General features: G+C 47.9%; 2 protein-coding genes and 1 long non-coding RNA gene across 3 annotated transcripts; 2 read left to right on the forward strand and 1 right to left on the reverse strand.

Annotated features, from left to right (window-relative positions):
- Positions 1–18,136: 18,136 nt before the first annotated feature.
- LOC146281776 (uncharacterized) lies at positions 18,137–20,420 on the reverse strand. The gene has a single exon (XM_084701978.1). The coding sequence runs from the start codon at positions 20,418–20,420 to the stop codon at positions 18,183–18,185; it is 2,238 nt and encodes a 745-aa protein (XP_084558104.1). The 3' UTR covers positions 18,137–18,182.
- Positions 20,421–28,033: 7,613 nt separating this feature from the next.
- Positions 28,034–31,220, forward strand: LOC146281777 (anti-Muellerian hormone-like). The gene is made up of 8 exons (XM_084702055.1): positions 28,034–28,061; positions 28,842–29,207; positions 29,301–29,474; positions 29,558–29,683; positions 29,757–29,850; positions 30,038–30,462; positions 30,566–30,843; positions 30,968–31,220. The coding sequence occupies exons 1-8, from the start codon at positions 28,034–28,036 to the stop codon at positions 31,112–31,114; spliced, it is 1,638 nt and encodes a 545-aa protein (XP_084558181.1). The 3' UTR covers positions 31,115–31,220.
- A 731-nt stretch (positions 31,221–31,951) lies between these two features.
- Positions 31,952–33,645, forward strand: LOC146281778 (uncharacterized). Its single transcript, XR_014762502.1, has 3 exons — positions 31,952–32,836; positions 33,073–33,182; positions 33,266–33,645. It is a non-coding gene; the product is annotated as an uncharacterized LOC146281778 (long non-coding RNA).
- Positions 33,646–72,089: the final 38,444 nt, after the last annotated feature.

Below are 72,089 nucleotides of genomic sequence, written 5' to 3' on the forward strand. Positions count from 1 at the left end.
TCAAATAAACAGATAGTGCAAGAGAACGATACAACATTGCAATGTGCAGGATGTCATTGTGCAAGACCACCCCACACACACACACACACACACACACACACACACACACACACTGAGAGAGAGAGAGACATCATAATGGCTGCAGGAAAGGATTGAAACAATATATGCCAAATACTACACACAGTGTTTTTATGCAATGTATTCCAACAGTGTTTTTGCCCAGTTCGCTAAGGTGCCCACTAGATGGCAGTGTAAGAGCAGATTACTATTTGGCTCTACATGTATGGACGATGACGTTAAGTAATCCTGGTCACGGAGAATCTAGAATAAATATTGATCGAAAACCATTCTTAAATGTCCTCCAGACAACATTTTGTTTGTTTCCAGACTCACATACACAAACATTAGGGGGCCAACGTAGACTTGTTTCGATGTTAGAATCTACTTGGAAACAGCACAACAACGTGGAAATGGGAGTTAACTCCAATTTGACCCTAGACCAGTTAGATAGCAGGCCAAAACTTATTTGCCTGGTAACAGCACAACAACGTGAAAAGGGGAGTCAACTCCAATTAACCCTTGTTAGCTTTTACACCAATAGAATCAGGCCAAAACTTAACAACCATAGGTGGTATTTGTCTTCTGTTCATACCGACTGACCGACGACAGCAACGACAAGGTGAAACTGTTGTCAATTACAAAAGTAAGTTTTTTTTCTTCACAATGTATGCTTCATGTTTTGGCTGCTTGTAATGTTTGGGACTACCTCGTTGTTATGATCAGTGACCTGTGCTCCTTTGTAAAGCTTTGGATAAAGGCGTCTGCTAAATGCATAAATGTAAATGTCATGTGGGGGTTTTTCAAGGCCTTTCTAGCAGTGTGTGACTCCGTGGTCCGTTTCTGGCCAGGCCGCTTGAAGGGTGTTACTCTTAGAGACTACGAATGGCCATCAGTAACTGTAACTGTACGCTAGTCAATGACAACAACAATCATCACCTGTCTGTTTTTTTTTTTTGTGTGCAAGGATGAGCAACGAAGAAATGGCCCTGTCGGAGTTGGAAGTGCTCGACACAAAGGTCGACGCCCTAAAAGGTGCAGTTGGGCAGACGGTGAAGGAGCTGAAGGCAGAGTGTGGCAGGCTTGCCCATGAACTCGAGCAGGTGCAGAGGAGGGTGATGGCTGAGGCGGCTGCCCGGTGCGCAGAGGTGGAGGCCAAGATGCTACGGCACATGGGCGCACTAGAAAGAAGACTGTCCGCAGCGGAGCGGGCCAATGGGAGCAAGCCGCAGCGCGCGGAGTCAGAGGAACCTGCCGCCTCCAGCCCCGACAGAGAGGCACCACCAATCTCCGGTGACCGGGCGCCAGACTTTTGGCCGGGGAAACCGACCTGCTCTACCCCGAAGACACCCGGTTCGCCGATGGCCTCCAGGCCCAAACGTCGTGCGCCCTGCCACCAACCTCCGACATCTGCCCCGGAGGAAACTGAAGCAGAGGTGCATCTGGTCCGGACCTACGCAGACTTTGAGGCGGGCTTGGGGAAGTGTGTGCTCGACCACAAGCCGGCTACAATTAGTGGCAGAGAGTTGCTCTCCGAGGTCCAACTGGCATTCTTTGCGTTGTCGATGAAGGAGCTAGACATCAAGGGTGAGAAAGCTTTGCTGTCTTTGTACTATACCAGGCATAATGGCACACGTAGAAAACAGCCCCACTCAACCAATGCACACACACTCACACACACACGTCTGATGTGTATTATGTGACCTCTTGCTTTTCAGACACCGTCGGTTTGGAAAACAAGGCCAGTGCCATTATATACAGAGGCGAAAGGCACAAAGTTTGGCCTGTACATCCCTGGGCCCCGGAGAATTGCCGCACCACCTTCTTGAGCTACGTCATGGAGAAAATAAAAAACACTCTTCGAAGACGCAAGTCCCTCGATCAAGCGGCAGACCTAGCGGATCGGACACAAGAACAGTGACACTGCCTTGTTCGGCCTATTTTATTGTGTGTATGTGTGATTCCAATGTTTTATCTTCTTTCCTGTTCCGATGTTGTAATGTCACGAGTGCCATATAAATGTTATTGCCACGAGACTGTGTTTTCTTTACATTGATTGGAATGCTCGGACATCAGTTTTCCCAGTGGTCAAGTTTAGCTGTTGCAAAAAGGGTTAATTTCTTGAGTGTTGAGCCACCATTCAGAGTTTAGATGCCATTCGTGACAAGCAAATGCCAATCACTCATTCGATATTCCACCTATTTTCCAGCGTATTAGGAAAGCCCTCAAAGAACGCAACTGGCCATTAGACGAGGCACAAGACAAAAAGAGATGAATAGATTTCAAACAAGACCATGCTAATGTAATTCCACACGTTCCAAACATATTTCAGGAAAAACGCTCTCCCAATAGGGTACTCTGATCGCCACATGTGTGAATAATTCATGGTAACGATTAGCCACACAAACAAACAAAAGCACCTAACACAAACAAAACAAAAACTCTGGGTACACATCTGATGCATGGGGTCGAAGTATAGCTGGGCTTAAATTAACCCCCAGGACGATCGATGTTAGTAAATTTGAGGACAACAGGAGGGTCCACATTGTGATAGAAAAAGGGAGAAGAAAAAAAACTCAACCAAAGGTAAAATACTCTGATCGCCACGAGTGAATTATTTATAGTAACGATTAGTAAGGGGCCCCATCGTCTTCCACCCAACCGCGTGAATGATAGGGGGTCTTTAATGTTGGCCAGTCTGAATGGACGATCATGGGGCCGCAGTTAGTAGGCTGTACAAAGTCTGGGAAATAACAACATTAAAACAAACGAAAAGTCTTCACAATGGGCACATACTCACAGCTTCACACTATACTTGCAAAATACGAGGCTACGCACAGGGTTTCCGCAAATCACCAAGTAGTAACAATGGTGTTCACAAGATGTGCTTCGTGTTCAAGAAATTTGAATTTGTACGGGTCGGACTGGCCTTGTTTTGTTTGTCCAAATGATTTTGCCGGCTCTAATTACAATTGTGTTTTGTTAGTGGTTTGTCACTATAGCCTACATTTTTGAAGGGCTTATTTGAAATGATTAAGAATTGATGATGTAAATTCCATTTTCTGTAACTGCCAAGGAATGTTCCATAACTCATCTAGCCTACTATCGAAAACATGAGTCGGTCAAATCGAAAAACTTAAAACAAAAAAAAAATATATATATATATATATATATATATATAAAAAAAACGTCTAAATTGAGCAATACTCGTTGTTGTTATTATGGTGCACGAGAATAGATTATTTACTTGTGTATTATTGAACAATTATTTCAATAGAACAGGAACGATTACGCATACCTACGTCCCTGCAAACTTTCAATGCAAAGTATAATGTCCACACTTCTGATCAACATACCTGCCAGGTATGTTCACCAGGCCATGTAGGCCACGCCCACTTCGAAGAATCAGACCCATATGAGGGCCTCGTCAACATTCAAGGCTGCTCACTTTGAACAGCTCCCCATCCATCGGACCCCGCACGGCTTCCCTGACTGCATTGAATTAGGCCTTTATTCAAGCAAAACATTGAAAATGTCTTCTTCTGGGTAAGTTTGAATGCGTCCGATATTTTCGGAACAGTTGCGAGAGACAGACCCATTTGAACGCTGTTATAAACTGTGTTATAAAGTGTGACTAAAATGACGAATAACCCTTGAACATAGCCTACAACAAATACAGAACAGCTATGGGCCTAGTGAAAGTTCTACATTTTGTTTCATTAACCTAAGTAATTCAACGGTATGTTTGCAACCTATAACACGTGTTTGTATTTTCATGTCTTTCTTTCAGGAACAGAAATGTGCTGGTGTGCAAGTTCTGCTTCACCGTCCAGCCATCCCTTTCGGTGCACCTTAGGAGAAGGTGTATGAAGAATTCCACTGCAGATGAAATCAAGGACGTGGTCGACGAAGCCAAGAGGACTTTCTCCAGACTCGCGTCCAAAGCTAGCGTTTGGGACTACTCTACCCTGAAAGAAATTGTCGGCGAGGACTCACGGGTTGCCAGTCTAATTGGCGAGATGAAGAACCGAGGCATTTGGGTTACCAACGTCCCCTCGGCCACGGGCTCCCAGGAAGACGCCGGTTCAAGCGCGCCCTCTCAACCGTATGTACTTATTCACGTTTTTTGTTTGTTTTTTTTGTTGTCGTCGTCGTGAACTCTATCGTGTGTGTATATATTTATATGGTGCGAGTTGAATGTTTCAGTTTTTTAAACGAACAATTTGTCCTGTGTGTGTCCTTCTTTAGGCCCCAGATCCCCCAGGTTCAACACCCACACGAGTGCCTTTTACTCTTGAGGGCAGCAAAGATGGACTTTCTGGCCGTCGTCTCGAAAGTCAAGCATGCGAAGGCCATTTCCAAAATAGATGGAGCTCTATTTCTGAACTACATCATGGCTGTCTTGCTCCTGAAACATCTTTTGCGGCCGAGCATTCTGGAAAAAATGACGGTAAGTGCCCTTGTCTATTTCATGGCTATTTATTCGTAATCTGTATATACCATGTAAACTCTAAATGCTGCGACTAAATCAAATCGAATTTGTTCTAAGGTCAAGGAGTGGCTGGAAAGAAGTTCAGTCTCCTTTGATGGTAGCCAAGTGTCGGTGACTGGTATCCGGGAACACGAGACAGCAGCTACACCAGATGTGTTTTTTTGCCTGGACGAAGAAGAGGATTCTGTGAGTAAAACCGAATACGTAGAAATACATGTATAGCTCTAATGATAACAATTGAGATTTCATCTTTGGGAGCATAATGTGTACGAAACGTTTTTTAATAATGCCCTTTTAATGTGTTCACAGTGGTTCTCCATGTACTTTGAGCAAGTCAGGCCTGACTTTTTAAGGCCCTCTCAAGTCGGAGTAGAGGACTTCCCCCATTTTTTCATCGCCCCAGCTGGAAGACCTGTCGTGAACCATCCAGAGTACTTGAACAGATTCCACAAACAGTGAGTGAAACGTTTATGGCCCTACAATGAACTATGACATGTTTTCCTTTTCATAAACAGTTTAGAATGTTGTCGTGGTACACAACTAATCATTTGTTTGTGACGTCTTCAAGGTATCATTGTCCAAAGGTCACCGGTAAGATGGCCAGACGGGCGTTTCAGACGGCCACCGCCCAGAACATGGGCACTCAAAGGCAGTCGCACCTGGCAAGCTACCTGTCACACGGCGACCCAGTGGCTCAACAGAGTTGGCAGACGGCAAAGTTTGATTTCTTTGCCGAAGGAGCGAAACTGTTGAAACAGTTGGCGTCTGATCCCAAGTAAGCTTATTCCTACAACATCCCTTTTAAACCTTCATAGTTTAGAATTGCTTAAAAAAATGTACACATTCTCATATATTTGTATGTCAATATTTGTTTCTTTATTTCATAGCTCTGACCCGCTAGAAACGCCTGCAAAACGGCCTCGACTTGCGTCCACTAGTTCGGCTAAAGCTGAGGAGCAAGCCATATTTGCCTTGCTGACTGCGTCCTTCCCGGTGACCCTGCACGGTAGCCTGCCACCGACACAACAGCGCGCACACCTCACCGGGCAACATGACCGCATCTGCTACGACAAGTGGCGCGCAGACCAGATGAACATGCGCGCAAAACATGTGTTGTGTAAGTAATCCATTCCATATTTAAAAGTTTGCAGTTTCACAGACTAGTTTAACAGTGATGCTGGCATCTTGTTGGCTCTTTTTGTTCTGACTAACCAAATAGCACAATGTACTCGAGATAAACTCATTCTTTTGTTTGTTTATTGACTTTTCACAGCTACATTCTCCCGGCGCCAGCCCACAGAGAGTAGGCTCCAGGCCTGGATGAGCGCGCAAGGCTGGAACACCAACTGTCCAGACGCCAAAGACATCCTGGCGCAATGGAAGCCCCTCGAAAGCGTTTCCGACGCGGCGAACAACGAGGCCATCCAAATCCTGGCCAGGTCACAGAAGTGGACCGGACTGGTGCCCTTGCCGGTTCAAGGAAAAGGACAGGGGGTGTTTACGACCAGACGCTTCCTGAAGAACGAAATTGTTTGTGACTATCATGGCAGAGTGATTTCAAAAGACGAGGGCGAGTCCATTCAACGCAGCACTCCTTCTGGTGAAATGGGATACCTTTTCTTCTTCAAGGACAAAGGCGTTGGAAAGTGTATCGATGCACGCGCCAACAGCTGCCTATGTCACCCTGACATGACCATTTTTGGTAGGCTGATCAACCACTCTGCCAAACAAGCGAATCTCAAACCGAGACATTTTAAGGTCGAGTCGGGGGGCACCTCTACAAACACCATCCTGTTCTTTGCGGCAAGAGACATAAAGGTCAACGAGGAACTGATGTACGACTACGGAATAAAGAAAACATCTTTTTCTGGGGAAGGACTGGATTTGGAATGGCTTTGAACTGAGTTTGGAAGTCAGAAGAGGGCCATGGCTTGTTCAAATCATATGTTTAAAGTTGTTTATAGTTGTTTATTTTCTGAATATATTTTTCTAATCTTCTCTGGGAATGTTTCAGTGAAAAATAAAAGTTATCGTTCTACACACTTTGTGTTTTTTCTACTTCACACATCCTCTAGGGTGAATTCAGGTATACAGGCTATATTGGGAGATTTTCTTTTGTAATTCAATCTGCTGAGTTTAAGATTTTCTTCAAGTTCCAAACATAACCCAATAAATGAGACATTTCTGAATTCCTCAAGGTATCCACATTATTTAAGTGTAAAAAATAAGTCTTCATAATATTTTAGAAATGCATGGCTCACTATTTTAGTGGAGCTGACAAAAAAACGAATTTTCAGCAACTTGTTTGGTAATTTGGGACAGTATGTCTGGTAACACATTTGGGACACAGACTCATGGGTGTAGATTAATGTAGCCTATACTGAAGCTTGATGGGCCAATTCAAATTTGAATGGGTTATAGGCCCTGCTAGACGAGTGAGAAGAACACATCGTTATTGATTGCGCATTCATAAGTGGTTCGCGAGACAATAACCAAATGACAACGCTTCTCTCCCGCGCGTAATAGCCAGCGCTCGTGTTACGGATTCGTGTTATTGCAACAAATATGCTGCAGTCCAAGGCAAAAGTGAAATGCCTTTTCCTTATGCTGTCCCAAATGACCCGATGTCCCAATATAGCCCACCTGAATTCACCCATATACTGGAGCCTTGACTGCACGAAGCTGCTTGATGGGCCAATTTAAATTTGAATGGGTTACAATTCCCTCCCACGGCCGATGGGTGCGAGTTTGTCATTCCATCTGGGCTATCTCGATTGACAAGAACATATTGATTGCACATTGATAAGTGGTTCGCGAGACAATAACCAAATGACAACGCTTCTCTCCCGCGCGTAATAGCCAGCGCTCGTGTTACGGATTCGTGTTATTGCAACAAATATGCTGCAGTCCAAGGCAAAAGTGAAATGCCTTTTCCTTATGCTGTCCCAAATGACCCGATGTCCCAATATAGCCCACCTGAATTCACCCATATACTGGAGCCTTGACTGCACGAAGCTGCTTGATGGGCCAATTTAAATTTGAATGGGTTACAAGTTTGTCATTCCATCTGGGCTATCTCGATTGAGAAGAACACATCGTTATTGATTCCATTCACAAGTACTAGCCAGCGCTCTTTTTCAGAGTACATTTTGGAGCAGCCTTTTGACAGCTGCTCCGTTCGTCATTCATTAGTGTCTGGATATCGGGTCTCCTCTACCATATTTACAGCCATGACCAAATGACCTCCTCCAATAAAAGTGGCCAGGGGGGAGTCAATTCATAGGGGTTCATTTCATGGATTGTGGCTTTACATATATATACATTCACACCCACGATACGAGACATACAACTGCCCCCCCCCGGCCACAATGTCAAACTGTTTGGGCTCGATATATATGGCTGGTTATGGTACGTTATCCGGGTCACGGTGACATTGGAATGAATACAAAACCGGAATCATCCAAACACATGCGTTGTGTTTCCTGTAACATATAAACACATGGGTTGTGTTTCCTGTAACATATAAACACATGGGTTGTGTTTGGATGTTTAGATTGTGCCAAAGCCACCCAGTGGCACAACTCCCCGATGTAAAAGCACGCGCTCTGTTACGTCAGAGTCAAAGTCAGAGCTCATTGGATTGCATTCAAGCACAACGGACATATGTGACATGAGTGGTCTTTTAAAAACTGGCGAGGCTGGAGGAAGACCTAAGTCACGTAATGTGTTGGCAAAGTGTCGTTGAGATGCTCTTGCGCATGGTTGTGTCGGAAGAGACCGCGCGCCTCAGTGCGCCACTGCTCGCCATAGCGCGCCACAGCGTCCGAATCCTCAATGAGCAAAACAGCAGACCAGATCTTCACAACTATAAGCACATTCTCAGCTTCACACTATTGGCGAAATACTACACACAGTGGTTTTGCAAATCACTAAGTCATAATGTTGTTTACAATATGTGCTTCATGTTTTGGGCTACTCGCAATGTTTTGGGGCTCTCTTGTTGTTATTATCAGTGACCTATGCACTTTGTAACGCTCTCTCTTGGAAGTCGCTTTGGATAAAGGCGTCTTCTAAATGAATGAATGTATACAATGGATCAAGTGTTTTTTGCCCAGTTCGGTAAAGTGCCCACTAGATGGCAGTGTAAGAGCACAAATAGTAAGGGCAGAGCCTCTAGTCAATGTGATGGGTATGAGCATAAATTGTGTTGTCATAACTGTTGTAAAAGGATTTTGCATTCCCCTGTAAACTAATGGCTTGTGTTCTGTTCCAATCCTTTAACCTAGCGTCCTCAGGTCTAACCCCGACAATGTCTTGTAGACGGGATGGCCAGTCGGGACAGAAGCCGGGGTGGAGCAGGAGTGCGCGGCGCTTTGGCAACACGTCAGAGGAAGACTTCGCCATCTTGAACTTTGTGTCCAAGCGCAAGAGTGAGACCCGAGGTATCCTGCTGTGGCTGGAATTGGAGAAGCGGGGTCTGATAAATCGCAGCTGCCGGTCCACAAAGGTTTGCTATCAGAAGCACCTTTGTGTTTCATTGCTGCAGAACCAGAGGAGGGGAGGACACAGGGTTAGACAGGTAGAGGACTTGGGGTTAGGCCAGGGGTGGGGTTTGTTGCGTTCAGGATCGCGGACGAGGGGGAGCACGCGGGGGTTTAGGGTTAGAGAGGGAAGAGGACTTGGGGTTAGGCCAGAGGAGGGGAGAACACAGGGTTAGACAGGTAGAGGACTTGGGGTTAGGCCAGGGGTGGGGTTTGTTGCGTTCAGGATCGGGGACGAGGGGGAGCACGCGGGGGTTTAGGGTTAGACAGGTAGAGGACTTGGGGTTAGGCCAGAGGAGGGGAGGACACAGGGTTAGACAGGTAGAGGACTTGGGGTTAGGCCAGGGGTGGGGTTTGTTGCGTTCAGGATCGGGGACGAGGGGGAGCACGCGGGGGGTTAGGGTTAGACAGGTAGAGGACTTGGGGTTAGGCCAGAGGAGGGGAGAACACAGGGTTAGACAGGTAGAGGACTTGGGGTTAGGCCAGGGGTGGGGTTTGTTGCGTTCAGGATCGGGGACGAGGGGGAGCACGCGGGGGGTTAGGGTTAGACAGGTAGAGGACTTGGGGTTAGGCCAGGGGTGGGGTTTGTTGCGTTCAGGATCGGGGACGAGGGGGAGCACGCGGGGGGTTAGGGTTAGACAGGTAGAGGACTTGGGGTTAGTGCTGGGTTTGGGCCCTATAGGTGATTGCTGATGGTTGAGCGTATACTGTGCTGTGCCACATAAGTCAAAATAAAATAAAAAAATTAAAAACTCTTTCACTTTCCCTTGTCCCTTCCTTCCTTGAAAATAGTTGTCACCCAGAGAGTTTGCGTGGGCGGGGTGGTACACACCATCACCTTCCCGCAGTGTTGGTGTTAGAATTGGGTCGGTGGTTTGGGGAGCTTGGGGTTATGGCTCAGGGTTTGGCTGTTGGCGTTGGCCTGGGGTGAGAACGTAGAGGTACACAATGGGTCGGGCTGAAGTAACGTGTCCGTTCTGATACAGCAGGTGCTGTGTGGCGACGATGGTTGAGTGTAAAAATAGTCACATGACTTGGCAGAGTGACGTCGTGACGTTTTTGAGCCCCCCAAACGCCAAACCCCTCCCTCCAATTGAGCTCTATAAATGGAGCAGAGGGCGCATGGGCGGGTGGGCGGGCTAAATTTTCAGAGTAAATTTTGCAGCCCGCTTCTGACAGCGGCTCCGTTCATCCCTATTCATTTGGGGTCCACCGTTATTAATGTGGGGTTATTGCTGTTATTAATGTGGGGTTATTCCTGTGCTGCGGCAATGCGCTTCTCATCCCCGTTGTGACGGGTGTGTCTTTTTGTTGGCGTTTAGCTGTTGATAAAAGGCTGTCATTACTGAGCAAAGTCGATGTATTGTGCATAGCTCCGTAGCGGGGCGAGGGCGGCATGGGAAGACGTTGTGCGCGCAACACAGCTCATGCACCCACATACAATGTGTACAGTGGAGAATGCCCGCAGTCATTTGTGTGTGAGTCGTGTTTAGCTGTTCGTGAGAGTGTGGATTTGTTGAGCAAAGTGTATATACACATATTGCCGAGTGGCTATTGCACGCTGTCGTGTTGCGCCCACAGCGCGCCACAGTCCAGAGTCCGTGCTGCGCGTCTCCCCCAGTCAAAAGCCAGCGCTCCAGTTACGGATTTGTGTTATTGCAACAAATATGCTGCAGTCCCGCAGGGGGCGCCGCACGGCCGGCCGGCTGGTCAAAATGCATTGCTTCAAATGAAGAAGACGAACGCGTCGTTCACTCTCTGTGGTCGTCATTGATTTCGTTCGCAAGTGGCGAGCCAGACCAAAACCCCCGTTTCATTTTATCCTAATGTGTGAACATGTGAGAAAAAATGATAAAGAAAACGATCAGTGATAAAGAGAAGCAATCGTCGATCCATAAATTCATCAATCAATCAATCAATCAATCAATCAATCCAAGCTTCTGCTCCAAATGACGTCAGTGCGGTCAGCTGTGGGGTTTCATTGGGGTTTCATTGGGGTTTGGGGGGATAGCCTAGCCCTCCTAGCCAGCCTGTGGGTAGTGGGCATACGTAGGTAGGTAGGTAGGGTAGGTAGGTAAGGGAGAGCCCACGAGCATGGCACTCATTTGCATGGCACTCGTTTACATACCGCTAGCCCATTGGTCGAGGCACTTTGACACCGCCCAGAAAATGTCAAGACAGTGCACGGACGTTACAGGGTTTTGAAACTTTGCGCCACCCTGTGGACAAAAAAAGCCACTGCGACAGTCAAAGTCGAGCACTAGGTCAACGGTTGTGGCCTCGGGCGTCTGGTGAAGCCCTCGTGCTTGCTACGAGTCTGAGAGGCGCGCGCGGGCGATCTCCCTGCATTCAGCAGGCCTCCAGCTTTCCGTGGGCATGCGTTGTGTGGGCGTTTGTCCCCCGATTGGCCCCCCTCGGACAGGCCAAGGCGCTAGGCGTGGCGTGATGTTTTTGCACTGGTCACTGTTCATCTCACCGTGATAATACCCGAGGGGCACACCTGTACGGCCACTCTTTGTCAGACTCCCAAAGCCCCTCTGAAGTGGAATATACATGGCGGTCTTTCATGGGAGCTTGAGGACGGGGCTTGGGGCTTGGGGCTTGGGGCTTGGGGCTTGGGGCTTGGGGCTTGGGGCTTGGGGCTTGGGGCTTGGGGCTTGGGGTAAGGGATAGCCCACGAGCATGGCACTCCTTTGAATGGCACTCGTTTACACATCGCGAGCCCATTGGCCCACAATAGAATAAAGGCTCGATTGTATAAACACTATCCCTCATCATTAGTGCATGTAGGCCTATGTAGGGTTTAGAGCAATGCAGATATTTTACTGAACAGCAGACAGACAGACAGACAGACAGACAGACAGACAGACAGACAGACAGACAGACAGACAGACAGACAGACAGACAGACAGACAGACAGACAGACACACACACACACACACACACACACACAGACACACACAGACACAGACACACACAGACACACACAGACACACACACACACAGAGAGATGCTCAAAACAGTAACCCTTTGATATGTTAGGTGAGAAACAAGTGGATTCCCCTTTCCCGCGCTGCGCACCAGCATAAACGTATACAAAGTTACCGATAAATGGGTACTGTCTAGACAGTGTTTGTGTGTGTGTGCGCGTGTGCATGTGCGGGAAACTGAGAGACGGGAGATATGTGTGCAGGTTCTCGAGGGAAGGCAGATTGCAGCCAATCACCTTCTCTGCAGTGCGGATGACACGCTGCAGCCTGCTCTTGTCCTTGGCAGTGGCAGCAGCAGCAGCAGCAGCAGCGTACCAGGTCAACAAAAATAAGAAGGCAAGTGAAAAAGGCAGGTAACAGCTGTTTTCTTGCGAATCTTGCACTGCGCCACCTTAACTGGGTTGTGCTCCTTTGCACTGACGACTGTCATATACAGTGCCAACTGTTTGCATTCAGCACCGTACTTCTAACTGTAATATGCAATCAATTTCCACTGCACTTTGACACTTTTTTTTTTTTTTAAGGATAGCTTCTGTCCATACTTTATTGCACAACACCTGCACTTACTTCTGGCCAGACCTAAACTACATTTGGTTGCCTTGTACCTGTACTTGTGTAATGACAATAAAGTTGAATCTAATCTCATCTTTGGTTCTCCAGGGTGGAATGCAGGAGAAAATCAACGGGAACCACATTGAAAAAAAGGACCAGGAGCCCTCGTCATCGTTGTTACCTGTTGGGATGTCCTGAAACTATGAACGCCAACGCAGGTAAGTAATACACAAGGTAAGTGATGTACAAGAAGTAACATACACATAGGAAAAGGTTCACACACACACACATATATATATATATATATATATATATTTATTCAAACACTAACAGTGTCTGCAGGTAGGTAGGTAGGTAGGTGGGTGCCAAATATTTGGAGATCAAGGTAAGTGGTGTTGCAACGTTTTTTAGTGTGTAGGTGAGTGCCATTTTTGGACATCGTTACCATTGTTTGAGCTGCTAAATCAATGCTAAACACACACACACACACACACAGACACACACAGACACACACAGACACACACAGACACACACACAGACACACACAGACACACACAGACACACAGAGACACACACACACACACACACACACAGAGAGAGATGCTCAAAACAGTAACCCTTTGATATGTTAGGTGAGAAACAAGTGGATTCCCCTTTCCCGCGCTGCGCACCAGCATAAACGTATACAAAGTTACCGATAAATGGGTACTGTCTAGACAGTGTTTGTGTGTGTGTGCGCGTGTGCATGTGCGGGAAACTGAGAGACGGGAGATATGTGTGCAGGTTCTCGAGGGAAGGCAGATTGCAGCCAATCACCTTCTCTGCAGTGCGGATGACACGCTGCAGCCTGCTCTTGTCCTTGGCAGTGGCAGCAGCGTACCAGGTCAACAAAAATAGGAAGGCAAGTGAAAAAGGCAGGAATGCAAATGGATGCGTTGTGAAATTGTGTGTTTGCTTTTCTTTTGCAGGTGCTCTGTGGCGATGGACGAGTGTGTAAATCACGTGTCTGCAGGGAAAGGTAGGTGCCACATATTTGGAGATCAAGGTAAGTGTTGTTGCAACGTTTTTTAGTGTGTAGGTGAGTGAGGGGGTGCTCCTGGAAGTGTGTGACCAGTGTTGTTTGTAGCTGTGCCAGGCGGTTTGTTGTTCTGGTGTTGTTTCAGCCTGGTGTCTATCGATGCCCCGGTTTCTCCAACGTAGTGTTTGTGGCAGAGGGTGCAGGTGATGACGTAAACCACATTGGAGGTTTGTGAAGTGAGACTGCCCGGAACCGGAGCTGATGTGTGACTGTGGGGGTTTGTGATGAATTTTCCGTTCTTGTAGGGACTCCACTACCTGCCATCGAGCACATCCAGAGGAAACGCTGTCTGCATCGAGCTCGCAGCATCCTCCAGGACTCCCCTCGCCCAGCCGACACACGTCTGCCTTCACTTTGTCACTTGCACTACTGGAATGTCAATTTGCAACCACTGTCTGTTTATTGCAGTCACAGCTGTTTACAGTAACAGCTGTTTACTTGCGAATCTTGCACTGCGCCACCTTAACTGGATTGTGCTCCTTAGCACTGACGACTGTCATATGCAGTGCCAACTGTTTGCATTCAGCACCGTACTTTTAACTGTAATATGCAATCAATTTCCACTGCACTTTGACACTTTTTTTTTTTTTTAAGGATAGCTTCTGTCCATACTTTATTGCACAACACCTGCACTTACTTCTGGCCAGACCTAAACTACATTTGGTTGCCTTGTACCTGTACTTGTGTAATGACAATAAAGTTGAATCTAATCACATCTTTGGTTCTCTAGGTTGGAATGCAGAAGAAAATCAACGGGAACCACATTTTAAAAAAGGACCAGGAGCCCTCGTCATCGTTGTTACCTGTTGGGATGTCCTGAAACTATGAACGCCAACGCAGGTAAGTAATACACAAGGTAAGTGATGTACAAGAAGTAACATACACATAGGAGAAGGTTCACACACACACACACATATATATATATATATATATTTATTCAAACACTAACAGTGTCTGCAGGTAGGTAGGTAGGTGGGTGCCAAATATTTGGAGATCAAGGTAAGTGTTGTTGCAACGTTTTTTAGTGTGTAGGTGAGTGCCATTTTTGGACATCTTTACCATTGTTTGAGCTGCTAAATCAATGCTAAACACACACACACACACACACACACACACAGACACACACAGACACACACAGACACACACACACAGAGAGAGATGCTCAAAACAGTAACCCTTTGATATGTTAGGTGAGAAACAAGTGTATTCCCCTTTCCCGCGCTGCGCACCAGCATAAACGTATACAAAGTTACAGATAAATGGGTACTGTGTAGACGGTGATTGTGTGTTTTTTTTGCAGGTGCATCATGAGCGTGCATGTAGGCCTACATAGGGTTTGGGGCAATGCAGATATTGTTGCAAGGCGTTGTCATAACTGTTGTAAAAGGATTTTGCATTCCCCTGTAAACTAATGGCTTGTGTTCTGTTCCAATCCTTTAACCTAGCGTCCTCAGGTCTAACCCCGACAATGTCTTGTAGACGGGATGGCCAGTCGGGACAGAAGCCGGGGTGGAGCAGGAGTGCGCGGCGCTTTGGCAACACGTCAGAGGAAGACTTCGCCATCTTGAACTTTGTGTCCAAGCGCAAGAGTGAGACCCGAGGTATCCTGCTGTGGCTGGAATTGGAGAAGCGGGGTCTGATAAATCGCAGCTGCCGGTCCACAAAGGTTTGCTATCAGAAGCACCTTTGTGTTTCATTGCTGCAGAACCAGAGGAGGGGAGGACACAGGGTTAGACAGGTAGAGGACTTGGGGTTAGGCCAGGGGTGGGGTTTGTTGCGTTCAGGATCGCGGACGAGGGGGAGCACGCGGGGGTTTAGGGTTAGAGAGGGAAGAGGACTTGGGGTTAGGCCAGAGGAGGGGAGAACACAGGGTTAGACAGGTAGAGGACTTGGGGTTAGGCCAGGGGTGGGGTTTGTTGCGTTCAGGATCGGGGACGAGGGGGAGCACGCGGGGGTTTAGGGTTAGACAGGTAGAGGACTTGGGGTTAGGCCAGGGGTGGGGTTTGTTGCGTTCAGGATCGGGGACGAGGGGGAGCACGCGGGGGGTTAGGGTTAGACAGGTAGAGGACTTGGGGTTAGGCCAGAGGAGGGGAGAACACAGGGTTAGACAGGTAGAGGACTTGGGGTTAGGCCAGGGGTGGGGTTTGTTGCGTTCAGGATCGGGGACGAGGGGGAGCACGCGGGGGGTTAGGGTTAGACAGGTAGAGGACTTGGGGTTAGGCCAGGGGTGGGGTTTGTTGCGTTCAGGATCGGGGACGAGGGGGAGCACGCGGGGGGTTAGGGTTAGACAGGTAGAGGACTTGGGGTTAGTGCTGGGTTTGGGCCCTATAGGTGATTGCTGATGGTTGAGCGTATACTGTGCTGTGCCACATAAGTCAAAATAAAATAAAAAAATTAAAAACTCTTTCACTTTCCCTTGTCCCTTCCTTCCTTGAAAATAGTTGTCACCCAGAGAGTTTGCGTGGGCGGGGTGGTACACACCATCACCTTCCCGCAGTGTTGGTGTTAGAATTGGGTCGGTGGTTTGGGGAGCTTGGGGTTATGGGTTAGGGTTAGGGTTAGGGTTAGGGTTAGGGTTAGGGTTAGGTAAGGGAGAGCCCACGAGCATGGCACTCATTTGCATGGCACTCGTTTACATACCGCTAGCCCATTGGTCGAGGCACTTTGACACCGCCCAGAAAATGTCAAGACAGTGCACGGACGTTACAGGGTTTTGAAACTTTGCGCCACCCTGTGGACAAAAAAAGCCACTGCGACAGTCAAAGTCGAGCACTAGGTCAACGGTTGTGGCCTCGGGCGTCTGGTGAAGCCCTCGTGCTTGCTACGAGTCTGAGAGGCGCGCGCGGGCGATCTCCCTGCATTCAGCAGGCCTCCAGCTTTCCGTGGGCATGCGTTGTGTGGGCGTTTGTCCCCCGATTGGCCCCCCTCGGACAGGCCAAGGCGCTAGGCGTGGCGTGATGATTTTGCACTGGTCACTGTTCATCTCACCGTGATAATACCCGAGGGGCACACCTGTACGGCCACTCTTTGTCAGACTCCCAAAGCCCCTCTGAAGTGGAATATACATGGCGGTCTTTCATGGGAGCTTGAGGACGGGGCTTGGGGCTTGGGGCTTGGGGCTTGGGGCTTGGGGCTTGGGGCTTGGGGCTTGGGGTAAGGGATAGCCCACGAGCATGGCACTCCTTTGAATGGCACTCGTTTACACATTGCGAGCCCATTGGCCCTCAATAGAATAAAGGCTCGATTGTATAAACACTATCCCTCATCATTAGTGCATGTAATTTGCTCGAGGACGAAATGGCGTGTTCATTTCAGAGTAACTTCCATGTCAAAGCGGGGGTATCTGTTCGTCGTGGGCTTTTATTTTTTAAGATAATATAAACCACTTTTTGGAGGTGAACTCTTTGATTGGTCAGTTCCTCCCATAGACTTATAGTGGATACCGGAAAAGTGCTCAGTGAGGCAAGCGAGAGCGCTAAATGGACCGCGCCATCTTTCAAGTTCCGGTTCGTCCGGTCCCAAACAATAGGCGCGTTCGACTTCATGCAGCACCGGCGGCGCCGACAGCCAGCTGCAGCCAACTGCCTTGAAGCTGAGAATGCCATTGGCTGCTTCAAGTCAGCCGGGCTGCAGGCGATGCCGGCACTGCATAAAGTCGAGCGCACCTATAAACTCCCTTCCGTGAACACCCCGTCACTAGAAACAAAACCGGCTAGCATTGCGGATTATATCAACGTGTATGAATAGACCCTGTGCAGAGGTGGTGCTTTTCCCTTATAATAATTTCATTGTATGTAACTTTTAATAAAAATTAACAATAATACAAACATTTAATATGGAGATTATTCTCGATTCCGTCCCCAGCTCCTGTCCTGAGATATGTCTCCTGTCATGCTAGCCCTAACCCCAGCTCCTTGTCCATGTCCTCCTCTCCTGCACATAGGATCCTCACATAGCATGCACAATGACAGTTTTTTTTTTACTGTCGCTATGTTCAAGTATTTTAGTCAGTCTTTTTGTCAGGTACACAGATCAACACAAGGTTAGACTGGGCACTGAAATTCTTAAGACAAGACAACGCAAGCACCTGGCATAACATAACATATAAGTACACAGAACATAATTTACATCTATGCTGAGCTTTTATTTGTCATGTACACAGAACAACACAAGGACACACGCTAGGACACATTTCTCAACATTTATGTCACTTTTTCCAAAATCTTCACACAGTGATCACAACACAAGTATATTCGATTAGATTAGACTTTAGTTTAACAGTTTTGAAACAGCCTGAATGGACTGTAACTGTAGGGTCAAATGTCCACATTTTCAGCCCAAGCTTTTTAAGACAATAACATGTCCATATTCACCTCAACAAAAAAAAAAACACAATTCACAGGATGTACACACAACATGACCCATTTTAAAGAGTTTTAAGGAAGCAATTTGAAATATTGTCTATTGCCTCATCAGAATGTCCGAAAAGTGATTGCTTTCTTTTTAAAGGCATCATGAGTGCGTGTGGGTGTTCTGGCATTGATGCAAAGGTCGACGTAGAGCTTGTATGCTGCTATTGATGCACTTCCTCCATGTGCCTGAATTGCTTGGTGTGCAAGGTCAAGTTCTTGGGAAGACCAACGCATTTTATACCCAGCTGGTAAGGCCAGACTGGGCGTGTGGGTTACTGTCTGTTGTTGCTGATTGTCATCGCGCAGCAGGTCTTCAAAGTCTTCTTCCTGTTGATGTTGTTGTGGTTGTTCGTGCCAGGCATCAGGCTTTACCTGGCTTAGCCCCACTTGCAGAGGTGTTATTTTAAAGGGTATTTCGTGGTCTAGGCGATATATCCTCAGTTTACTTACACCCGGTAAAATGGTTTTGCTTTGTATCTGCAAAAGTCTGAGCCTGGCTTGTGTGACGGGGAGCGCCATTTCGAGCCTGGACAAGCTGTTGTAGTCCACGTAAACACCCTGCTGCAGCAAGGCTACACAACTGAGGAAAGTGCAGACAGTAACCAGTTGTGGCCTACTCAGATTCCGTCTCTCTCCATCCAGACGCTCCAGCACGGCTAGCATCCATGGCATTCCGTTCTCTTTGGCGGCGGCCAAATTCTTTTCAAAGGTCAGCCCTCTGGAAATCAGTTCGACCACAACGTCTGCTTCGAAAAGAGCTGCTCTGGCTTGCGGCGTCGGGTTCTGCAGGGGGGCGAGCACGTTCCAGTAGTCCCGTTTGTTCCAACTCACCTTTACATTGCGCGTCTCGTCGTGCAGTTTGATGGCAGGGAAAAAAGTGATAGCCAGGGAAGTCAAAGCGGAATCTAAGATGTCTCTTACTGGCTTACCAGCTGCCTCCAGGAGAGCGGCCGCCCTTCCATACGTGTATGGAAATGCAAACATTTTGACTTTTAACAGCTGTTCCACTAGCTGACCAGTGCTGAGTGTGCCAGTGCAACGGCCGAAACTGGGTGGTTCGTTTTTGGTGAATGCTTCAAGGGACAAGTTGTTGTTTTCCAGCAGATCTGAAAGGACGACTCTTAACAGGCGTTTGCCTATGACGGGGAAAGCTGCCTCCACGTAATCCGCGAACGCAAATACTCTTTGAATTCGGGCCTTCTGCTTTTCATCTTTGGTCCAATACAAAAGTGGAGGGGGAGTGTCTTCCAAAGTGGCAGAGTTGACGGGAGCTAAGCCCAAGATTCCCCTTTCCCAGGTTAAGCTTCTTTCCTTGTCAGTGGCCGGCCCCAGGTTAGCAGCAAGAACCAAGTCATACTTGCTGGAGGGCCTTCCCCAAAAGAAGACTTCCAAAGCAATCTCGGCCTGGAAAGCAGTCCAGGACTCTGTGAATCGGCCAGTGCCTCGGCCTGCGTCAAGGGCTGCCTGTAGCGTGTCACAGAGGTGAGTTGGCAGTTCCCGCAGTAAACTGGTGAAGGTGTTGCCTCCTGGCACTCCACACTCCTCAAAAGGCAGTAGCATAGGCTCCTGTTCAATAAGGGCGCGCAGCTTTGGAACATCAAAAAAGTCTCTCCCACTGAGTGCACGGCACATCTGGTTTGCTGCACATAGCGTGACAACTTCGACCCTGGCGGCAACACGCGTTTGTAACTTTCTGGTGTGCTCTCTCATGTGAAGTAAATAGTCCCTGCTGCGGTTTGACATGGCCCTCGCGGTCATGTGGTGCATAAGCCCGCAGCAAACAATCTCCCCCGAAACAGGATGAGAGTAGTATGTACGTGTTCTGTTGTGCGGAGTATCTGCGTAGAGCTGTATGAATGTCAGTTGTTCTGGAGAAACTACAATTTGTTGGAGGCGCTTGCTGATGTCCATTTTTTTACCATCCAGATTGCTCTGAAAGTTCACAGTTTCCCTCATGGACAGGGCAGCGAACACACTGCCCTTTAATCCTACAAGCTTTTGTAGTGCGTACTTTGACCAAAAATGATGATGATCTCCACACTTGGACAGGATGTCACAAGCAGTGTGGATGCTAACACTTTTCACCCTGGCGACTTCACACAGCTGGCAAAGATTCAGGTCAGACCTTTGTTTCTGTCCAAACTTGGTCAAAATCACAATGGTCCTCAATGAATTGTTCTTCCCTGTGTTGGCTAGAGCATTGTCTATCAATGTCAAGTAAAATCCCTGGTCCGGTTCAAGGACATTGACCCTGGACAGGTCGTACATTGTGTTTTTCCGCACTGTGGGTCGCGACATGTCGTCTAATGAAAGGTTTTCTAACAACATGGTAAGTTGTGTATGCACTTCAACAAAGTACTTCAGTGTTTCGGTGTCCATGTTCTGCTGAAACTTCATCCAGTCACGTCCATCTCTTTCAGCGGGTATCAAAGCGACGGTCAAGCTCCATCCCTGTGAGGTGTTCAGAACATGAAACATGAACATGAAGTCACCCGGCCTGCAATTTCAGCTGTTGCTAAATAACATACAGTTCCTAATGGGCGTAATAGCTTTTAAAACTACCACACACAAACATACAAGTAAAAAAAAAAATGGGCGAGAGAGAATGCACCATTGAGCACAAGAAAGACAAATAATTAAATGATTACTGTGAATTACCTGGGATTCAGCCAGTTTAATCCCTTTGCAGTGCATGAGACATGCAAAACCCTTATCAGAGTAGACATGGTTGTTGCTGACGTGCTTTTTTAGCAGATGAAATGCTGGCTTCAAGTTGTACTTTGTCGGTTTATCAAAAGAGACATAGTTTAATGGCATTTTGATAGCCGCCATGTCCTGGAGCTCTAGCACCACACCATCAATGTCAAATCTGTACTCCAGAAAGGTATCTTGTTCGTATGCCGTCAGCCGGGTTGGATGAACAGAGATGTGTACGTCCTCGTCAGAGAGAAATTCTTTAACTCCGTTAAACTGACTGCGCCGGTGCGCAAGGTTGCTGGTGTTTTCTTTAGCTGTCGTGGTGTATGTCAAATGGTCAGCATCCGTTGTCGTCCTGCGCGTAAGTGAAACACAACAAGAGGATCTCCTGATGTCATAAAAGCTACTTCACAAAGGTATGTCAAGCAGATGGTCTGCATCTCATTAAAACAAACAAACTCCCAACATCTTCTAGTCTTAACACATTCTCACCATTCCCTGGGTGATAAAAAAGCCTACAGTCATGTAGTCAAAACATTACATTGTTAATTTCTCCAACAAGCAGCAATAGCTTTCAATGTCAGATCTGATCTATTCTTGTCGATACATAGTTTCCAATTTTGTAAATTAAATTGTGATCACTGGAAACAATTACTAATTCAAAGCCAAGTTAACATGACTGAAAAAATACCTCATGTTTTCCGTATCCACTCTAGCCAGAACAGAATTTTCACCCTGCAAGTAAACACGTTCCTTCATTGAATTAAATGCGTTGACGACTCATCAAATACTACAATCAATAGAAGAAAAAAAAACTAGTTAGTTACCTGCATGTCTGCATCATGGGTAGGCATTGCTGTGTGGATGGAAGTAACAGTATAGGCATGTTTAATAATACACACGTGATATTACACATTATTAGTAGGCTATGGCTTATATGTAGGCCTACTTTCGAAAACAGTAGTCGTATAGTTGGTCAAATAGAAAACCTTGTCAATCTGTAGGCTATGTGAATTAGGCTATTTACAGTTTTTTTCAATCGCTATGACAGTTTTTTCAATACCTTTAACAAGTTTTCTAAACTCTTGACACAGTTAGCAGAACATCCGCCTGTGCTGGCTATACAATTAACACATTTCTTGTTGCTTTGACACACAATGCATAGAGTAAACACACATTTTAAATGCTTGAACTTCTTTTACACACAAGCTCCACCAAGACCAACACAATCGATTTTTACGGACCAATTTACCAATGCTTTAACACTGTATGTCAGAACAGATAACACTATGTTCAAAACCTAAATTATTGGCTAAAGTCAAAGTAAACAGCTGTTCATATTGTGAATTGAAACACAAATATATCCCCTGTATTTTAATCCATTGCTACTGAGAAAAAGCTGGTTGAAGTTATGCAAATGCTATAAATTACAGTTGATTCCCAACTAGGAAACACTATGGTGTTGAGGTTCTTTCAATCGTATGACTATATGGTATATATACTGCAAAGTGGAGCTCTTTGTGCTGATCTTGTGTGGAAAAAAAACAATATAGAGAAACAAGAAGAAAGTAAGAATACAGTACAGTAATACCTGCACAAAGGAGATGAAGTACCAGGACAAGGGAGAGGAGTGGGACAAGGGCAAGGGAGAGGGAGAGGAGTTACAATGTGTGGTGGCCTCAGAGAAATGCAGTTTCTGTATTCCATCTGATGTTAGTGTTTTTTATGACATTGTGCTATGATTGACTGAATGTTACTGTGAAAAGAGAACGGGTGTTAGTGTTTGGTAGACATGGTGTCATTTTTAGTATATTTTTGTGTTATGACAATTAGTGTTTTGAGTTTAGTTTACAATGTGTGATTTTGAGCATGAAATTAACCGTTTTGCCAATTGTGTGTGGTAGGTGTGTTGGTGCGTTAAGAGTTTCGAAAAATTGTTAAAGGTATTGAAAAAACTGTGATAGCGATTGTAAAAAACTGTAAACATTATAGGAATGATTACCTACGTCCCTGCAGGCCCCAATCCAGTTATTATTAATTCAGGAACATACCAATCAAAACGAATAACAAGTATAATATTTTATATTTCTCAATCTTATTAACCTACCTGCTTCAGGCCCATCGATTATATTGCTCTGGAAGTCGGAGCCAAACCGCTCACGAAGTCTAAGAAGTCGCCGTGATATTGTGTCAAGTTCCATCTCTGCCTGTTTTTTTAATTCTTCAATACGTGCCCTAAGTTGTTCCGTCATTTTTTTCTTTTCAGTAAAAAAATATAGGCCTACTAGGCTAGAGTGCAACGGCAAGGAATTCAAATGGTCGGAAATTTAGCCTACTGACCAGTTAACGTTTTTGCATCTGTGGTCAAGATAAACGTAATTTTTACATTAACGCATATTCCTAAATCTTACGCTATAGGCCACACCTATTTTGGTGAGATCGGAATCTGTCACCTAGGGCTCCGGAACACATGTGACTTTAGTGTTTACTTCGCCTTTTTTTTTATTCAGATCAAATACAAACAATCCAGGGGGCTATTGTACAAAAGTAGAATAAAGAAATCCAGGATAACTGAAAAAGCGCAACTTCATCAACCATTTCTAAACAACTGCAATAGTAGGGTTTAAGCATTTAAGTAATGCATGTTAATAAAAAATACATAAGAACACATTCAGACGACAGCGGAATACCTGTTAAAAACGTTTATTTCGGATCAGAGCGGCAGCTGATTTAACACGAGACTCCAGAATTAATCTTAGCCTGGCTGTTAGCCTGCTCGGGAGCAGGAGCTGCAAAGAATAAATCTCCATGGTTACTTGGCTGGGTTTAATTCATCCTGCTTTCGTGCAACCAACTCAAAGCTAAATTCATCCAGGATAACTTGAATATCCCGACTTAATCCCTTATCCTGGTTTCGTGCAATAGCCCTCAGGCACTTAAGCAGTAATTTCCCAACCAATGAATATATCTCCTGCCTCAGTTTCAACAAGAATAAAACCCATAAACAGATATAGACAATACTTGATAACAACAAAAACAATACAAATAATATCAACATAACAAACACAAGGACATATTTACAGCCATGACCAAATGACCTCCTCCAATAAAAGTGGCCAGAGGGGAGTCAATTCATAGGGGTTCATTTCATGGCGTGTGGCTTTACATTTACATTTACATTTATTCATTTAGCAGACGCTTTTATCCAAAGCGACTTCCAAGAGAGAGCTTTACAAAAGAGCATAGGTCACTGAACATAACAACGAGATAGTCCCAAACATTGCAAGCAGCCAAAACATGAAGCATACATTGTGAAAAAGCTAAACAAGTGCCAAAAGGGAAGACCCATAAGAGCATGTAGTTATACAAGTTACAAATAAAACAACATGAACCATAAAAGTGCAGGACTGTACCTGTAAAAGAACAATCAACAGTAAAATATTACACAGCAAGTACAAGACTTAACTTCGTTATATCTAACCTACAATAGCAACAAGTCACTCAATAAGAGTCGTAGTGATCCTGGAGGAAACTAACAAATCCAGCCAAGCATTCTTAAGTGCCGTTGTACTCCCGGAACAAGTGCGTCTTGAGCCTTTTCTTGAAGGTGGGGAGACAGTCAGTGTCCCTGATGGAGGTGGGGAGCTGGTTCCACCATTGGGGCGCCAGGCAGGAGAAGAGCTTGTGTTGGGACCGGGCAGTCTTGAGCGGTGGGACCACCAGGCGGTTGTCTGAAGAAGACCGTAGGTGACGGGTGGGGGTGTAAGGTTGCAGGAGAGACTTGATGTAGATGGGTGCAGTCCCGTTCACTGCTCGGAAGGTCAGTACCAGGGTCTTGAATCTGATACGGGCGTTGATGGGTAGCCAGTGGAGGGAGATGAGGAGCGGGGTAACATGGGAGCGTCTGGGTAGATTGTAGACCAGGCGGGCCGCTGCATTCTGAATCCTCTGAAGAGGGCGGGTTGCACATGCTGGGAGACCAGCGAGCAGCGAGTTGCAGTAGTCCAACTTGGAGAGGACCAGTGCTTGGACTAGCAGCTGGGTGGAGTGCTCAGACAGGTATCTCCTGATCTTTCGGATGTTGTAGAGGGTGAATCTACAAGACCGGGAGACTGCGGCGATGTGGGCCGTGAAGGAGAGCTCGTCATCCATTGTAACCCCAAGGTTCCTGGCAGAGGATGAGGAGGTCACCGTCGCAGATCCCAGGGTGATTGACAGGTCGTGGGAGATGGAGGGTTTAGCCGGGATGATGAGAAGTTCTGTTTTGGCGAGGTTCAGCTGGAGGTGGTGCTCGGTCATCCAGGCGGAGATGTCTGCGAGGCAGGCCTCAATCCTAGCAGAGATCCCCGGATCGGTCGGGGGGAACGACAGGTACAGCTGGGTGTCGTCAGCGTAGCAGTGGTAGGAGAAGCCATGGGAGGTGATGATTGGTCCAAGTGAGGTGGTGTACAGAGAGAAGAGGAGGGGTCCAAGGACGGAGCCCTGTGGGACACCGGTGGAGAGCTGGCGGGGGTCTGACAGTTTGCCTCCCCAGGAGACCTGGTAGGATCTTCCCGAGAGGTAGGATGAGATCCACTGGAGTGCAGTGCCAGTGATGCCCATCTCTCCAAGTCTGTAGAGCAGGATCTGGTGGTTAACCGTGTCAAACGCTGCAGAAAGGTCCAGCAGAATGATGACGGATGACCTCGAAGCCGCTCTGGCAGACTGGAGGGCAGTGGTGACTGAAAGGAGGGCAGTCTCTGTGGAGTGGCCGGTCTTGAAGCCCGATTGGTTGGGGTCAAGCAGGTTGTTCTGAGAGAGAAAGTTAGACAGTTGGTTAGATACAGCACGTTCAATTGTTTTAGAAAAGAAGGGTAGCAGTGATACCGGTCTGTAGTTCTGGAGGACGGCAGGGTTAAGGGAGGGTTTTTTGAGTAGAGGAACAACTCTGGCCTGTTTGAAGGCAGATGGGAAGGTGCCAGAGGTAAGAGAGGAGTTTAGGACATGGAGCAGAAAAGTTATGATAGAGGGGGAGATAGTTTGAAAGAGAGGGGAGGGGACAGGATCAAGGGGGCAGGAGGTGGGGCGATGAGAGAGAATGAGGTCAGAGAGCTCTGACTCGGACAGGGGAGAGAAAGAGTTTAGACATTTAGTTGGGTCAGTCGTGAAAGGTGAGGGGGTAGGAAAGGTGGGTTTAGGGAACCGACTGCTAATGTCGGAGACTTTTTCCTCAAAGAAGGAGGAGAAGTCGTCTGCTGTCAGAGTGGAGGGGGCGGGTGGGGGAGGTGGGTTAAGAAGGGTGGAGAAGGTAGAGAAAAGTTTGTGGGGGTTAGAAGCAGAGTTAATTTTGTTAAGAAAGTAGAGGGTTTTAGCACCAGTTATGTGAGAAGAGAAGGATTTAAGGAGGGAGTGATACTTATCAAGGTCCAGACCGTCTTTGGACTTGCGCCATCTCCTCTCGGCTGCTCGAAGGGTGGACCGCTTTTCACGAATAACATCCGTAAGCCACGGGCAGGAGGGAGAAGATCGTGCAGGCCTGGTTGACAGGGGACAGAGAGAGTCAAGTGATGCAGTTAACGTGGTTAACAGGGTGTCGGTGGCAGTGTTAGTGGGGTAGGACGAGAACTCGTCAATGGGAGGGATGGAGGATGTTACAACAGAGGAGAAATGGGAGGGGGATAGGGAGCGGAGGTTGCGCCGGAAAGTTACGAGGGGAGGGGAGGTAGGAGGAGTTGGAGGGAGAGAGACAGAGAATTTGATAAAGTAGTGATCAGATATGTGCAGTGGGGTTACAGAGGTTACATATATATACATTCACACCCACAATACGAGACATACAACGAGGCTGGAGGAAGAAGACCTAAGTCACGTAATGTGTTGGCAAAGTATTGTTGAGTTGCTCTTGCGCATGGTTGTGTTGGAAGAGACCGCGCGCCTCAGTGCGCCACTGCTCGCCATAGCGCGCCACAGTGTCCGAATCCTCAATGAGCAAAACAGCAGACCAGATCTTCACAACTATAAGCACATTCTCAGCTTCACACTATTGGCGAAATACTACACACAGTGGTTTTGCAAATCACTAAGTAATAATGTTGTTTACAATATGTGCTTCATGTTTTGGGCTACTCGCAATGTTTTGGGGCTCTCTTTTTGTTATTATCAGTGACCTATGCACTTTGTAAGGCTCTCTCTTGGAAGTCGCTTTGGATAAAAGCGTCTTCTAAATGAATGAATGTATACAATGTATCCAGTGTTTTTGCCCAGTTCGGTAAAGTGCCCACTAGATAGCAGTGTAAGAGCACAAATAGTAAGGGCAGAGCCTCTAGTCAATGTGATGGGTATGAGCATAAATTGCATAGTGTTTCAAGTTTCAAGTCTTTTATTGTATAAGTAGCAATAGCTTTCAGAACAACACAAGGTCAGACTGGGCACTGAAATTCTTAAGACAAGACAACGCAAGCACCTGGCATAACATAACATATAAGTACACAGAACATAATCTACATCTATCTACATAAATAATCGACTATACTAACCCTAATACAAAAATGTCCTAAATTACAGATAACAATAAATAATACACTATACTAGCCCTAAATGCAACATAAAACCTATTTCAACCCTATAACCCATTCTAACCTAGGTGGAGTACAATACAAAAGTGCAAAATGCAGATCAGTGACTATGTCAATGACCATACAGGAGCCTGGTGGCGTACAAATAAATAAATAACATTACAAAAAAACAAGTTAGGAATACACAGGGTTGAAGACAGCTGGACAGTACACATATTAGCCTTATTCAAGAAATAAAACATGTAATACCCATGGCAAAATGTACAATTGTTTGTCTTACATGTATCCTATTTTAATAGTTACATAATGCAATAATGTTAAACACACACAACATTGTATTTGGTCTGCTCATCTTTATTACATTGACGTGATTGAGACTGCTTACTCGTTCCAAGGCCTATTGACAATGTGATTACAATAGTTAAACACAGTGCACACACACATCATTTATGACAGGACATTGAGGATCGGTTCAAGAACATTAGTTCCCAAATGCATCCCTAGTTGTAACTCTAATTTAAAAAAAATGTGTTCAAGGAACATTCTTCGAAGAACTGGTGGCGTGTACTGGTGGACTCCACTTCAGAACAAAGGCTATAATCTTTCAATCCTATTAAAGCCTACATTATTCTCACATACATGTTACATGGTGCTCATGCAATGCAAAGAGAAGGCAAGATCCAGAAAGGTAGTTCACTCTTTTCTTGGGGTCATGTTTAACATAATTATTGTTGCTTCTTATTGAATGACTTTTTGATTTGACTTAACATGATTATATGTTTTTAAGTGTCTTCTACCCATTTTGTAACATTGATGTTCTTTGGGGTCATTTTCACCCCAGGCTGTTTTAGCTGTATGATACATACAAGAAATATCTAAATGTACATACATTTGTTTTGAATGTTATAGGGTTATAAAATGTTATAAAATGTAAAGATATTATGGTTCCCCTCCCCACTTGAATGATAGGGTAGACTTAGTGCTCCTAATGTCATCAAAGTGGGTTTGCATATATTCCATAGTCAGTCAAAAGGTTGTTTTGATGTATAAAGGGGGGTGGGGGTGGATTTTTTTATTTTATTTAAAGGGCTATTTAGGTGTGTGAACAAACAAACAAAAGTATCTGACACAAAAAAACCTGGGTACAAATCTGATTCTGGGCGTTAAAGTAGCTACTAGCTTTTTTGCTATAATTGGGTGCATTTACATGTTAATGTTCATTAATGTACACAGACGGCTCGCGTTTTGCAGCATTGGCAGGAAGAGCTACTGATTCTGAGACCTTAAATTAGACTCTTTCTGTGTTATCTTGCAGGACACGACCCAGCCCACACTTGGAGCCGGCAAGGACATATAAGTAAAACACTTGTACAACACTCTCCTGCATTTCACAGCCATACAATGGAATATCAGTCCAGTGAGATTCCTCTCTTTCTCTCCATCCTCCCCGTTCTCCTCTCTCCCCCAGTGTCGTACAAGCGTCTCCTGTCTCTCCAGAGTCTGAGTGAGGTTGCCAGTCCCTGGAGGGGGCTGACCCTGAACCGCTGCCTAGTTCTGGCCCTGCAGCTGGTTCTGGTCAGCACATCCCTTGCAGTTGAAGGTTCAGACCATCATAAAGCCCCCTCCTCACTCCACCCTGGAGCCCCCAGACGAGGCCCCCTGGAACACATGCTCTCAGCCTTAAGGGAGGGCTGGCCCCCCCGAGGGGGGCAGGGGGGCCAGGAGGCTCTGGTCCGGTTTGGAGTGTGCCCGGGGTCGGAGGGGAGCCCTGTCGCTGCCCTGGCACGGCTGGTTGGTGCTGGAGACAGACTGCGTGTCATGCACCCTGAAACAGGTCACCACGGAGACACACCCGGCCTCACTCGGTTCATATTCAGCACATCATGCATCTTAATAACATGTTTTAATTTTGTTTATTCACACAGAGCTGTTGGAGGAGAAGGGAGGAGGAGGACGAGGACGGCTGGTGTTGAACTTTCACCTCCCCCTCTCTCCGCTCCTGAAGCTGCATCCTGTCCTTGCCCTGGCTTTCAGTGTTCCCATGACAACCTCAGACATGGAGGTCTCCTTCACCAGCCCTGCCCTTCAACCTCCTACACAAGTGAGGCTCCACCCATCTCCTAGGCCCCGCCCCCAGGCCAGGGAAATTGTGGTCTTGACTTTAAATGTTTCTGTGTCTCCCAGACGCTGTGTCTGTCATCGAAGACCCAGTACCTGGTTCTGACTGGACAGCCTTCAGGGGGCCACAAATGGAGAGTTTCTGTCACATTGAAGACACCGGAAACAGAATCAGGCATGAACCAATGTTCAGCTATACTTCATCTGAAGTTCAGATCCACTTTTTTGGCTAGTTAAACCTCTCTAACCCCTTCTCTCTCTGCAGGGAAAAAGTTGTCTGAGCTACAAAGTATTCTGATTGGTGGAGAAACATCAACCCCTCTGCTACTGTTATCATTGGATAGAGCGACAGGAAAGAGGTGAAGTTTCATTGTTTCACAATTAAATCACTTTCTAAGCCAGCTCATCATTAAATTTACATTTTTATAGCAGATTATGTTGTCCAAAGCGACATCCAAATTGTATTATGTCACAGAATTGCAGAATTGCCAAACCATGACTTGATGATTCCTCCTGAGTTCAGAGTTGTTCATCTGTGTTCCCCAGAGAGACACCGGAGCCATGCGGCTTCCTGTGTGAGCTCCAGAGCTTCCTGTCTGAGGTGCTCCCACAAGTGCCCCTCCAGAACTCCGCCCCCTTCCCCCTGGCATCCCTGAACTCCCTGCCCCCCCTCCCCCTGGGCCCCTCCTCCAGTGAGGCACTCCTCCTCTGCCTCATCAACTCCTCTGGCCCCACACTGTTCTCCTTCCCCCAGAGGAGGCCAGTGCTGGGGGGGCAGGGGGGGGCCCTGCTGGGGGGCCAAAGTGGGGAGCTTTCCCTGACCCCCGTCTTGCTGGAGACCCTGAGGCTTCGGCTGGCGGAGGCCGTGGGCCGGCTGGGGCGGGAGGAGCTTGGATTCAGCGGTATGGACAGGCTGTGGAGGCTGCAGGAGCTCAGCGCCCTCCCCAGGCCAGGAGAGGAACTGCATAAAGGTCCACATTCTTGATTAAGATGCTCATAAAGATCTGTATTTGTCTTTGATCTGTCTTTGGTGAGTGTGTGTGTGTCAGTAACGGGGGGTGTCCCCACCCCCAGGTGGGGGTTGCTCCAGAGAGAGACAGTATCGGGCCCTGCTCCTGCTGAAGGCCCTGCACATGGTTCAGGGGCAGCGGGAGGTGAAGCGGGGCCTGCGTGTGGCGCGAGCATCCCCTGAGCGGAGCTCCGTCTGCCAGCTGCACAGTCTGACCGTATCCCTAGAAAGCTTCTTCAGGGACCCGCCGCACGCCAACATCAAAAACTGTGAGGGCAGCTGCCACTTTCCCATCCTGCAGGGCGTCAACGGCAACAACCATGTCATGCTGCTCAACAGCCAGGTATCCTGCACACCCTGCATACTGTACACTACACTTACACCATGTTCATTATACCTTACCCTCCACCCTACTCAGTGTAGGAACAAGGTGGAAGTGCAGCTCTGACCAGCCTGTTTGTGTGCAGGTGCAGAGAGGGCTGGAGCTGGGACGAAGCCCCTGCTGTGTGCCCCTGGAGTACGGCCCCCTGACAGTGGTGGAGCTGGATGCCAACAACGGAGCCACCATCAGCATAAAGGACAACATGGTGGCCAAGAAGTGTGGCTGTCGCTAAAGAGGAAAAGAGGAGGGTGGAGAGGAGGAGAGTTGGTCACACCAGTGCAAGAAACCCTCCCCAACCCTCCCTCGCCCCACCTAAATTATCGCTTTCAGTTCTGTAGTACGTTTTAATAAAGTGTATTTAAAAATAATCAGGACCTCTTGTAATTATTGTCACCTTTTGAGATATCCTGAAAATTTGAATGTGAATGCATTCATGATTTATGACATGATGATGTGCATGATGGCTGCACTAAAAGCCTTCATTTGCAACAGGACATTATTACTGCAAGAGACCATATGCCTTACAAAATGTCATCCTAATAACAGGTTTAGTCGATTGTGTGTGTGTATGTGTGTGTGTTTGTTTCCAGCCTGTCTGTGTGTGTTTCCAATATGTGAAGGGCCAAGGAATATATCACAAATGATTTGTATTTATCCCTTGACCCCCCATAGTTTAGATTACTTTTCGGCTCTATATGTATGGATGATTACGGTAAATAATCCAGGTCACGGTGACACTAGAATAAATATTGATCTAAAACCATTATCAAATGTCCTCCTAATAAGGTTGTGTGTTTCCAGACTCAATATATACAAAAAATAGGGGGCCAGGGGGATATATATATATATTTTTGTATTTACATGATTAAATAGCAGTACATAGTACTTAGCCGAGGAAGCCCCTGGCCCCAATCTTAGTTACTAATTTCGGCTCTATATATATATCGGCTAGTTATGGTAAGTAATCCAGGCCACGGTGACAAAACCGCTAGAATACATCTAAAAGCATGTATTTACAAATAGAAGGTTTTCACCGACGTCACGTTCTGAGCAGTAACCTGGATGCACGGCCATTGTGGAGGCACTTGGTGTAAATAACTGAACGGAGTACATGGAGTATTGTGCGCTTTGGATACTTTAAGTGAATGTAGCCATGTGGACGATTAGAACCTCACTTTGGATTGACGACAGTATGAAAATATAGGACGGTTTTATGTTAATATCGCTCTGGAAAAGAGCGTCTGCTAAATGAGTAAATGTAATATAAAATGTAATCTTCATGAAAGTCAGTTGGTTTAACTGTTACTGTAGCTAGCTAAATGTGGGAACGGAAGATAAAGTTATAAAGAGCTAGCCTAGCTAAATTGTCGTCCTTTAGTTTAAACTCCGTAATGTTAAGCGTATATCGTAATAGTACTTGTTTTTGTACTACTTTAAATGCAATGACAAATACACTGAGTAGCCTACAGAAAATATGCGTCTGTATTTTCTGTATTGTAAAGTAAACTAATGGCGCCCCATTACTATCCCCCATGTTGAGAAACACTGTCCACATGTTGAAGTGCTTGTTGTGTTCGAAAAAAAGGCTTGATATATAAATACTATCCCTCATCATTAGTGCATGTAGGCCTACATAGGGTTTAGAGCAATGCAGATATTCTTGCAGCGCGTTGTCATAACTATTATAAAAAGATTTTGCATTCACCTGTAAACTAATGGTTTGTGTTCTGTTCCAATCCATTTACCTAGCGTCCTCAGGTCTCTGACAATGTCTTCTAGACGGGATGGCCAGTCCGGACAGAAGCCGGGGTGGAGCAGGATTGTGCGGTGCTCAGAGGAAGACTCTGCCATCTTGAACTTTGTGTGCAAGCGCAAGCGTGAGACCCGAGGTATCCTGCTGTGGCTGGAATTGGAGAAGCGGGGTCTGATCAATCGTAGCTGCTGGTCCATGAAGGTTCGCTATCAGAAGTACATTTACATTTAGTCATTTAGCAGACGCTCTTATCCAGAGCGACTTACAGTAAGTACAGGGACATTCTCCCCGAGGCAAGTAGGGTGAAGTGTCTTGCCCAAGGACACAACGTCATGCACACCGGCCGGGAATTAAACTGGCAACCTTCAGATTACTATGCCGATGCTCTACCCGCTCAGCCACCTGACTCCCTAAGTACCTGTGTTTCATTGCTGCAGAACCAGGCCAGTCTTCTGAACCAGAGGTCGGAAAGCCAGCCTCTATCCTAGTGTGGCTGTAATTGGAGAAGCAGGGTCTGATAAATCGTAGCTGCCGGACCATGAATTAGGTTCGCTAACAATTGAGATTTCATCTTTGGGAGTATAATGTGTACAAAACCTTTTTTATAATGCCTTTTTAATGTGTTCACAGTGGTTCTCAAGTGCCATCTCAAGCCGGAGTAGAGGACTTCCCCCATTTTTTCCTCGCCCCAGCTGGAAGACCTGTCGTGAACCACCCAGAGTACAAACAGTAACCTTTTTCTATATGTTAGGTGAGAAACAAGTGTATTCCCCTTTCCCGCGCTGCGCACCAGCATAAACGTATACAAAGTTACAGATAAATGGGTACTGTGTAGACGGTGATTGTGTGTTTTTTTTGCAGGTGCATCATGAGCGTGCATGTAGGCCTACATAGGGTTTGGGGCAATGCAGATATTGTTGCAAGGCGTTGTCATAACTGTTGTAAAAGGATTTTGCATTCCCCTGTAAACTAATGGCTTGTGTTCTGTTCCAATCCTTTAACCTAGCGTCCTCAGGTCTAACCCCGACAATGTCTTGTAGACGGGATGGCCAGTCGGGACAGAAGCCGGGGTGGAGCAGGAGTGCGCGGCGCTTTGGCAACACGTCAGAGGAAGACTTCGCCATCTTGAACTTTGTGTCCAAGCGCAAGAGTGAGACCCGAGGTATCCTGCTGTGGCTGGAATTGGAGAAGCGGGGTCTGATAAATCGCAGCTGCCGGTCCACAAAGGTTTGCTATCAGAAGCACCTTTGTGTTTCATTGCTGCAGAACCAGAGGAGGGGAGGACACAGGGTTAGACAGGTAGAGGACTTGGGGTTAGGCCAGGGGTGGGGTTTGTTGCGTTCAGGATCGCGGACGAGGGGGAGCACGCGGGGGTTTAGGGTTAGAGAGGGAAGAGGACTTGGGGTTAGGCCAGAGGAGGGGAGAACACAGGGTTAGACAGGTAGAGGACTTGGGGTTAGGCCAGGGGTGGGGTTTGTTGCGTTCAGGATCGGGGACGAGGGGGAGCACGCGGGGGGTTAGGGTTAGACAGGTAGAGGACTTGGGGTTAGGCCAGGGGTGGGGTTTGTTGCGTTCAGGATCGGGGACGAGGGGGAGCACGCGGGGGGTTAGGGTTAGACAGGTAGAGGACTTGGGGTTAGGCCAGAGGAGGGGAGAACACAGGGTTAGACAGGTAGAGGACTTGGGGTTAGGCCAGGGGTGGGGTTTGTTGCGTTCAGGATCGGGGACGAGGGGGAGCACGCGGGGGGTTAGGGTTAGACAGGTAGAGGACTTGGGGTTAGGCCAGGGGTGGGGTTTGTTGCGTTCAGGATCGGGGACGAGGGGGAGCACGCGGGGGGTTAGGGTTAGACAGGTAGAGGACTTGGGGTTAGTGCTGGGTTTGGGCCCTATAGGTGATTGCTGATGGTTGAGCGTATACTGTGCTGTGCCACATAAGTCAAAATAAAATAAAAAAATTAAAAACTCTTTCACTTTCCCTTGTCCCTTCCTTCCTTGAAAATAGTTGTCACCCAGAGAGTTTGCGTGGGCGGGGTGGTACACACCATCACCTTCCCGCAGTGTTGGTGTTAGAATTGGGTCGGTGGTTTGGGGAGCTTGGGGTTATGGCTCAGGGTTTGGCTGTTGGCGTTGGCCTGGGGTGAGAACGTAGAGGTAGACAATGGGTCGGGCTGAAGTAACGTGTCCGTTCTGATACAGCAGGTGCTGTGTGGCGACGATGGTTGAGTGTAAAAATAGTCACATGACTTGGCAGAGTGACGTCGTGACGTTTTTGAGCCCCCCAAACGCCAAACCCCTCCCTCCAATTGAGCTCTATAAATGGAGCAGAGGGCGCATGGGCGGGTGGGCGGGCTAAATTTTCAGAGTAAATTTTGCAGCCCGCTTCTGACAGCTGCTCCGTTCATCCCTATTCATTTGGGGTCCACCGTTATTAATGTGGGGTTATTGCTGTTATTAATGTGGGGTTATTGCTGTGCTGCGGCAATGCGCTTCTCATCCCCGTTGTGACGGGTGTGTCTTTTTGTTGGCGTTTAGCTGTTGATAAAAGGCTGTCATTACTGAGCAAAGTCGATGTATTGTGCATAGCTCCGTAGCGGGGCGAGGGCGGCATGGGAAGACGTTGTGCGCGCAACACAGCTCATGCACCCACATACAATGTGTACAGTGGAGAATGCCCGCAGTCATTTGTGTGTGAGTCGTGTTTAGCTGTTCGTGAGAGTGTGGATTTGTTGAGCAAAGTGTATATACACATATTGCCGAGTGGCTATTGCACGCTGTCGTGTTGCGCCCACAGCGCGCCACAGTCCAGAGTCCGTGCTGCGCGTCTCCCCCAGTCAAAAGCCAGCGCTCCAGTTACGGATTTGTGTTATTGCAACAAATATGCTGCAGTCCCGCAGGGGGCGCCGCACGGCCGGCCGGCTGGTCAAAATGCATTGCTTCAAATGAAGAAGACGAACGCGTCGTTCACTCTCTGTGGTCGTCATTGATTTCGTTCGCAAGTGGCGAGCCAGACCAAAACCCCCGTTTCATTTTATCCTAATGTGTGAACATGTGAGAAAAAATGATAAAGAAAACGATCAGTGATAAAGAGAAGCAATCGTCGATCCATAAATTCATCAATCAATCAATCAATCAATCAATCCAAGCTTCTGCTCCAAATGACGTCAGTGCGGTCAGCTGTGGGGTTTCATTGGGGTTTCATTGGGGTTTGGGGGGATAGCCTAGCCCTCCTAGCCAGCCTGTGGGTAGTGGGCATACGTAGGTAGGTAGGTAGGGTAGGTAGGTAAGGGAGAGCCCACGAGCATGGCACTCATTTGCATGGCACTCGTTTACATACCGCTAGCCCATTGGTCGAGGCACTTTGACACCGCCCAGAAAATGTCAAGACAGTGCACGGACGTTACAGGGTTTTGAAACTTTGCGCCACCCTGTGGACAAAAAAAGCCACTGCGACAGTCAAAGTCGAGCACTAGGTCAACGGTTGTGGCCTCGGGCGTCTGGTGAAGCCCTCGTGCTTGCTACGAGTCTGAGAGGCGCGCGCGGGCGATCTCCCTGCATTCAGCAGGCCTCCAGCTTTCCGTGGGCATGCGTTGTGTGGGCGTTTGTCCCCCGATTGGCCCCCCTCGGACAGGCCAAGGCGCTAGGCGTGGCGTGATGTTTTTGCACTGGTCACTGTTCATCTCACCGTGATAATACCCGAGGGGCACACCTGTACGGCCACTCTTTGTCAGACTCCCAAAGCCCCTCTGAAGTGGAATATACATGGCGGTCTTTCATGGGAGCTTGAGGACGGGGCTTGGGGCTTGGGGCTTGGGGCTTGGGGCTTGGGGCTTGGGGCTTGGGGCTTGGGGCTTGGGGCTTGGGGCTTGGGGCTTGGGGTAAGGGATAGCCCACGAGCATGGCACTCCTTTGAATGGCACTCGTTTACACATCGCGAGCCCATTGGCCCACAATAGAATAAAGGCTCGATTGTATAAACACTATCCCTCATCATTAGTGCATGTAGGCCTATGTAGGGTTTAGAGCAATGCAGATATTTTACTGAACAGCAGACAGACAGACAGACAGACAGACAGACAGACAGACAGACAGACAGACAGACAGACAGACAGACAGACAGACAGACAGACAGACACACACACACACACACACACACACACACACAGACACACACAGACACAGACACACACAGACACACACAGACACACACACACACAGAGAGATGCTCAAAACAGTAACCCTTTGATATGTTAGGTGAGAAACAAGTGGATTCCCCTTTCCCGCGCTGCGCACCAGCATAAACGTATACAAAGTTACCGATAAATGGGTACTGTCTAGACAGTGTTTGTGTGTGTGTGCGCGTGTGCATGTGCGGGAAACTGAGAGACGGGAGATATGTGTGCAGGTTCTCGAGGGAAGGCAGATTGCAGCCAATCACCTTCTCTGCAGTGCGGATGACACGCTGCAGCCTGCTCTTGTCCTTGGCAGTGGCAGCAGCAGCAGCAGCAGCAGCGTACCAGGTCAACAAAAATAAGAAGGCAAGTGAAAAAGGCAGGTAACAGCTGTTTTCTTGCGAATCTTGCACTGCGCCACCTTAACTGGGTTGTGCTCCTTTGCACTGACGACTGTCATATACAGTGCCAACTGTTTGCATTCAGCACCGTACTTCTAACTGTAATATGCAATCAATTTCCACTGCACTTTGACACTTTTTTTTTTTTTTTAAGGATAGCTTCTGTCCATACTTTATTGCACAACACCTGCACTTACTTCTGGCCAGACCTAAACTACATTTGGTTGCCTTGTACCTGTACTTGTGTAATGACAATAAAGTTGAATCTAATCTCATCTTTGGTTCTCCAGGGTGGAATGCAGGAGAAAATCAACGGGAACCACATTGAAAAAAAGGACCAGGAGCCCTCGTCATCGTTGTTACCTGTTGGGATGTCCTGAAACTATGAACGCCAACGCAGGTAAGTAATACACAAGGTAAGTGATGTACAAGAAGTAACATACACATAGGAAAAGGTTCACACACACACACATATATATATATATATATATATATATTTATTCAAACACTAACAGTGTCTGCAGGTAGGTAGGTAGGTAGGTGGGTGCCAAATATTTGGAGATCAAGGTAAGTGGTGTTGCAACGTTTTTTAGTGTGTAGGTGAGTGCCATTTTTGGACATCGTTACCATTGTTTGAGCTGCTAAATCAATGCTAAACACACACACACACACACACACACACACAGACACACACAGACACACACAGACACACACAGACACACACACAGACACACACAGACACACACAGACACACAGAGACACACACACACACACACACACACACACACACACACACACAGAGAGAGATGCTCAAAACAGTAACCCTTTGATATGTTAGGTGAGAAACAAGTGGATTCCCCTTTCCCGCGCTGCGCACCAGCATAAACGTATACAAAGTTACCGATAAATGGGTACTGTCTAGACAGTGTTTGTGTGTGTGTGCGCGTGTGCATGTGCGGGAAACTGAGAGACGGGAGATATGTGTGCAGGTTCTCGAGGGAAGGCAGATTGCAGCCAATCACCTTCTCTGCAGTGCGGATGACACGCTGCAGCCTGCTCTTGTCCTTGGCAGTGGCAGCAGCGTACCAGGTCAACAAAAATAGGAAGGCAAGTGAAAAAGGCAGGAATGCAAATGGATGCGTTGTGAAATTGTGTGTTTGCTTTTCTTTTGCAGGTGCTCTGTGGCGATGGACGAGTGTGTAAATCACGTGTCTGCAGGGAAAGGTAGGTGCCACATATTTGGAGATCAAGGTAAGTGTTGTTGCAACGTTTTTTAGTGTGTAGGTGAGTGAGGGGGTGCTCCTGGAAGTGTGTGACCAGTGTTGTTTGTAGCTGTGCCAGGCGGTTTGTTGTTCTGGTGTTGTTTCAGCCTGGTGTCTATCGATGCCCCGGTTTCTCCAACGTAGTGTTTGTGGCAGAGGGTGCAGGTGATGACGTAAACCACATTGGAGGTTTGTGAAGTGAGACTGCCCGGAACCGGAGCTGATGTGTGACTGTGGGGGTTTGTGATGAATTTTCCGTTCTTGTAGGGACTCCACTACCTGCCATCGAGCACATCCAGAGGAAACGCTGTCTGCATCGAGCTCGCAGCATCCTCCAGGACTCCCCTCGCCCAGCCGACACACGTCTGCCTTCACTTTGTCACTTGCACTACTGGAATGTCAATTTGCAACCACTGTCTGTTTATTGCAGTCACAGCTGTTTACAGTAACAGCTGTTTACTTGCGAATCTTGCACTGCGCCACCTTAACTGGATTGTGCTCCTTTGCACTGACGACTGTCATATGCAGTGCCAACTGTTTGCATTCAGCACCGTACTTTTAACTGTAATATGCAATCAATTTCCACTGCACTTTGACACTTTTTTTTTTTTTTTAAGGATAGCTTCTGTCCATACTTTATTGCACAACACCTGCACTTACTTCTGGCCAGACCTAAACTACATTTGGTTGCCTTGTACCTGTACTTGTGTAATGACAATAAAGTTGAATCTAATCACATCTTTGGTTCTCTAGGTTGGAATGCAGAAGAAAATCAACGGGAACCACATTTTAAAAAAGGACCAGGAGCCCTCGTCATCGTTGTTACCTGTTGGGATGTCCTGAAACTATGAACGCCAACGCAGGTAAGTAATACACAAGGTAAGTGATGTACAAGAAGTAACATACACATAGGAGAAGGTTCACACATATGTATATATTTATTCAAACACTAACATGGCACTACGAGACAATCAGGAGCAGCACAGCCTCCATGGGCTCCCTGCACACTGGACACTGTTTGTTGCCCCTCTGCAGCTTGCGAGCGCATTGATAGCAGGAAATGAGGTGGATGGTGGGCCCGTGCACGATGCATCCGTTCTTGGGCCGGCTCTGGCAGATGAAGCAAGGGTCCAGGAAGCTGGCGGGTAGGTCGGCCTGCAGAAACACACACACACACACACAATAGTCTCCAAACTGAGTTATCACCTTTGTGCCATGTCCCATGTGCATCATTTGTGGAATTAGTACTGTTTTGGTGGCAGCTATATCTGTACTGTCCAGCCATACATAAATGCCATCCAACGCATTATATGCGTGTGTTTGATGGCATTTGTGTATGGCTGGACAGTACAGGTGAATCAAGGAGAGAAAGAGAACACACATTCTCCAAAGTGACTTACAAACTGTGTACTGAGATGTCAACATGTATCCATGGACGCAAGGCTCTGGGGTTAAAAGGGCAGGACTCACAGTGGTGCCGTGGACGCAACGTTCCTCCTCTTCCTCTTTGGCCGAACCTGGCCTCTTTCCTCCCCAATAGCCGGTGGATTCCCCTCCTTTGTTGAAAAGAAAGTATTTGATGTTAGCAGTCAGTTCCATGAACCCCTCTTTCCTACTCACACTCCCTCCTCTAGGACTGACCCAACTACACGTCTAAACTCTTTCTCTCCTCTGTCCGAGGCAGAGATCTCTGACCTCGTGACCTCATCCTTTCTCCTCGCCCCACCTCCTGTCAGTCACTATTCCCTCCAGTCTGCCAGAGCTGCTTCAAGGTCATCTGTGACCATTTTGCTGTACCTATCTGCAGCATTCGACACGGTCAACCACCAGATCCTGCTCGATACACTTTCTGAGATGGGCATCTCTGGCACTGCATTCCAGTGAATGTCATCCTATACTGCTTACCTGGGTTTAACACGGGAATGAGTTTTTGGCTCAGCCTGGAGAGGAAACGTCTTGGACACACACACACACACACACATACCTGGGGTTACAATACAGATGCTGGCTGTCTGCACATGGTCTACACACATTTCAAAATAAATCACACACACTTCCCAAGGGGCATTAGGCAGCTGCTTCCTCTCCATGGAAATCCCTTGAGACGTGTGCGTGCGCGTGTGTGTGTACGTCTGTGTGTTGGTGTGAGAGCAATGTGTGTTCCTTACAGTGGCTCCTTCACAGAGAACGTGTCGATCCCCAGCGCGGCCCCCAGAGGATCACTGCCTAGGTTGACAATGTGCTGCTGCTTCTGGTCGTACAGCTTGTTCTGAAAGATGTACCGGCCAAGGTAGAAGATCACCTGCGGGGACATAAATGGTCAGAGCCGGCCTGAACCCTGTTGCCCTAAACCAGTGGTTCTCAACGCTGGTCCTCGGGACCCCCTGCCCTGCATGTTTGAGATGTTTCCCTGCTCCAACACACCTGATTCAAATAAATGGGCCTGTTAACGAGCCATTCATTTGAATCAGGTGTGTTTGAGGAGGGAAACGTCTAAAACATGCAGGGCAGGGGGTCCCGAGGACCAGGGATGAGAACCACTGCCCTAGACTGCAGCGCAGAGGCTGGAGTGAGGACCAAATGTTTGTCATTTGTTTGGACACGCTGCTGGGAAACTATCAAAGAGGAGCAGGGACAACTAAAGCATTCTAACACCTGTACCTCTACTTGTGCCAAATGGAAAAATAAACTAAATCTACCTCCTTCCTGGTGTACACATTCTTATTTGCACCCGCGTGCCTCAGAAGGGAGCCAAGTGCGGCTGTGGGTCTCACCTGAGAAGAAAAACGAAAAGAAAGAGAAAACATTACATCATGCTTTGGTATTTCATTGTGGAGAGGGTAGAAATGCAGAGGTTTGTGTGCTTACTTTGAGCGGAGCTTGGTGTCTCGAACCGGTCATGTTGACGTACGTATGCCTATCTGGAGCAAAGACACAGATTAATACATTAACTCAGAGATTAATACATTAACATTAACTTCAACCCTGAGGACCAGCCTTCAAGACCTCTGCACGATTGATAACCAGCATATTGTTATGGTTCATGTGTTTGTTTGTTTTTTTGCAGGTGCTCTGTGGCGATGGATGAGTGTGTAATTCCACGTGTCTGCAGGTAGGTAGGTGCCAAATATTTGGAGATCAAGGTAAGTGTTGTTGCAACGTTTTTTAGTGTGTAGGGTGAGTGCCATTTTTGGACATCATTACCATTCTTTGAGCTGACACAGATTAATACATTAACTCAGAGGTCTTCAACCCTGAGGACCAGCCTTCAAGACCTCTGCACGACTGATAACCAGAATATTGGTATGGTTATGGTAGGCTACGTAAGGGTTGGTGTTCACTAGCTACAAATTGATATTGGCTACTACAGTTCAACAATGGCGTCTGAATTACAGCAATGCGCAGTACAGTTTTGGCAAAGCTTACACGCGTCGTGTGGTTAGCCTTTAGCAAACACCATATTAATAGTTAACATGAAATATAGCTAGAATGAAACCCTACTTTACAAATGTCACAAATGAACTTGCAAAAATGACACAAAGTACATAGATCTGTTGTTATTGAACCTGGAGAAATTACCTGAGTGTGCGCGGCCTCACTCGCCGTCATCCGAAATGGCGCTTCTAATGGAAATGGAAAGACGTCACGACGTCAATTGGCAAACATGTTGAAACATGTTCAATTCAATAAGAATAAAAGGTTGACAAGCACTTCCGGCAAAAAAAAAGAAAAAAAAAAGTATTTTCTAAATGAGAGGATCTGTTACGGATTCGTGCTATTGCAACAAATATGCTGCAGTCCGGCAGGGGCCGCTGCACTGCCGGCTGTTCAGTTGATTTTTCATATATATATATTTTTTGTTGTTGTTGATATATTCAGATCTTGTTGTTATTATCAGTGACCTATGAACTTTGTAAAGCTCTCTCTTGGAAGTCGCTGTGGATAAAAGCGTCGGCTAAATGAATACATGTAAATTTAATAATACAATTTCTGAACACAACGTATAGACTTGTTTCAATTGAAACATGAATGTTAAAATCTACCTGGTAACAGCACAACAACGTAGAAGCGGATCGAACTCCAATTGGTCAGTAAGACAGGCCCTTGTTAGCTTTTAGACCTATAAGAAGCAGGCCATAACACAAGAGTCATAGATGGGCATTTGTCTTCTGTTCCTTACCAATTGACCGACAGGAGCGACGAGGTTAAACTGCGGAGAAGAAGTGTAAACTGCTGTCGATTACAAAAGTAAGTGTTTCAATGCCTTTCTAGCAGTGTGTGACTCGGTGGTCCGTGTTGTGTCGGTCTCCTATCATCGTGCTATGCGCTTAGTTCATGTGGTGACGAGTTTCAACTTTGCCGTGTATAGGGGCTTAATAAAACGTTTGTTCGTCCCGAGCAAAGCGCCCAATGTTGCCTTAGCCAGTTTTGGTCGACGTATTCTTAATCTACTATAGGCTAACTATATACACACGGATGGGCATAGCCTCCTTCACCAAACCGACTTAATGAATACTAAACGAATCTGGCACTTTATGGCCCAACCGTGTACATTGCTAAACGTGTACAAATGTTTTATCTGGCTATAGGCCTCTCAAAATGGCCTATCCGCTTTGGGGACATGGCCTAGTCGTGTAGGGAACGAACGCACGCACGCACGCACGCACGCACGCACGCACCCCCCCCCCCCCACACACACACTGCTTTTCTCTGCATATAACTCCCTTTGTCACCTGTCTGTGTTTTTGGCAGATGAGCATCGAAATGCAAATTGAGGCTCTCCAAAGTGCCGTGAGCCAGAGGGTCGGGGAGCTGAAGGCCGAGTGCGCGCGGCTCGAAGACGGCCTGGTGCAGGCACAGCGCAGAATGGCGTCGGAGACAAAGGCCTGCTGTGACCAGGTGGAAGCCAGGATGCTGGAGCATTTGGCCACCCTGGAAAGCAGACTGTCGGCAGCGGAACTGGAGGTGACGGCCGTGCGCCTTCGAAGGGCCAGGCGGGCAGAGGATGCCATGGCCCAGCGGGGCGCTCCCAGCCCTGTCCAGGTGGCGGACCCCGTCGACCGGACGCCAAGCCCTCGCCACTCGCCACCCGCGGTGCCGCAGAGAGACTCCAGGCATGGAAGTCCCCAGCCCAAGCGACCCTCGTCTCCCCAGGACGGACCAATGCACGGTGCCCCAGCGTCGCAGACAGACTCCAGGCACGGAAGTCCCCAGCGCAAGCGACCCTCGTCTCCCCAGGACGGACTAACGGAGGGTGCCGCCGAGCCCAAGAAGCGTCGCGTGGTCCTCTCCTACGAGGACTTGGACCCAGCCACCAGGGTTCGGGTTTTGGACTACAGGCCGCCCGTGGTCGACAAAGGAGAGTTGCTCACCGAACTCCAGCTGGCGCACCTCCTTATGTCGCTGGACCACTTTAAAATAACAGGTGAGTGAGTAACGGGGGAATATGCGTATAGTTTGTAACACTCGACAAAGGCACAGACATCTGATACCTCTGTTCTCTCTGACTCTTGTTTTATCAGATGCCGTCGATTTGGAGCACAAGGCCGTGCAAGTCATCTGCCTGGGCGCCGTCCACGGAGTTTGGCCTGATCAGCCCTGGGCGCCGCCCAATTGCAGCCAAACCTTTTTGGGCTACGTCATGGACAAAATCAGGACACACCTGAAGACAGTGGCCAAGCGAGCGTTGCTGGAAAAGCTGAGGCAGTCCTATATGGAAGACCTGGCGCGTCCATAGCAATGGTTTCCATCCAAATTATTTTTATCTTCTGTTCTGTTGGTGTTGTTTTGAGTTGTTTATATAAAGGATGCTATTGTTTTTGAGACAGTGTTTTCTTGACTCATTCTGGGTTTTGGTCTGTAAGGAATTGACTTTGGCAGGGAGGTGCATACATTTAACATATAGGAATATTGAAAACTTAAATATGTGGACTAACTATACAAAAGGAGAAAAGTCTAGCTAATACTAAGGGGGGTCTAGCTAATACCAAGGGGAATAAAATAAAATATAAGTAGTCATAATTGACAATATAACCTCAAATAAACAGATAGTGCAAGAGAACGATACAACATTGCAATGTGCAGGATGTCATTGTGCAAGACCACCCCACACACACACACACACACACACACACACACACACACACACTGAGAGAGAGAGAGACATCATAATGGCTGCAGGAAAGGATTGAAACAATATATGCCAAATACTACACACAGTGTTTTTATGCAATGTATTCCAACAGTGTTTTTGCCCAGTTCGCTAAGGTGCCCACTAGATGGCAGTGTAAGAGCAGATTACTATTTGGCTCTACATGTATGGACGATGACGTTAAGTAATCCTGGTCACGGAGAATCTAGAATAAATATTGATCGAAAACCATTCTTAAATGTCCTCCAGACAACATTTTGTTTGTTTCCAGACTCACATACACAAACATTAGGGGGCCAACGTAGACTTGTTTCGATGTTAGAATCTACTTGGAAACAGCACAACAACGTGGAAATGGGAGTTAACTCCAATTTGACCCTAGACCAGTTAGATAGCAGGCCAAAACTTATTTGCCTGGTAACAGCACAACAACGTGAAAAGGGGAGTCAACTCCAATTAACCCTTGTTAGCTTTTACACCAATAGAATCAGGCCAAAACTTAACAACCATAGGTGGTATTTGTCTTCTGTTCATACCGACTGACTGACGACAGCAACGACAAGGTGAAACTGTTGTCAATTACAAAAGTAAGTTTTTTTTCTTCACAATGTATGCTTCATGTTTTGGCTGCTTGTAATGTTTGGGACTACCTCGTTGTTATGATCAGTGACCTGTGCTCCTTTGTAAAGCTTTGGATAAAGGCGTCTGCTAAATGCATAAATGTAAATGTCATGTGGGGGTTTTTCAAGGCCTTTCTAGCAGTGTGTGACTCCGTGGTCCGTTTCTGGCCAGGCCGCTTGAAGGGTGTTACTCTTAGAGACTACGAATGGCCATCAGTAACTGTAACTGTACGCTAGTCAATGACAACAACAATCATCACCTGTCTGTTTTTTTTTTTGTGTGCAAGGATGAGCAACGAAGAAATGGCCCTGTCGGAGTTGGAAGTGCTCGACACAAAGGTCGACGCCCTAAAAGGTGCAGTTGGGCAGACGGTGAAGGAGCTGAAGGCAGAGTGTGGCAGGCTTGCCCATGAACTCGAGCAGGTGCAGAGGAGGGTGATGGCTGAGGCGGCTGCCCGGTGCGCAGAGGTGGAGGCCAAGATGCTACGGCACATGGGCGCACTAGAAAGAAGACTGTCCGCAGCGGAGCGGGCCAATGGGAGCAAGCCGCAGCGCGCGGAGTCAGAGGAACCTGCCGCCTCCAGCCCCGACAGAGAGGCACCACCAATCTCCGGTGACCGGGCGCCAGACTTTTGGCCGGGGAAACCGACCTGCTCTACCCCGAAGACACCCGGTTCGCCGATGGCCTCCAGGCCCAAACGTCGTGCGCCCTGCCACCAACCTCCGACATCTGCCCCGGAGGAAACTGAAGCAGAGGTGCATCTGGTCCGGACCTACGCAGACTTTGAGGCGGGCTTGGGGAAGTGTGTGCTCGACCACAAGCCGGCTACAATTAGTGGCAGAGAGTTGCTCTCCGAGGTCCAACTGGCATTCTTTGCGTTGTCGATGAAGGAGCTAGACATCAAGGGTGAGAAAGCTTTGCTGTCTTTGTACTATACCAGGCATAATGGCACACGTAGAAAACAGCCCCACTCAACCAATGCACACACACTCACACACACACGTCTGATGTGTATTATGTGACCTCTTGCTTTTCAGACACCGTCGGTTTGGAAAACAAGGCCAGTGCCATTATATACAGAGGCGAAAGGCACAAAGTTTGGCCTGTACATCCCTGGGCCCCGGAGAATTGCCGCACCACCTTCTTGAGCTACGTCATGGAGAAAATAAAAAACACTCTTCGAAGACGCAAGTCCCTCGATCAAGCGGCAGACCTAGCGGATCGGACACAAGAACAGTGACACTGCCTTGTTCGGCCTATTTTATTGTGTGTATGTGTGATTCCAATGTTTTATCTTCTTTCCTGTTCCGATGTTGTAATGTCACGAGTGCCATATAAATGTTATTGCCACGAGACTGTGTTTTCTTTACATTGATTGGAATGCTCGGACATCAGTTTTCCCAGTGGTCAAGTTTAGCTGTTGCAAAAAGGGTTAATTTCTTGAGTGTTGAGCCACCATTCAGAGTTTAGATGCCATTCGTGACAAGCAAATGCCAATCACTCATTCGATATTCCACCTATTTTCCAGCGTATTAGGAAAGCCCTCAAAGAACGCAACTGGCCATTAGACGAGGCACAAGACAAAAAGAGATGAATAGATTTCAAACAAGACCATGCTAATGTAATTCCACACGTTCCAAACATATTTCAGGAAAAACGCTCTCCCAATAGGGTACTCTGATCGCCACATGTGTGAATAATTCATGGTAACGATTAGCCACACAAACAAACAAAAGCACCTAACACAAACAAAACAAAAACTCTGGGTACACATCTGATGCATGGGGTCGAAGTATAGCTGGGCTTAAATTAACCCCCAGGACGATCGATGTTAGTAAATTTGAGGACAACAGGAGGGTCCACATTGTGATAGAAAAAGGGAGAAGAAAAAAAACTCAACCAAAGGTAAAATACTCTGATCGCCACGAGTGAATTATTTATAGTAACGATTAGTAAGGGGCCCCATCGTCTTCCACCCAACCGCGTGAATGATAGGGGGTCTTTAATGTTGGCCAGTCTGAATGGACGATCATGGGGCCGCAGTTAGTAGGCTGTACAAAGTCTGGGAAATAACAACATTAAAACAAACGAAAAGTCTTCACAATGGGCACATACTCACAGCTTCACACTATACTTGCAAAATACGAGGCTACGCACAGGGTTTCCGCAAATCACCAAGTAGTAACAATGGTGTTCACAAGATGTGCTTCGTGTTCAAGAAATTTGAATTTGTACGGGTCGGACTGGCCTTGTTTTGTTTGTCCAAATGATTTTGCCGGCTCTAATTACAATTGTGTTTTGTTAGTGGTTTGTCACTAGCCTACATTTTTGAAGGGCTTATTTGAAATGATTAAGAATTGATGATGTAAATTCCATTTTCTGTAACTGCCAAGGAATGTTCCATAACTCATCTAGCCTACTATCGAAAACATGAGTCGGTCAAATCGAAAAACTTAAAACAAAAAAAAAATATATATATATATATATATATATATATAAAAAAAACGTCTAAATTGAGCAATACTCGTTGTTGTTATTATGGTGCACGAGAATAGATTATTTACTTGTGTATTATTGAACAATTATTTCAATAGAACAGGAACGATTACGCATACCTACGTCCCTGCAAACTTTCAATGCAAAGTATAATGTCCACACTTCTGATCAACATACCTGCCAGGTATGTTCACCAGGCCATGTAGGCCACGCCCACTTCGAAGAATCAGACCCATATGAGGGCCTCGTCAACATTCAAGGCTGCTCACTTTGAACAGCTCCCCATCCATCGGACCCCGCACGGCTTCCCTGACTGCATTGAATTAGGCCTTTATTCAAGCAAAACATTGAAAATGTCTTCTTCTGGGTAAGTTTGAATGCGTCCGATATTTTCGGAACAGTTGCGAGAGACAGACCCATTTGAACGCTGTTATAAACTGTGTTATAAAGTGTGACTAAAATGACGAATAACCCTTGAACATAGCCTACAACAAATACAGAACAGCTATGGGCCTAGTGAAAGTTCTACATTTTGTTTCATTAACCTAAGTAATTCAACGGTATGTTTGCAACCTATAACACGTGTTTGTATTTTCATGTCTTTCTTTCAGGAACAGAAATGTGCTGGTGTGCAAGTTCTGCTTCACCGTCCAGCCATCCCTTTCGGTGCACCTTAGGAGAAGGTGTATGAAGAATTCCACTGCAGATGAAATCAAGGACGTGGTCGACGAAGCCAAGAGGACTTTCTCCAGACTCGCGTCCAAAGCTAGCGTTTGGGACTACTCTACCCTGAAAGAAATTGTCGGCGAGGACTCACGGGTTGCCAGTCTAATTGGCGAGATGAAGAACCGAGGCATTTGGGTTACCAACGTCCCCTCGGCCACGGGCTCCCAGGAAGACGCCGGTTCAAGCGCGCCCTCTCAACCGTATGTACTTATTCACGTTTTTTGTTTGTTTTTTTTGTTGTCGTCGTCGTGAACTCTATCGTGTGTGTATATATTTATATGGTGCGAGTTGAATGTTTCAGTTTTTTAAACGAACAATTTGTCCTGTGTGTGTCCTTCTTTAGGCCCCAGATCCCCCAGGTTCAACACCCACACGAGTGCCTTTTACTCTTGAGGGCAGCAAAGATGGACTTTCTGGCCGTCGTCTCGAAAGTCAAGCATGCGAAGGCCATTTCCAAAATAGATGGAGCTCTATTTCTGAACTACATCATGGCTGTCTTGCTCCTGAAACATCTTTTGCGGCCGAGCATTCTGGAAAAAATGACGGTAAGTGCCCTTGTCTATTTCATGGCTATTTATTCGTAATCTGTATATACCATGTAAACTCTAAATGCTGCGACTAAATCAAATCGAATTTGTTCTAAGGTCAAGGAGTGGCTGGAAAGAAGTTCAGTCTCCTTTGATGGTAGCCAAGTGTCGGTGACTGGTATCCGGGAACACGAGACAGCAGCTACACCAGATGTGTTTTTTTGCCTGGACGAAGAAGAGGATTCTGTGAGTAAAACCGAATACGTAGAAATACATGTATAGCTCTAATGATAACAATTGAGATTTCATCTTTGGGAGCATAATGTGTACGAAACGTTTTTTAATAATGCCCTTTTAATGTGTTCACAGTGGTTCTCCATGTACTTTGAGCAAGTCAGGCCTGACTTTTTAAGGCCCTCTCAAGTCGGAGTAGAGGACTTCCCCCATTTTTTCATCGCCCCAGCTGGAAGACCTGTCGTGAACCATCCAGAGTACTTGAACAGATTCCACAAACAGTGAGTGAAACGTTTATGGCCCTACAATGAACTATGACATGTTTTCCTTTTCATAAACAGTTTAGAATGTTGTCGTGGTACACAACTAATCATTTGTTTGTGACGTCTTCAAGGTATCATTGTCCAAAGGTCACCGGTAAGATGGCCAGACGGGCGTTTCAGACGGCCACCGCCCAGAACATGGGCACTCAAAGGCAGTCGCACCTGGCAAGCTACCTGTCACACGGCGACCCAGTGGCTCAACAGAGTTGGCAGACGGCAAAGTTTGATTTCTTTGCCGAAGGAGCGAAACTGTTGAAACAGTTGGCGTCTGATCCCAAGTAAGCTTATTCCTACAACATCCCTTTTAAACCTTCATAGTTTAGAATTGCTTAAAAAAATGTACACATTCTCATATATTTGTATGTCAATATTTGTTTCTTTATTTCATAGCTCTGACCCGCTAGAAACGCCTGCAAAACGGCCTCGACTTGCGTCCACTAGTTCGGCTAAAGCTGAGGAGCAAGCCATATTTGCCTTGCTGACTGCGTCCTTCCCGGTGACCCTGCACGGTAGCCTGCCACCGACACAACAGCGCGCACACCTCACCGGGCAACATGACCGCATCTGCTACGACAAGTGGCGCGCAGACCAGATGAACATGCGCGCAAAACATGTGTTGTGTAAGTAATCCATTCCATATTTAAAAGTTTGCAGTTTCACAGACTAGTTTAACAGTGATGCTGGCATCTTGTTGGCTCTTTTTGTTCTGACTAACCAAATAGCACAATGTACTCGAGATAAACTCATTCTTTTGTTTGTTTATTGACTTTTCACAGCTACATTCTCCCGGCGCCAGCCCACAGAGAGTAGGCTCCAGGCCTGGATGAGCGCGCAAGGCTGGAACACCAACTGTCCAGACGCCAAAGACATCCTGGCGCAATGGAAGCCCCTCGAAAGCGTTTCCGACGCGGCGAACAACGAGGCCATCCAAATCCTGGCCAGGTCACAGAAGTGGACCGGACTGGTGCCCTTGCCGGTTCAAGGAAAAGGACAGGGGGTGTTTACGACCAGACGCTTCCTGAAGAACGAAATTGTTTGTGACTATCATGGCAGAGTGATTTCAAAAGACGAGGGCGAGTCCATTCAACGCAGCACTCCTTCTGGTGAAATGGGATACCTTTTCTTCTTCAAGGACAAAGGCGTTGGAAAGTGTATCGATGCACGCGCCAACAGCTGCCTATGTCACCCTGACATGACCATTTTTGGTAGGCTGATCAACCACTCTGCCAAACAAGCGAATCTCAAACCGAGACATTTTAAGGTCGAGTCGGGGGGCACCTCTACAAACACCATCCTGTTCTTTGCGGCAAGAGACATAAAGGTCAACGAGGAACTGATGTACGACTACGGAATAAAGAAAACATCTTTTTCTGGGGAAGGACTGGATTTGGAATGGCTTTGAACTGAGTTTGGAAGTCAGAAGAGGGCCATGGCTTGTTCAAATCATATGTTTAAAGTTGTTTATAGTTGTTTATTTTCTGAATATATTTTTCTAATCTTCTCTGGGAATGTTTCAGTGAAAAATAAAAGTTATCGTTCTACACACTTTGTGTTTTTTCTACTTCACACATCCTCTAGGGTGAATTCAGGTATACAGGCTATATTGGGAGATTTTCTTTTGTAATTCAATCTGCTGAGTTTAAGATTTTCTTCAAGTTCCAAACATAACCCAATAAATGAGACATTTCTGAATTCCTCAAGGTATCCACATTATTTAAGTGTAAAAAATAAGTCTTCATAATATTTTAGAAATGCATGGCTCACTATTTTAGTGGAGCTGACAAAAAAACGAATTTTCAGCAACTTGTTTGGTAATTTGGGACAGTATGTCTGGTAACACATTTGGGACACAGACTCATGGGTGTAGATTAATGTAGCCTATACTGAAGCTTGATGGGCCAATTCAAATTTGAATGGGTTATAGGCCCTGCTAGACGAGTGAGAAGAACACATCGTTATTGATTGCGCATTCATAAGTGGTTCGCGAGACAATAACCAAATGACAACGCTTCTCTCCCGCGCGTAATAGCCAGCGCTCGTGTTACGGATTCGTGTTATTGCAACAAATATGCTGCAGTCCAAGGCAAAAGTGAAATGCCTTTTCCTTATGCTGTCCCAAATGACCCGATGTCCCAATATAGCCCACCTGAATTCACCCATATACTGGAGCCTTGACTGCACGAAGCTGCTTGATGGGCCAATTTAAATTTGAATGGGTTACAATTCCCTCCCACGGCCGATGGGTGCGAGTTTGTCATTCCATCTGGGCTATCTCGATTGACAAGAACATATTGATTGCACATTGATAAGTGGTTCGCGAGACAATAACCAAATGACAACGCTTCTCTCCCGCGCGTAATAGCCAGCGCTCGTGTTACGGATTCGTGTTATTGCAACAAATATGCTGCAGTCCAAGGCAAAAGTGAAATGCCTTTTCCTTATGCTGTCCCAAATGACCCGATGTCCCAATATAGCCCACCTGAATTCACCCATATACTGGAGCCTTGACTGCACGAAGCTGCTTGATGGGCCAATTTAAATTTGAATGGGTTACAAGTTTGTCATTCCATCTGGGCTATCTCGATTGAGAAGAACACATCGTTATTGATTCCATTCACAAGTACTAGCCAGCGCTCTTTTTCAGAGTACATTTTGGAGCAGCCTTTTGACAGCTGCTCCGTTCGTCATTCATTAGTGTCTGGATATCGGGTCTCCTCTACCATATTTACAGCCATGACCAAATGACCTCCTCCAATAAAAGTGGCCAGGGGGGAGTCAATTCATAGGGGTTCATTTCATGGATTGTGGCTTTACATATATATACATTCACACCCACGATACGAGACATACAACTGCCCCCCCCCGGCCACAATGTCAAACTGTTTGGGCTCGATATATATGGCTGGTTATGGTACGTTATCCGGGTCACGGTGACATTGGAATGAATACAAAACCGGAATCATCCAAACACATGCGTTGTGTTTCCTGTAACATATAAACACATGGGTTGTGTTTCCTGTAACATATAAACACATGGGTTGTGTTTGGATGTTTAGATTGTGCCAAAGCCACCCAGTGGCACAACTCCCCGATGTAAAAGCACGCGCTCTGTTACGTCAGAGTCAAAGTCAGAGCTCATTGGATTGCATTCAAGCACAACGGACATATGTGACATGAGTGGTCTTTTAAAAACTGGCGAGGCTGGAGGAAGACCTAAGTCACGTAATGTGTTGGCAAAGTGTCGTTGAGATGCTCTTGCGCATGGTTGTGTCGGAAGAGACCGCGCGCCTCAGTGCGCCACTGCTCGCCATAGCGCGCCACAGCGTCCGAATCCTCAATGAGCAAAACAGCAGACCAGATCTTCACAACTATAAGCACATTCTCAGCTTCACACTATTGGCGAAATACTACACACAGTGGTTTTGCAAATCACTAAGTCATAATGTTGTTTACAATATGTGCTTCATGTTTTGGGCTACTCGCAATGTTTTGGGGCTCTCTTGTTGTTATTATCAGTGACCTATGCACTTTGTAACGCTCTCTCTTGGAAGTCGCTTTGGATAAAGGCGTCTTCTAAATGAATGAATGTATACAATGGATCAAGTGTTTTTTGCCCAGTTCGGTAAAGTGCCCACTAGATGGCAGTGTAAGAGCACAAATAGTAAGGGCAGAGCCTCTAGTCAATGTGATGGGTATGAGCATAAATTGTGTTGTCATAACTGTTGTAAAAGGATTTTGCATTCCCCTGTAAACTAATGGCTTGTGTTCTGTTCCAATCCTTTAACCTAGCGTCCTCAGGTCTAACCCCGACAATGTCTTGTAGACGGGATGGCCAGTCGGGACAGAAGCCGGGGTGGAGCAGGAGTGCGCGGCGCTTTGGCAACACGTCAGAGGAAGACTTCGCCATCTTGAACTTTGTGTCCAAGCGCAAGAGTGAGACCCGAGGTATCCTGCTGTGGCTGGAATTGGAGAAGCGGGGTCTGATAAATCGCAGCTGCCGGTCCACAAAGGTTTGCTATCAGAAGCACCTTTGTGTTTCATTGCTGCAGAACCAGAGGAGGGGAGGACACAGGGTTAGACAGGTAGAGGACTTGGGGTTAGGCCAGGGGTGGGGTTTGTTGCGTTCAGGATCGCGGACGAGGGGGAGCACGCGGGGGTTTAGGGTTAGAGAGGGAAGAGGACTTGGGGTTAGGCCAGAGGAGGGGAGAACACAGGGTTAGACAGGTAGAGGACTTGGGGTTAGGCCAGGGGTGGGGTTTGTTGCGTTCAGGATCGGGGACGAGGGGGAGCACGCGGGGGTTTAGGGTTAGACAGGTAGAGGACTTGGGGTTAGGCCAGAGGAGGGGAGGACACAGGGTTAGACAGGTAGAGGACTTGGGGTTAGGCCAGGGGTGGGGTTTGTTGCGTTCAGGATCGCGGACGAGGGGGAGCACGCGGGGGTTTAGGGTTAGAGAGGGAAGAGGACTTGGGGTTAGGCCAGAGGAGGGGAGAACACAGGGTTAGACAGGTAGAGGACTTGGGGTTAGGCCAGGGGTGGGGTTTGTTGCGTTCAGGATCGGGGACGAGGGGGAGCACGCGGGGGGTTAGGGTTAGACAGGTAGAGGACTTGGGGTTAGGCCAGGGGTGGGGTTTGTTGCGTTCAGGATCGGGGACGAGGGGGAGCACGCGGGGGGTTAGGGTTAGACAGGTAGAGGACTTGGGGTTAGTGCTGGGTTTGGGCCCTATAGGTGATTGCTGATGGTTGAGCGTATACTGTGCTGTGCCACATAAGTCAAAATAAAATAAAAAAATTAAAAACTCTTTCACTTTCCCTTGTCCCTTCCTTCCTTGAAAATAGTTGTCACCCAGAGAGTTTGCGTGGGCGGGGTGGTACACACCATCACCTTCCCGCAGTGTTGGTGTTAGAATTGGGTCGGTGGTTTGGGGAGCTTGGGGTTATGGCTCAGGGTTTGGCTGTTGGCGTTGGCCTGGGGTGAGAACGTAGAGGTAGACAATGGGTCGGGCTGAAGTAACGTGTCCGTTCTGATACAGCAGGTGCTGTGTGGCGACGATGGTTGAGTGTAAAAATAGTCACATGACTTGGCAGAGTGACGTCGTGACGTTTTTGAGCCCCCCAAACGCCAAACCCCTCCCTCCAATTGAGCTCTATAAATGGAGCAGAGGGCGCATGGGCGGGTGGGCGGGCTAAATTTTCAGAGTAAATTTTGCAGCCCGCTTCTGACAGCGGCTCCGTTCATCCCTATTCATTTGGGGTCCACCGTTATTAATGTGGGGTTATTGCTGTTATTAATGTGGGGTTATTCCTGTGCTGCGGCAATGCGCTTCTCATCCCCGTTGTGACGGGTGTGTCTTTTTGTTGGCGTTTAGCTGTTGATAAAAGGCTGTCATTACTGAGCAAAGTCGATGTATTGTGCATAGCTCCGTAGCGGGGCGAGGGCGGCATGGGAAGACGTTGTGCGCGCAACACAGCTCATGCACCCACATACAATGTGTACAGTGGAGAATGCCCGCAGTCATTTGTGTGTGAGTCGTGTTTAGCTGTTCGTGAGAGTGTGGATTTGTTGAGCAAAGTGTATATACACATATTGCCGAGTGGCTATTGCACGCTGTCGTGTTGCGCCCACAGCGCGCCACAGTCCAGAGTCCGTGCTGCGCGTCTCCCCCAGTCAAAAGCCAGCGCTCCAGTTACGGATTTGTGTTATTGCAACAAATATGCTGCAGTCCCGCAGGGGGCGCCGCACGGCCGGCCGGCTGGTCAAAATGCATTGCTTCAAATGAAGAAGACGAACGCGTCGTTCACTCTCTGTGGTCGTCATTGATTTCGTTCGCAAGTGGCGAGCCAGACCAAAACCCCCGTTTCATTTTATCCTAATGTGTGAACATGTGAGAAAAAATGATAAAGAAAACGATCAGTGATAAAGAGAAGCAATCGTCGATCCATAAATTCATCAATCAATCAATCAATCAATCAATCAATCCAAGCTTCTGCTCCAAATGACGTCAGTGCGGTCAGCTGTGGGGTTTCATTGGGGTTTCATTGGGGTTTGGGGGGATAGCCTAGCCCTCCTAGCCAGCCTGTGGGTAGTGGGCATACGTAGGTAGGTAGGTAGGGTAGGTAGGTAAGGGAGAGCCCACGAGCATGGCACTCATTTGCATGGCACTCGTTTACATACCGCTAGCCCATTGGTCGAGGCACTTTGACACCGCCCAGAAAATGTCAAGGGGAAGGACTGGATTTGGAATGGCTTTGAACTGAGTTTGGAAGTCAGAAGAGGGCCATGGCTTGTTCAAATCATATGTTTAAAGTTGTTTATAGTTGTTTATTTTCTGAATATATTTTTCTAATCTTCTCTGGGAATGTTTCAGTGAAAAATAAAAGTTATCGTTCTCGGCGCTTTGGCAACACGTCAGAGGAAGACTTCGCCATCTTGAACTTTGTGTCCAAGCGCAAGAGTGAGACCCGAGGTATCCTGCTGTGGCTGGAATTGGAGAAGCGGGGTCTGATAAATCGCAGCTGCCGGTCCACAAAGGTTTGCTATCAGAAGCACCTTTGTGTTTCATTGCTGCAGAACCAGAGGAGGGGAGGACACAGGGTTAGACAGGTAGAGGACTTGGGGTTAGGCCAGGGGTGGGGTTTGTTGCGTTCAGGATCGCGGACGAGGGGGAGCACGCGGGGGTTTAGGGTTAGAGAGGGAAGAGGACTTGGGGTTAGGCCAGAGGAGGGGAGAACACAGGGTTAGACAGGTAGAGGACTTGGGGTTAGGCCAGGGGTGGGGTTTGTTGCGTTCAGGATCGGGGACGAGGGGGAGCACGCGGGGGTTTAGGGTTAGACAGGTAGAGGACTTGGGGTTAGGCCAGAGGAGGGGAGGACACAGGGTTAGACAGGTAGAGGACTTGGGGTTAGGCCAGGGGTGGGGTTTGTTGCGTTCAGGATCGCGGACGAGGGGGAGCACGCGGGGGTTTAGGGTTAGAGAGGGAAGAGGACTTGGGGTTAGGCCAGAGGAGGGGAGAACACAGGGTTAGACAGGTAGAGGACTTGGGGTTAGGCCAGGGGTGGGGTTTGTTGCGTTCAGGATCGGGGACGAGGGGGAGCACGCGGGGGGTTAGGGTTAGACAGGTAGAGGACTTGGGGTTAGGCCAGGGGTGGGGTTTGTTGCGTTCAGGATCGGGGACGAGGGGGAGCACGCGGGGGGTTAGGGTTAGACAGGTAGAGGACTTGGGGTTAGTGCTGGGTTTGGGCCCTATAGGTGATTGCTGATGGTTGAGCGTATACTGTGCTGTGCCACATAAGTCAAAATAAAATAAAAAAATTAAAAACTCTTTCACTTTCCCTTGTCCCTTCCTTCCTTGAAAATAGTTGTCACCCAGAGAGTTTGCGTGGGCGGGGTGGTACACACCATCACCTTCCCGCAGTGTTGGTGTTAGAATTGGGTCGGTGGTTTGGGGAGCTTGGGGTTATGGCTCAGGGTTTGGCTGTTGGCGTTGGCCTGGGGTGAGAACGTAGAGGTAGACAATGGGTCGGGCTGAAGTAACGTGTCCGTTCTGATACAGCAGGTGCTGTGTGGCGACGATGGTTGAGTGTAAAAATAGTCACATGACTTGGCAGAGTGACGTCGTGACGTTTTTGAGCCCCCCAAACGCCAAACCCCTCCCTCCAATTGAGCTCTATAAATGGAGCAGAGGGCGCATGGGCGGGTGGGCGGGCTAAATTTTCAGAGTAAATTTTGCAGCCCGCTTCTGACAGCGGCTCCGTTCATCCCTATTCATTTGGGGTCCACCGTTATTAATGTGGGGTTATTGCTGTTATTAATGTGGGGTTATTCCTGTGCTGCGGCAATGCGCTTCTCATCCCCGTTGTGACGGGTGTGTCTTTTTGTTGGCGTTTAGCTGTTGATAAAAGGCTGTCATTACTGAGCAAAGTCGATGTATTGTGCATAGCTCCGTAGCGGGGCGAGGGCGGCATGGGAAGACGTTGTGCGCGCAACACAGCTCATGCACCCACATACAATGTGTACAGTGGAGAATGCCCGCAGTCATTTGTGTGTGAGTCGTGTTTAGCTGTTCGTGAGAGTGTGGATTTGTTGAGCAAAGTGTATATACACATATTGCCGAGTGGCTATTGCACGCTGTCGTGTTGCGCCCACAGCGCGCCACAGTCCAGAGTCCGTGCTGCGCGTCTCCCCCAGTCAAAAGCCAGCGCTCCAGTTACGGATTTGTGTTATTGCAACAAATATGCTGCAGTCCCGCAGGGGGCGCCGCACGGCCGGCCGGCTGGTCAAAATGCATTGCTTCAAATGAAGAAGACGAACGCGTCGTTCACTCTCTGTGGTCGTCATTGATTTCGTTCGCAAGTGGCGAGCCAGACCAAAACCCCCGTTTCATTTTATCCTAATGTGTGAACATGTGAGAAAAAATGATAAAGAAAACGATCAGTGATAAAGAGAAGCAATCGTCGATCCATAAATTCATCAATCAATCAATCAATCAATCAATCAATCCAAGCTTCTGCTCCAAATGACGTCAGTGCGGTCAGCTGTGGGGTTTCATTGGGGTTTCATTGGGGTTTGGGGGGATAGCCTAGCCCTCCTAGCCAGCCTGTGGGTAGTGGGCATACGTAGGTAGGTAGGTAGGGTAGGTAGGTAAGGGAGAGCCCACGAGCATGGCACTCATTTGCATGGCACTCGTTTACATACCGCTAGCCCATTGGTCGAGGCACTTTGACACCGCCCAGAAAATGTCAAGACAGTGCACGGACGTTACAGGGTTTTGAAACTTTGCGCCACCCTGTGGACAAAAAAAGCCACTGCGACAGTCAAAGTCGAGCACTAGGTCAACGGTTGTGGCCTCGGGCGTCTGGTGAAGCCCTCGTGCTTGCTACGAGTCTGAGAGGCGCGCGCGGGCGATCTCCCTGCATTCAGCAGGCCTCCAGCTTTCCGTGGGCATGCGTTGTGTGGGCGTTTGTCCCCCGATTGGCCCCCCTCGGACAGGCCAAGGCGCTAGGCGTGGCGTGATGTTTTTGCACTGGTCACTGTTCATCTCACCGTGATAATACCCGAGGGGCACACCTGTACGGCCACTCTTTGTCAGACTCCCAAAGCCCCTCTGAAGTGGAATATACATGGCGGTCTTTCATGGGAGCTTGAGGACGGGGCTTGGGGCTTGGGGCTTGGGGCTTGGGGCTTGGGGCTTGGGGCTTGGGGCTTGGGGCTTGGGGCTTGGGGCTTGGGGCTTGGGGCTTGGGGTAAGGGATAGCCCACGAGCATGGCACTCCTTTGAATGGCACTCGTTTACACATCGCGAGCCCATTGGCCCACAATAGAATAAAGGCTCGATTGTATAAACACTATCCCTCATCATTAGTGCATGTAGGCCTATGTAGGGTTTAGAGCAATGCAGATATTTTACTGAACAGCAGACAGACAGACAGACAGACAGACAGACAGACAGACAGACAGACAGACAGACAGACAGACACACACACACACACACACACACACACACACAGACACACACAGACACAGACACACACAGACACACACAGACACACACACACACAGAGAGATGCTCAAAACAGTAACCCTTTGATATGTTAGGTGAGAAACAAGTGGATTCCCCTTTCCCGCGCTGCGCACCAGCATAAACGTATACAAAGTTACCGATAAATGGGTACTGTCTAGACAGTGTTTGTGTGTGTGTGCGCGTGTGCATGTGCGGGAAACTGAGAGACGGGAGATATGTGTGCAGGTTCTCGAGGGAAGGCAGATTGCAGCCAATCACCTTCTCTGCAGTGCGGATGACACGCTGCAGCCTGCTCTTGTCCTTGGCAGTGGCAGCAGCAGCAGCAGCAGCGTACCAGGTCAACAAAAATAAGAAGGCAAGTGAAAAAGGCAGGTAACAGCTGTTTTCTTGCGAATCTTGCACTGCGCCACCTTAACTGGGTTGTGCTCCTTTGCACTGACGACTGTCATATACAGTGCCAACTGTTTGCATTCAGCACCGTACTTCTAACTGTAATATGCAATCAATTTCCACTGCACTTTGACACTTTTTTTTTTTTTTTAAGGATAGCTTCTGTCCATACTTTATTGCACAACACCTGCACTTACTTCTGGCCAGACCTAAACTACATTTGGTTGCCTTGTACCTGTACTTGTGTAATGACAATAAAGTTGAATCTAATCTCATCTTTGGTTCTCCAGGGTGGAATGCAGGAGAAAATCAACGGGAACCACATTGAAAAAAAGGACCAGGAGCCCTCGTCATCGTTGTTACCTGTTGGGATGTCCTGAAACTATGAACGCCAACGCAGGTAAGTAATACACAAGGTAAGTGATGTACAAGAAGTAACATACACATAGGAAAAGGTTCACACACACACACATATATATATATATATATATATATTTATTCAAACACTAACAGTGTCTGCAGGTAGGTAGGTAGGTAGGTGGGTGCCAAATATTTGGAGATCAAGGTAAGTGGTGTTGCAACGTTTTTTAGTGTGTAGGTGAGTGCCATTTTTGGACATCGTTACCATTGTTTGAGCTGCTAAATCAATGCTAAACACACACACACACACACACACACACACAGACACACACAGACACACACAGACACACACAGACACACACACAGACACACACAGACACACACAGACACACAGAGACACACACACACACACACACACACACAGAGAGAGAGAGATGCTCAAAACAGTAACCCTTTGATATGTTAGGTGAGAAACAAGTGGATTCCCCTTTCCCGCGCTGCGCACCAGCATAAACGTATACAAAGTTACCGATAAATGGGTACTGTCTAGACAGTGTTTGTGTGTGTGTGCGCGTGTGCATGTGCGGGAAACTGAGAGACGGGAGATATGTGTGCAGGTTCTCGAGGGAAGGCAGATTGCAGCCAATCACCTTCTCTGCAGTGCGGATGACACGCTGCAGCCTGCTCTTGTCCTTGGCAGTGGCAGCAGCGTACCAGGTCAACAAAAATAGGAAGGCAAGTGAAAAAGGCAGGAATGCAAATGGATGCGTTGTGAAATTGTGTGTTTGCTTTTCTTTTGCAGGTGCTCTGTGGCGATGGACGAGTGTGTAAATCACGTGTCTGCAGGGAAAGGTAGGTGCCACATATTTGGAGATCAAGGTAAGTGTTGTTGCAACGTTTTTTAGTGTGTAGGTGAGTGAGGGGGTGCTCCTGGAAGTGTGTGACCAGTGTTGTTTGTAGCTGTGCCAGGCGGTTTGTTGTTCTGGTGTTGTTTCAGCCTGGTGTCTATCGATGCCCCGGTTTCTCCAACGTAGTGTTTGTGGCAGAGGGTGCAGGTGATGACGTAAACCACATTGGAGGTTTGTGAAGTGAGACTGCCCGGAACCGGAGCTGATGTGTGACTGTGGGGGTTTGTGATTAATTTTCCGTTCTTGTAGGGACTCCACTACCTGCCATCGAGCACATCCAGAGGAAACGCTGTCTGCATCGAGCTCGCAGCATCCTCCAGGACTCCCCTCGCCCAGCCGACACACGTCTGCCTTCACTTTGTCACTTGCACTACTGGAATGTCAATTTGCAACCACTGTCTGTTTATTGCAGTCACAGCTGTTTACAGTAACAGCTGTTTACTTGCGAATCTTGCACTGCGCCACCTTAACTGGATTGTGCTCCTTAGCACTGACGACTGTCATATGCAGTGCCAACTGTTTGCATTCAGCACCGTACTTTTAACTGTAATATGCAATCAATTTCCACTGCACTTTGACACTTTTTTTTTTTTTTAAGGATAGCTTCTGTCCATACTTTATTGCACAACACCTGCACTTACTTCTGGCCAGACCTAAACTACATTTGGTTGCCTTGTACCTGTACTTGTGTAATGACAATAAAGTTGAATCTAATCACATCTTTGGTTCTCTAGGTTGGAATGCAGAAGAAAATCAACGGGAACCACATTTTAAAAAAGGACCAGGAGCCCTCGTCATCGTTGTTACCTGTTGGGATGTCCTGAAACTATGAACGCCAACGCAGGTAAGTAATACACAAGGTAAGTGATGTACAAGAAGTAACATACACATAGGAGAAGGTTCACACACACACACACATATATATATATATATATATATATATATATTTATTCAAACACTAACAGTGTCTGCAGGTAGGTAGGTAGGTGGGTGCCAAATATTTGGAGATCAAGGTAAGTGTTGTTGCAACGTTTTTTAGTGTGTAGGTGAGTGCCATTTTTGGACATCTTTACCATTGTTTGAGCTGCTAAATCAATGCTAAACACACACACACACACACACACACACACAGACACACACAGACACACACAGACACACACACACAGAGAGAGATGCTCAAAACAGTAACCCTTTGATATGTTAGGTGAGAAACAAGTGTATTCCCCTTTCCCGCGCTGCGCACCAGCATAAACGTATACAAAGTTACAGATAAATGGGTACTGTGTAGACGGTGATTGTGTGTTTTTTTTGCAGGTGCATCATGAGCGTGCATGTAGGCCTACATAGGGTTTGGGGCAATGCAGATATTGTTGCAAGGCGTTGTCATAACTGTTGTAAAAGGATTTTGCATTCCCCTGTAAACTAATGGCTTGTGTTCTGTTCCAATCCTTTAACCTAGCGTCCTCAGGTCTAACCCCGACAATGTCTTGTAGACGGGATGGCCAGTCGGGACAGAAGCCGGGGTGGAGCAGGAGTGCGCGGCGCTTTGGCAACACGTCAGAGGAAGACTTCGCCATCTTGAACTTTGTGTCCAAGCGCAAGAGTGAGACCCGAGGTATCCTGCTGTGGCTGGAATTGGAGAAGCGGGGTCTGATAAATCGCAGCTGCCGGTCCACAAAGGTTTGCTATCAGAAGCACCTTTGTGTTTCATTGCTGCAGAACCAGAGGAGGGGAGGACACAGGGTTAGACAGGTAGAGGACTTGGGGTTAGGCCAGGGGTGGGGTTTGTTGCGTTCAGGATCGCGGACGAGGGGGAGCACGCGGGGGTTTAGGGTTAGAGAGGGAAGAGGACTTGGGGTTAGGCCAGAGGAGGGGAGAACACAGGGTTAGACAGGTAGAGGACTTGGGGTTAGGCCAGGGGTGGGGTTTGTTGCGTTCAGGATCGGGGACGAGGGGGAGCACGCGGGGGTTTAGGGTTAGACAGGTAGAGGACTTGGGGTTAGGCCAGGGGTGGGGTTTGTTGCGTTCAGGATCGGGGACGAGGGGGAGCACGCGGGGGGTTAGGGTTAGACAGGTAGAGGACTTGGGGTTAGGCCAGAGGAGGGGAGAACACAGGGTTAGACAGGTAGAGGACTTGGGGTTAGGCCAGGGGTGGGGTTTGTTGCGTTCAGGATCGGGGACGAGGGGGAGCACGCGGGGGGTTAGGGTTAGACAGGTAGAGGACTTGGGGTTAGGCCAGGGGTGGGGTTTGTTGCGTTCAGGATCGGGGACGAGGGGGAGCACGCGGGGGGTTAGGGTTAGACAGGTAGAGGACTTGGGGTTAGTGCTGGGTTTGGGCCCTATAGGTGATTGCTGATGGTTGAGCGTATACTGTGCTGTGCCACATAAGTCAAAATAAAATAAAAAAATTAAAAACTCTTTCACTTTCCCTTGTCCCTTCCTTCCTTGAAAATAGTTGTCACCCAGAGAGTTTGCGTGGGCGGGGTGGTACACACCATCACCTTCCCGCAGTGTTGGTGTTAGAATTGGGTCGGTGGTTTGGGGAGCTTGGGGTTATGGCTCAGGGTTTGGCTGTTGGCGTTGGCCTGGGGTGAGAACGTAGAGGTAGACAATGGGTCGGGCTGAAGTAACGTGTCCGTTCTGATACAGCAGGTGCTGTGTGGCGACGATGGTTGAGTGTAAAAATAGTCACATGACTTGGCAGAGTGACGTCGTGACGTTTTTGAGCCCCCCAAACGCCAAACCCCTCCCTCCAATTGAGCTCTATAAATGGAGCAGAGGGCGCATGGGCGGGTGGGCGGGCTAAATTTTCAGAGTAAATTTTGCAGCCCGCTTCTGACAGCGGCTCCGTTCATCCCTATTCATTTGGGGTCCACCGTTATTAATGTGGGGTTATTGCTGTTATTAATGTGGGGTTATTCCTGTGCTGCGGCAATGCGCTTCTCATCCCCGTTGTGACGGGTGTGTCTTTTTGTTGGCGTTTAGCTGTTGATAAAAGGCTGTCATTACTGAGCAAAGTCGATGTATTGTGCATAGCTCCGTAGCGGGGCGAGGGCGGCATGGGAAGACGTTGTGCGCGCAACACAGCTCATGCACCCACATACAATGTGTACAGTGGAGAATGCCCGCAGTCATTTGTGTGTGAGTCGTGTTTAGCTGTTCGTGAGAGTGTGGATTTGTTGAGCAAAGTGTATATACACATATTGCCGAGTGGCTATTGCACGCTGTCGTGTTGCGCCCACAGCGCGCCACAGTCCAGAGTCCGTGCTGCGCGTCTCCCCCAGTCAAAAGCCAGCGCTCCAGTTACGGATTTGTGTTATTGCAACAAATATGCTGCAGTCCCGCAGGGGGCGCCGCACGGCCGGCCGGCTGGTCAAAATGCATTGCTTCAAATGAAGAAGACGAACGCGTCGTTCACTCTCTGTGGTCGTCATTGATTTCGTTCGCAAGTGGCGAGCCAGACCAAAACCCCCGTTTCATTTTATCCTAATGTGTGAACATGTGAGAAAAAATGATAAAGAAAACGATCAGTGATAAAGAGAAGCAATCGTCGATCCATAAATTCATCAATCAATCAATCAATCAATCAATCCAAGCTTCTGCTCCAAATGACGTCAGTGCGGTCAGCTGTGGGGTTTCATTGGGGTTTCATTGGGGTTTGGGGGGATAGCCTAGCCCTCCTAGCCAGCCTGTGGGTAGTGGGCATACGTAGGTAGGTAGGTAGGTAGGGTAGGTAGGTAAGGGAGAGCCCACGAGCATGGCACTCATTTGCATGGCACTCGTTTACATACCGCTAGCCCATTGGTCGAGGCACTTTGACACCGCCCAGAAAATGTCAAGACAGTGCACGGACGTTACAGGGTTTTGAAACTTTGCGCCACCCTGTGGACAAAAAAAGCCACTGCGACAGTCAAAGTCGAGCACTAGGTCAACGGTTGTGGCCTCGGGCGTCTGGTGAAGCCCTCGTGCTTGCTACGAGTCTGAGAGGCGCGCGCGGGCGATCTCCCTGCATTCAGCAGGCCTCCAGCTTTCCGTGGGCATGCGTTGTGTGGGCGTTTGTCCCCCGATTGGCCCCCCTCGGACAGGCCAAGGCGCTAGGCGTGGCGTGATGTTTTTGCACTGGTCACTGTTCATCTCACCGTGATAATACCCGAGGGGCACACCTGTACGGCCACTCTTTGTCAGACTCCCAAAGCCCCTCTGAAGTGGAATATACATGGCGGTCTTTCATGGGAGCTTGAGGACGGGGCTTGGGGCTTGGGGCTTGGGGCTTGGGGCTTGGGGCTTGGGGCTTGGGGCTTGGGGCTTGGGGCTTGGGGCTTGGGGCTTGGGGTAAGGGATAGCCCACGAGCATGGCACTCCTTTGAATGGCACTCGTTTACACATCGCGAGCCCATTGGCCCACAATAGAATAAAGGCTCGATTGTATAAACACTATCCCTCATCATTAGTGCATGTAGGCCTATGTAGGGTTTAGAGCAATGCAGATATTTTACTGAACAGCAGACAGACAGACAGACAGACAGACAGACAGACAGACAGACAGACAGACAGACAGACACACACACACACACACACACACACACACACAGACACACACAGACACAGACACACACAGACACACACAGACACACACACACACAGAGAGATGCTCAAAACAGTAACCCTTTGATATGTTAGGTGAGAAACAAGTGGATTCCCCTTTCCCGCGCTGCGCACCAGCATAAACGTATACAAAGTTACCGATAAATGGGTACTGTCTAGACAGTGTTTGTGTGTGTGTGCGCGTGTGCATGTGCGGGAAACTGAGAGACGGGAGATATGTGTGCAGGTTCTCGAGGGAAGGCAGATTGCAGCCAATCACCTTCTCTGCAGTGCGGATGACACGCTGCAGCCTGCTCTTGTCCTTGGCAGTGGCAGCAGCAGCAGCAGCAGCGTACCAGGTCAACAAAAATAAGAAGGCAAGTGAAAAAGGCAGGTAACAGCTGTTTTCTTGCGAATCTTGCACTGCGCCACCTTAACTGGGTTGTGCTCCTTTGCACTGACGACTGTCATATACAGTGCCAACTGTTTGCATTCAGCACCGTACTTCTAACTGTAATATGCAATCAATTTCCACTGCACTTTGACACTTTTTTTTTTTTTTTTAAGGATAGCTTCTGTCCATACTTTATTGCACAACACCTGCACTTACTTCTGGCCAGACCTAAACTACATTTGGTTGCCTTGTACCTGTACTTGTGTAATGACAATAAAGTTGAATCTAATCTCATCTTTGGTTCTCCAGGGTGGAATGCAGGAGAAAATCAACGGGAACCACATTGAAAAAAAGGACCAGGAGCCCTCGTCATCGTTGTTACCTGTTGGGATGTCCTGAAACTATGAACGCCAACGCAGGTAAGTAATACACAAGGTAAGTGATGTACAAGAAGTAACATACACATAGGAAAAGGTTCACACACACACACATATATATATATATATATATATATTTATTCAAACACTAACAGTGTCTGCAGGTAGGTAGGTAGGTAGGTGGGTGCCAAATATTTGGAGATCAAGGTAAGTGGTGTTGCAACGTTTTTTAGTGTGTAGGTGAGTGCCATTTTTGGACATCGTTACCATTGTTTGAGCTGCTAAATCAATGCTAAACACACACACACACACACACACACACACAGACACACACAGACACACACAGACACACACAGACACACACACAGACACACACAGACACACACAGACACACAGAGACACACACACACACACACACACACAGAGAGAGAGAGATGCTCAAAACAGTAACCCTTTGATATGTTAGGTGAGAAACAAGTGGATTCCCCTTTCCCGCGCTGCGCACCAGCATAAACGTATACAAAGTTACCGATAAATGGGTACTGTCTAGACAGTGTTTGTGTGTGTGTGCGCGTGTGCATGTGCGGGAAACTGAGAGACGGGAGATATGTGTGCAGGTTCTCGAGGGAAGGCAGATTGCAGCCAATCACCTTCTCTGCAGTGCGGATGACACGCTGCAGCCTGCTCTTGTCCTTGGCAGTGGCAGCAGCGTACCAGGTCAACAAAAATAGGAAGGCAAGTGAAAAAGGCAGGAATGCAAATGGATGCGTTGTGAAATTGTGTGTTTGCTTTTCTTTTGCAGGTGCTCTGTGGCGATGGACGAGTGTGTAAATCACGTGTCTGCAGGGAAAGGTAGGTGCCACATATTTGGAGATCAAGGTAAGTGTTGTTGCAACGTTTTTTAGTGTGTAGGTGAGTGAGGGGGTGCTCCTGGAAGTGTGTGACCAGTGTTGTTTGTAGCTGTGCCAGGCGGTTTGTTGTTCTGGTGTTGTTTCAGCCTGGTGTCTATCGATGCCCCGGTTTCTCCAACGTAGTGTTTGTGGCAGAGGGTGCAGGTGATGACGTAAACCACATTGGAGGTTTGTGAAGTGAGACTGCCCGGAACCGGAGCTGATGTGTGACTGTGGGGGTTTGTGATTAATTTTCCGTTCTTGTAGGGACTCCACTACCTGCCATCGAGCACATCCAGAGGAAACGCTGTCTGCATCGAGCTCGCAGCATCCTCCAGGACTCCCCTCGCCCAGCCGACACACGTCTGCCTTCACTTTGTCACTTGCACTACTGGAATGTCAATTTGCAACCACTGTCTGTTTATTGCAGTCACAGCTGTTTACAGTAACAGCTGTTTACTTGCGAATCTTGCACTGCGCCACCTTAACTGGATTGTGCTCCTTAGCACTGACGACTGTCATATGCAGTGCCAACTGTTTGCATTCAGCACCGTACTTTTAACTGTAATATGCAATCAATTTCCACTGCACTTTGACACTTTTTTTTTTTTTTTAAGGATAGCTTCTGTCCATACTTTATTGCACAACACCTGCACTTACTTCTGGCCAGACCTAAACTACATTTGGTTGCCTTGTACCTGTACTTGTGTAATGACAATAAAGTTGAATCTAATCACATCTTTGGTTCTCTAGGTTGGAATGCAGAAGAAAATCAACGGGAACCACATTTTAAAAAAGGACCAGGAGCCCTCGTCATCGTTGTTACCTGTTGGGATGTCCTGAAACTATGAACGCCAACGCAGGTAAGTAATACACAAGGTAAGTGATGTACAAGAAGTAACATACACATAGGAGAAGGTTCACACACACACACACATATATATATATATATATATATATATATATTTATTCAAACACTAACAGTGTCTGCAGGTAGGTAGGTAGGTGGGTGCCAAATATTTGGAGATCAAGGTAAGTGTTGTTGCAACGTTTTTTAGTGTGTAGGTGAGTGCCATTTTTGGACATCTTTACCATTGTTTGAGCTGCTAAATCAATGCTAAACACACACACACACACACACACACACACAGACACACACAGACACACACAGACACACACACACACAGAGAGAGATGCTCAAAACAGTAACCCTTTGATATGTTAGGTGAGAAACAAGTGTATTCCCCTTTCCCGCGCTGCGCACCAGCATAAACGTATACAAAGTTACAGATAAATGGGTACTGTGTAGACGGTGATTGTGTGTTTTTTTTGCAGGTGCATCATGAGCGTGCATGTAGGCCTACATAGGGTTTGGGGCAATGCAGATATTGTTGCAAGGCGTTGTCATAACTGTTGTAAAAGGATTTTGCATTCCCCTGTAAACTAATGGCTTGTGTTCTGTTCCAATCCTTTAACCTAGCGTCCTCAGGTCTAACCCCGACAATGTCTTGTAGACGGGATGGCCAGTCGGGACAGAAGCCGGGGTGGAGCAGGAGTGCGCGGCGCTTTGGCAACACGTCAGAGGAAGACTTCGCCATCTTGAACTTTGTGTCCAAGCGCAAGAGTGAGACCCGAGGTATCCTGCTGTGGCTGGAATTGGAGAAGCGGGGTCTGATAAATCGCAGCTGCCGGTCCACAAAGGTTTGCTATCAGAAGCACCTTTGTGTTTCATTGCTGCAGAACCAGAGGAGGGGAGGACACAGGGTTAGACAGGTAGAGGACTTGGGGTTAGGCCAGGGGTGGGGTTTGTTGCGTTCAGGATCGCGGACGAGGGGGAGCACGCGGGGGTTTAGGGTTAGAGAGGGAAGAGGACTTGGGGTTAGGCCAGAGGAGGGGAGAACACAGGGTTAGACAGGTAGAGGACTTGGGGTTAGGCCAGGGGTGGGGTTTGTTGCGTTCAGGATCGGGGACGAGGGGGAGCACGCGGGGGGTTAGGGTTAGACAGGTAGAGGACTTGGGGTTAGGCCAGGGGTGGGGTTTGTTGCGTTCAGGATCGGGGACGAGGGGGAGCACGCGGGGGGTTAGGGTTAGACAGGTAGAGGACTTGGGGTTAGGCCAGAGGAGGGGAGAACACAGGGTTAGACAGGTAGAGGACTTGGGGTTAGGCCAGGGGTGGGGTTTGTTGCGTTCAGGATCGGGGACGAGGGGGAGCACGCGGGGGGTTAGGGTTAGACAGGTAGAGGACTTGGGGTTAGGCCAGGGGTGGGGTTTGTTGCGTTCAGGATCGGGGACGAGGGGGAGCACGCGGGGGGTTAGGGTTAGACAGGTAGAGGACTTGGGGTTAGTGCTGGGTTTGGGCCCTATAGGTGATTGCTGATGGTTGAGCGTATACTGTGCTGTGCCACATAAGTCAAAATAAAATAAAAAAATTAAAAACTCTTTCACTTTCCCTTGTCCCTTCCTTCCTTGAAAATAGTTGTCACCCAGAGAGTTTGCGTGGGCGGGGTGGTACACACCATCACCTTCCCGCAGTGTTGGTGTTAGAATTGGGTCGGTGGTTTGGGGAGCTTGGGGTTATGGCTCAGGGTTTGGCTGTTGGCGTTGGCCTGGGGTGAGAACGTAGAGGTAGACAATGGGTCGGGCTGAAGTAACGTGTCCGTTCTGATACAGCAGGTGCTGTGTGGCGACGATGGTTGAGTGTAAAAATAGTCACATGACTTGGCAGAGTGACGTCGTGACGTTTTTGAGCCCCCCAAACGCCAAACCCCTCCCTCCAATTGAGCTCTATAAATGGAGCAGAGGGCGCATGGGCGGGTGGGCGGGCTAAATTTTCAGAGTAAATTTTGCAGCCCGCTTCTGACAGCTGCTCCGTTCATCCCTATTCATTTGGGGTCCACCGTTATTAATGTGGGGTTATTGCTGTTATTAATGTGGGGTTATTGCTGTGCTGCGGCAATGCGCTTCTCATCCCCGTTGTGACGGGTGTGTCTTTTTGTTGGCGTTTAGCTGTTGATAAAAGGCTGTCATTACTGAGCAAAGTCGATGTATTGTGCATAGCTCCGTAGCGGGGCGAGGGCGGCATGGGAAGACGTTGTGCGCGCAACACAGCTCATGCACCCACATACAATGTGTACAGTGGAGAATGCCCGCAGTCATTTGTGTGTGAGTCGTGTTTAGCTGTTCGTGAGAGTGTGGATTTGTTGAGCAAAGTGTATATACACATATTGCCGAGTGGCTATTGCACGCTGTCGTGTTGCGCCCACAGCGCGCCACAGTCCAGAGTCCGTGCTGCGCGTCTCCCCCAGTCAAAAGCCAGCGCTCCAGTTACGGATTTGTGTTATTGCAACAAATATGCTGCAGTCCCGCAGGGGGCGCCGCACGGCCGGCCGGCTGGTCAAAATGCATTGCTTCAAATGAAGAAGACGAACGCGTCGTTCACTCTCTGTGGTCGTCATTGATTTCGTTCGCAAGTGGCGAGCCAGACCAAAACCCCCGTTTCATTTTATCCTAATGTGTGAACATGTGAGAAAAAATGATAAAGAAAACGATCAGTGATAAAGAGAAGCAATCGTCGATCCATAAATTCATCAATCAATCAATCAATCAATCAATCCAAGCTTCTGCTCCAAATGACGTCAGTGCGGTCAGCTGTGGGGTTTCATTGGGGTTTCATTGGGGTTTGGGGGGATAGCCTAGCCCTCCTAGCCAGCCTGTGGGTAGTGGGCATACGTAGGTAGGTAGGTAGGTAGGGTAGGTAGGTAAGGGAGAGCCCACGAGCATGGCACTCATTTGCATGGCACTCGTTTACATACCGCTAGCCCATTGGTCGAGGCACTTTGACACCGCCCAGAAAATGTCAAGACAGTGCACGGACGTTACAGGGTTTTGAAACTTTGCGCCACCCTGTGGACAAAAAAAGCCACTGCGACAGTCAAAGTCGAGCACTAGGTCAACGGTTGTGGCCTCGGGCGTCTGGTGAAGCCCTCGTGCTTGCTACGAGTCTGAGAGGCGCGCGCGGGCGATCTCCCTGCATTCAGCAGGCCTCCAGCTTTCCGTGGGCATGCGTTGTGTGGGCGTTTGTCCCCCGATTGGCCCCCCTCGGACAGGCCAAGGCGCTAGGCGTGGCGTGATGTTTTTGCACTGGTCACTGTTCATCTCACCGTGATAATACCCGAGGGGCACACCTGTACGGCCACTCTTTGTCAGACTCCCAAAGCCCCTCTGAAGTGGAATATACATGGCGGTCTTTCATGGGAGCTTGAGGACGGGGCTTGGGGCTTGGGGCTTGGGGCTTGGGGCTTGGGGCTTGGGGCTTGGGGCTTGGGGCTTGGGGCTTGGGGCTTGGGGCTTGGGGTAAGGGATAGCCCACGAGCATGGCACTCCTTTGAATGGCACTCGTTTACACATCGCGAGCCCATTGGCCCACAATAGAATAAAGGCTCGATTGTATAAACACTATCCCTCATCATTAGTGCATGTAGGCCTATGTAGGGTTTAGAGCAATGCAGATATTTTACTGAACAGCAGACAGACAGACAGACAGACAGACAGACAGACAGACAGACAGACAGACAGACAGACAGACAGACAGACAGACAGACAGACAGACAGACACACACACACACACACACACACACACACACAGACACACACAGACACAGACACACACAGACACACACAGACACACACACACACAGAGAGATGCTCAAAACAGTAACCCTTTGATATGTTAGGTGAGAAACAAGTGGATTCCCCTTTCCCGCGCTGCGCACCAGCATAAACGTATACAAAGTTACCGATAAATGGGTACTGTCTAGACAGTGTTTGTGTGTGTGTGCGCGTGTGCATGTGCGGGAAACTGAGAGACGGGAGATATGTGTGCAGGTTCTCGAGGGAAGGCAGATTGCAGCCAATCACCTTCTCTGCAGTGCGGATGACACGCTGCAGCCTGCTCTTGTCCTTGGCAGTGGCAGCAGCAGCAGCAGCAGCAGCGTACCAGGTCAACAAAAATAAGAAGGCAAGTGAAAAAGGCAGGTAACAGCTGTTTTCTTGCGAATCTTGCACTGCGCCACCTTAACTGGGTTGTGCTCCTTTGCACTGACGACTGTCATATACAGTGCCA

This window comes from Hypomesus nipponensis, chromosome 7 (genome assembly GCF_054491055.1).
Source record: "Hypomesus nipponensis isolate SF chromosome 7, ASM5449105v1, whole genome shotgun sequence".
In the NCBI taxonomy this organism is placed as follows: Eukaryota; Metazoa; Chordata; class Actinopteri; order Osmeriformes; family Osmeridae; genus Hypomesus; species Hypomesus nipponensis.

What these genes read in the sequence shown, in the direction of transcription:
- LOC146281776 (XM_084701978.1), bottom strand. Translation starts at nt 20,420, where the DNA reads ATGTCGCGACCCACAGTGCGGAAAAACACAATGTACGACCTGTCCAGG.
- LOC146281777 (XM_084702055.1), top strand. Translation starts at nt 28,034, where the DNA reads ATGCAAAGAGAAGGCAAGATCCAGAAAG. An exon ending in AGAAGGCAAGATCCAGAAAG is followed by an intron (nt 28,062 to 28,841) that starts GTAGTTCACTCT and finishes TCTCTCCCCCAG; the next exon opens with TGTCGTACAAGCGTCTCCTG. An exon ending in TGTCATGCACCCTGAAACAG is followed by an intron (nt 29,208 to 29,300) that starts GTCACCACGGAG and finishes ATTCACACAGAG; the next exon opens with CTGTTGGAGGAGAAGGGAGG.